The 69,720-nt window shown below is 53.0% G+C and overlaps 2 protein-coding genes across 2 annotated transcripts; one reads left to right on the forward strand and one right to left on the reverse strand.

Moving 5' to 3' along the window:
- The first annotated feature begins 1,019 nt into the window (after window positions 1-1,019).
- KIAA0930 (KIAA0930 ortholog) lies at window positions 1,020-40,173 on the forward strand. The gene is made up of 11 exons (XM_065887858.1): window positions 1,020-1,083; window positions 28,821-28,972; window positions 30,452-30,454; window positions 32,675-32,791; window positions 32,892-32,969; window positions 33,277-33,378; window positions 34,632-34,772; window positions 35,354-35,548; window positions 38,310-38,472; window positions 39,609-39,767; window positions 40,133-40,173. The coding sequence occupies exons 1-11, from the start codon at window positions 1,020-1,022 to the stop codon at window positions 40,171-40,173; spliced, it is 1,215 nt and encodes a 404-aa protein (XP_065743930.1).
- A 10,590-nt stretch (window positions 40,174-50,763) lies between these two features.
- Window positions 50,764-69,439, reverse strand: NUP50 (nucleoporin 50). The gene is made up of 8 exons (XM_065887459.1): window positions 69,029-69,439; window positions 63,785-63,863; window positions 61,724-61,807; window positions 57,661-57,847; window positions 55,967-56,632; window positions 53,914-53,995; window positions 52,150-52,268; window positions 50,764-51,119 (listed from the first exon to the last, which is right to left on the reverse strand). The coding sequence occupies exons 2-8, from the start codon at window positions 63,851-63,853 to the stop codon at window positions 50,917-50,919; spliced, it is 1,410 nt and encodes a 469-aa protein (XP_065743531.1). The 5' UTR covers window positions 63,854-63,863; window positions 69,029-69,439; the 3' UTR covers window positions 50,764-50,916.
- Window positions 69,440-69,720: the final 281 nt, after the last annotated feature.

A 69,720-nucleotide genomic window follows, 5' to 3' on the forward strand; every position in this document is an offset into this window, starting at 1 on the left:
TGACAACTTGACTGAGGAGAAACGGAGGGTGGCAATGGGGAGGGCAGGGGACAAAGTCAGTCTGTCCCGGGGCGAGGCGGGGCGGGGGCGGGGGGTACGGCCCGGAAGGGGCGATGGGAGGAGCTCAGAGACGCCAAACTGCCCGAGGGCGTACAGGGGCTGAGGTCGGTCTTGGGGAGGGCCTTGCAGGGAGGGCCTGGAGAAAGTGGGCGCAGGGGTGGAGGGGCCGGCGAAGGCCGAGGCGGGATCCCGAAGGCCATTTGAGGAAAAGCTTGGCCGGAGTCGGAGGTCACCGGAGGCTAGACGCTTGGGGGGGGGCGGGGCCGGAGCGGACCGGGCGTTGGAGGATGGGGAAGGAGCCAGCCCGGTAGGTCCGCGGCGGGAGGTCAGAGGAGGGCGGTCCGGGGCGTGGCCTTGGGCGGGTCTGGGGTGGGGCCTGACGCGCAAGGGGCGGGGTCTAGCTGATCGGGGTCGTGGTCTTGAGGGCGGTGGCGGGACCTGGATGGCTGGGGTGTGGCCTGAGGGCGGGCAGGGGCGGGGCGGGCAGCTACCGGGGGCGGGGTCCGGATGGCCTGGGGGCGGGGCCGGGCGAGGCGGGGCGGGGCAGGCGGCGGCCTGGAGGCGGGCGGGCTGTGTCGGCAACGCGGAGGTGCGCTCGCCTCACTGGGCTCGGCAGGAGGCGGAGGCGGCGGTGGAGGCGGCGGTGGAGGCGGCGGCGGAGGCGGCGGCGGGGGCGGTGACGCGCACAAAGGCGGATTGTGGCTTCACTGGTGCTCGCGGCGGGCGGCGCCGGGGCGGGAGCGGCGGGGCGCGCCGGGGGCCCCCGCGGGCGCGGCGCAGGCGATGAGCCGGGGCCCGGCATGGCCTCCGCGCGGCCGCCGGGCCGGGCCTGCGCCTCGGCACCCGCGCCCGTGGGGCTCCGGGCCGGGCCGCCCGCCCTCCCCGCCGCCGCCGCTGCCGCCGCCGCCTCCCCGGAGCCTGCGGGCGGCGCGGAGGCCGAGGAGCGCTCGCTGCAGCACATGCTGCGCGCCATAGCCGAGGAGCGCGGCCGCCTCAGCCTGCGCCGCGAGGTCTGCGGCCTCGGTGAGTGGGGTCGGCCGGGGTCGAGGCCGGGGCCGCCGCGTCGTCGGGGTGTGCGCGCCTCTGGGTGTCTCTGCGCGTCTCTGTCTCTGCGTGTGTCTCTGGGGCTCCCTGCGTGTCGCATCCCCCTCACGCCCCCGGCTCCCCGCGTCCGGCTGTTTCCTGTGCCTCCGCGTCTCCGTCTCTGATTTTGGTCCCAAGAGCGGTCCGGCACGCTCTCGTCCCTGTGTGTCTGTCTCCCGGGTCACTCGGCGTCTCCCTCTGTCTGTCCATCCGGGCGTCTGCCCGTCTCCCTCCTTCCCCTCCGTGGCTCCGCCAGGCCTCTTCCTTCTCCAAGAAGCCCTCCCCGGGGCCTCAGTGCCGCTGCAGGGAGTGCGGGCGCTGGATCTGGGGAGACCCGGAGCCCGACATGGCAGGGCCGGGGCCTCGTGGGCTCCGGGCAGACCTCCCTGCCAGCTGCCCCGGCCACCGTCCCAGCTCGCCGGGAGGGCAGGTCTCCGGCGTCCTGAAGCCTTTGTCTTCCCGCACCGCTCTCTCTGCACATTGGCTCTAACTGGGGACCTGTTGGACCGTCGCCCCATGAACCCACCCGCTTGGCAGCGGGAGCGGGGCCGGCCGCCTCTCTGGGTGTGATGCTGCTCTAAGGAGGCCCTAAGTCCTAGATGGGCCGGTGACGTGGGGTGGAGGTGCCCCGTGTGGTTTGAGAGAGCCTGGGGCTCCAGGTGTAGGTGGGGTCTTACGGCATGGCTGGGCGTGAAGTGATGGCTACTGACGGATCGTGTTCAGACTAAAGCCCGAGGAGGCCGTTTTCTCTCTGAAAAGACCCCTCCCTTCTTCCTGCGGGAATGACTTCATACCACGTTCTCAGCCACCCCCCAGCCCCACCCTCGTCCCCAGTCTGGGCTGGGGCTGTCTGAGGGGGCGACAGCATTTTGTGGAGAAGGGAATGTCAACCTTGGAGATTCTGCCAGACCCACTGCCTTTCATTCACCACTGGGGAAACTGAGTCCCAAAGAGGCAGCGCATCCCCACCTAAGGTCACAAGGCATTCCAGGCCCCTCAGCAGGCCACACCCTGGAGGCTGGAAGACGAGAGGAAATAAATTTGCGGCCTCCTTTTTTGCAGGAGGCGGACTTGGTACAAGATACTTCCCCTCAGCAGGTCTCAGCCCAGCCTGCCCTGCAACAAAGCTTTCCTCAAGCATGGGGGTGGGGGTAGGGTAGGGTGTCTACAGGCCGGGGTGGACAAGGACAGAGGTTCTTTGGTCTCTTCTGAAAAGGTGTCACTAATTAGTTCCGAGCAGAAATGGAAGGGTCCTCATTCGTTCATTCAGCTCATGTTCATTGAGCACCTACTGTGTGCCCGGCTGCATGCCCGCCTGGCAGGCCGCCTGTCACCTGGCACAGAGTGTCTGAGAGGGGAGGGGTCGGAGGGACCATTGCTCAGGCCCCTCAGCCCTGTTTGCTCAGCAGCTCCGGGCACCCCTCCTCACTCCCCTGTCAACACGGTCCTACTGTCCTCTGAGCGTCTCTCCGCCCTGTTAGACAGTCCCTGCCCCCAGGAGCCTGCACTGCCACCCCCTAAGAACAATAATTTGCCAGTAGCACCTGGCATTTCCTGGGTACTCAGTGTGTGCCAGGTGCTTTACGCAGGCTCTGTCAATTCGATACTGACCTTGCCAGATATAGGAACATTATCTCCACTTCACCGATGTGGAGCCTGAAGTTCAGAGAGGCAAGACGCTAGCCCAGGGACAGCCTGCGAGGAAGTTGTGTAGCTGGGATTGACCCCTGGTCAGTGGGACCCAGTGCCCGTCCCCGCAAATGTCCCAACCAGGCCTTGCCGCACCTACTGCGCTGCGTCTGGGGAGGGGACCTGCCCATAGTAGGCCAAGAGCACAGCCTGGTGGTTGCACTATTGCTGTGTCTCCCCTCCTGCCTCTAGTCCCCCCTCACGCACAAGCTCTTCCCATCTTACCACCCCCAGCCCCTCAGAACTCAGTCCCTGTAGTGCTCTGATGCGCTGCACTTTTATTTCTGCTCTTTTCTGCGCCTGGAAAGCTACCTCATACTTAACCTGCCCTGCAAGCACGTGCAGGTCTCCCTTCAGGTCTCAGAGCTAATGCTGCCACCCGGGGACCCTTCCTCCGCCCCCTGTCCTGCTGCCTGTGCTCTCTTCGTACCGGGTTCGTGTCCGGTGGACGAACGGACGACTGTGGCACTGTGATGGTCTGTGTGGCTGTCTCCCCAGTTAGCAGGTGACCCCCCCACCCCCACCCCCCCCACACACAGGGCATTGCCCAAGTCTGAGTCTCCTCAGTGCCCAGCACGGGCCCATGCAGAGCAGAGCCCCAGGGCACACTCAGCAAATGAATGAGAGGATTACTTTCTGGGCTGGGGAATGAAGGGTGTGGACGGGCAAGGAAGTTGGAAAATTAAAGTCTTAGAAGGGTTCACGTTGCCGTCTCTTTCATTTTTCAGATGAGAAATGTGCTGTTCAGAGAGGGACAAGCTAAACAGTGACTTCACGCCCAGAGTAGAGTTAGGACAGAACGACTGGCCCGAGCACGCAGGTGTGAGCCCAGAACGCCCTCCCCAAAGCACTTTGCCACGTCACCTGCTCCTCTCCACTTTGCAGCTGGGACAACCTGTTACATTTATGAATTAACTTAAACCTCCCAGATTTTTGTTGTTGTTGTTTAGTTAAAGCTTAGGTTGTTCAGAACTAACCTCAGGTTGTTTTGAAGGTATAAGGGAGCCTCTGGGGGAGACGCTTGACCCTGGACAATCTGTTGTCATTTATTTATTTGGCTGTGCCGGGTCTCAGTTGTGGCATGTGGGATCTAGTTCCCTGACCAGGGATTGAACCCGGGCCCCCTGCATTGGGAGCACAGAGTCTTAGCCACTGGACCACCAGGGAAATCCCTCTTTTTTAAAAAAATTAATTAATTTATTTATATATTTATTTTTGGCTCCGTTGGGTCTTCGTTGCTGTGCGTGGGCTTTCTTTAGTCACGGCGAGCGGGGGCTACTCTTGGTTGCAGTGCACGGGCTTCTCATTGCGGTGGCTTCTCTTGTTGCGGAGCACGGGCTCTAGGCGCACGGGCTTCAGTAGTTGTGGCATGCGGGCTCAGTAGTTGTGGCTCGCGGGCTCTAGAGCGCAGGCTCAGCAGTTGTGGCGCACGGGCTTAGTTGCTCCGCGGCATGTGGGATCTTCCCGAACCAGGGCTTGAACCCGTGTCCCCTGCACTGGCAGGCAGATTCTTAACCACTGCGCCACCAGGGAAGTCCCGCTGTTATCATTTAAGTCACAGTGTCTGTCTATGAGATGAGAGAAAGCGACTACCCCCTTCTCCCTGCCCGCATTGTCTCTTGGTTGTATGATGAAAAGTACCTTGGAGATCCAAACCTGATTTTTGAATCTGTCTACTGTGGCCTCAGTAGTCCTTTTTGAGGACTTGCTCCAATGCCAGGTGGGGGGATCAGCCTTGATCCGTGCTGCGTGGGGTGTGGGTGCAGTTGAGTGGGGAGAGAGAGCCAGATACACAGGTGACTTGGCTGAAGTAAAAATCCTGCTGGAAGCAGCCAGGGCTGTGCAGGATTTTGGTGTTTTATCCACAGGAAACTGCCTGTGATTCCAGGTAACAGGTGAGCCAGGCTGATGGCTGAGGCGGCCTGAGCGGGGCTCCAGAATCTCTGAGTTGGGAAGAATCGGGTGGTCCAATGCCCAAATGCTGTGTGATGCAGATGTCTGTACCAAAGGTGGAGACGGCCTGCCTGACGCTTCCTCCTGGGGCTTGGGCCTTCTAATGGGCTCTGGACGTCAGTGCACGCGTGCTGTGTGGGCAGGCTCCCTTCAACAGGGGCAGCACACCCCTGGCGTTTGGTCAAGTCACGTGGACACGACTCGGGTCTGAGTGGCGGAGGGGTGCTGTGAGTGGAGGGGCCTTCCCCGTGCTGCTTGTCTTTGGGCCCTGCCTAGGCTGAGCGTTTTATTTGATTTTATTTTTTCCATTTATTTTACTGTATTGTTTTTTCCCATGGCCGTGGATGGCTTGCGGAATCTTAGTTCCCCGACCAGGGATTGAACCCGTGCCCTGAGCAGTGAGAGTGCGAAGCCCTAACCACTGGACTGCCAGGGAAGTCCCCAGGGCTGAGCATTTCAGAGCTGTTTATTCTTGGGCCCTCGCCCCCTTTTAGGTGGCCTGGGGAATCTTCTCTCTCTTTGGAGTGCTGTGGGACAAAAGGAGCGTTTCACATTCACCATTTCCTTTTATCGTCAAAATAATCCTTTAAGGTAGGTATCATTAAACTGCTCTCTTTGTCCTGGTGAAGAAGCACAGGGTTAGAGGTGAAGTAACATGCCCCAGTCCCATGGCCAGTAAGTGGCAGAATCTGTCTGGGCTCTTAGCAGGGGTGAAGCCCTCACACCTGTCCTCGGGTGCGTGTGGCCTGGCCACCATAGGTGTGCTCAGCTGCCTGGCACGAGGTGGGCTGAGGAAGGGCCCAAGTCGAGGTGTGAGGGGTTGTGAGGGGCACAGAGAAGGGAGCCACCTTGGCCGACCAGCGGGGTTCGTGCAGGCGTGGCCTTTGAGAGGGGGTTAGGGTGGGCAGGACTTGCCTGGAGGAGCGGGGAGGCTTGAAGCCTGGTTGTGGGAGTTGAGGCTGGAGCAGTGTTTGGGGCTCTGAGTGCCCGGCTGGGACTTTGGTGTTCACTTGGCCTGGCCTTCAGCAGCTCGGCGGGTGTTTGACTCGTGGACCGGCCAGCACTGGAGAGGCCGTTAGCACGAGGGATGCTGCTCACATGCCGTGTGCCAGCCCCGCTGGACCTGCAGCAGCACCTCCTATGGAGGCAGGTTCTGTTAAAAGCCCATTTTGCAGATGAGGAAACGAAGCTTCAGAGGGGAAAGTGACTCACCCAAGGTCACGTAGCTGGGAGGTAGCAGAACTGGGGTTCCTGGGGTTCCAGCCGAGGCATGTCAGGTGCCAGTAGCCGTCCTGTAGAGAGTTCTGGGATGAGCCAGAGGAGTACGGGGGAGACTGCCTTCCTGTGAGCCTCGCCTCTGCACTGAACACCTACACGTGCCAGGCACCTGACACCACCCTGTGAATCGGGAAGAAGACCTTGCACGCTCGGCCCAGCCCTCTGTCTTGCTCGGTGCAGTGTAGCTGGGCGTAGTGGTGGGCGGGGGATGTTCGTGGGAGGTGTGGCTGGAAGGGAAGAACGGGGGCCTAAGCATGCCACCGTTTGGAGCTTCTGGGTCCTCATCTGTAAAATGGAGACAACAGAGTCTGTAGGGTCATGGAAATTGTCTGAGGAGTGACACGCACAGCCTCATGCCGCCCTGTGAGGACTGCAGGAGATGCGGGAGGAACAGACCCAGCACAAGCCCTGGCACGGCATTGACCCTCTATGCTGTTGTTGTTATAAAGGACACAAACATCTGGCCCAGTGCCCGCATGTGGAATTAGGGCTGGATTCAAGCTCTGAAGTTCAGACTGCTTTGCAGTGGCTGGTGCCAGTTTTTCTGGGTTCCCCTGGGGCCCCGGGCCCTCCGTCCCCAAGGCAGGCAGAGCCGGTTCTGGGGCAATGCAGCAAGGAGGAAGTGTGGCCGTTTAGAGTGGCAGTGGTGTCTCTTTCGGTTCCTGCGCCTATTTTTAAGGCCTGTGGGTTCTGGCCTCTATCTGTTTCTGGGGCTGGAGCAGCCCAGGCAGCTGCTGGAGTGGTCCTCTCCCAAGGCAGGGACTCTGCGTCCTTCCAGAGAATGCTGAGGACGCTGGACCTCGCACTCTAAGGAGACTGAGGGTCATGGCTGCAGGGATTCTTGGCAAAGTGAGAGGGCCATCAGCTGTGTTGGCATCCTCGCCCCCTCCCCTGGCCTGGGCGCCAGTGCCCGCTCTGCCGCTGCCCTGAGGCCTTGCACAAGCCGTGCCCCCTCCTTGCAGCTCTGGCTCCTTATTTACATCTGCCTCCTTCACTGGGCTGGGCGGGCTCAGGAATACCAGCCGAGCCATGAGGCCACTGCAGAGAAGCCCCGAGCGGGACGCTTGTTAAAAAAACGGCATCAAAATCCCCAGACAAGTTTTTTCCAGTTAAAAACTGTTACATGGGCTTCCCTGGTGGCGCAGTGGTTGAGAGTCCGCCTGCCGATGCGGGGGACATGGGTTCGTGCCCCGGTCCGGGAAGATCCCACATGCCGTGGAGCGGCTGGGCCCATGAGCCATGGCCGCTGAGCCTGTGCGTCTGGAGCCTGTGCTCCGCAACGGGAGAGGCCATGACAGTGAGAGGCCCGCGTACGGCAAAAAAAAAAAAAAAATGTTACATGTACAATATAGAAACTGGAAAATATAAAGAATGGAAAAAAATTACTCATAGTTCCAATCACGCAGTCACACTGTTAACATCTTGCTTTCCAATCTTTTTAAAGCCCCTTTAAAGAATACTTGATATTCTACGCATAAAGTTTCTTAATCATGCTTTCTCACTTAAAATTCCTAAAACAGTTCCGTGTTGTTCAAACTCTAAACATTATTTAAATGATACAGGATAGCTGAGTGGATGTGCCATAGTTTACTTAATCGGTTTTGTCTTGTGGGAAACTTAGCTTGGATCCAGTTTTTCACTCTTATAAATAGCTTGCAACAGGCCTCTTCATTTGTGCGAAGCTTTCTGCATTTGGATGACTTCTTTCGGCTGCCAACCTGGGAGGCCATTTCTTAGAGGCTGCTGTCTGACCCCCAAGGCAGGACTAGGACCATAGGAGGATGTGGCGGGTGGCAGACAGATGTTTACCAAACTCATGGAGAACTTTCTGTTATTTATTTATTTATTTTAATTTTTGGCTGTATCGGGTCTTAGTTGCGACATGTGGGATCCTCTGCTGCAGCGCATGGGCTTCTCTCTAGTTGTGGCGTATGGGCTCAGTAGTTGTGGCGTGTGGGCTCAGTAGTTGCAGCACCCGGACTCTGTAGTCGCAGCATGTGGCCTCAGTAGTTGTGGCGTGTGAGCTTAGTTGCCCCACGGCCTGTGGGATCTTAGTTGCCTGACAGGGGATCGAACCTGCATCCCCTGCATTGGAAGGCGGATTCTTAACGACTGGACTATCATGGAAGTGCCATGGAAAACTTTCTGAATCATTGGCATTGGTACAAACAGGAAGAAAGGTGAGTGGCGGGTGACGGCTTCCTGGCACCCGGGTGTGCCAGCTGCTGAGAGAGGATCCAGCCTCAGATGGGGCTTGGGGCCGGCTGCCCGCTGGTCGGTGATTCTCCAGGCCCGTCTCCTCCCTGGGATTGCAGGCTTGCCTGCTGAGCAGGGGAGGCAGGTGTCCTTTGTCCTGCAGCTGGGGACGGGGAAGCCTGGGAACTGAGTGGCCCAGGCTGCTCCTCGCCTCCAAGACCCTCTCACTTCCAGCTCTGCGCGGCCCCTGCCCGCCCAGCCTCGGGGACAACAGACGGTGGCCCCCGCGTCAGCACGGGTGCCAGGCTGCCTGTGGGTGCAGTGCAGGCCTTGGTCCTGGCTCTTACCCTCCGGGGGCTAGTGTGGGCGGGGAGACAGTGCTGGGTGTGATCGGCAGCCCTCCAGTCTGTCCTCTTGCTGCTGCTGCGCGGCTTTGGGACAGGTGTTCTTCCGAGAGCGGACGTGATGTCCGTCTGCCTGACGTCGCGCCCTCCTGGCGTCGGGGCTGATCTGGCAGCTTGCTCCCCACCTCCTGGTTTTGGCTTGGGCAGCAGAACGTCCTCAGGGTCACAGCCGTCCTGGGGGAGCCGAGATGGACAAGAAAGATCCAGAATTCAACCAGGCTGTCGCTGTTGCTGTGCCGACAGGTAGGTGAAGCTCAGAGAGGGCCCTGGCAGACTGAGCACCAGAACCAGAATGCCCGATGGGCCCTCCCGCCTGTTGTCTCGGTTCAGGTAAAGAGATCGAGGCCCACTGGGGGCAGGGCAGGGTGTCCTTACTTTCCGTGTGCAGTGACCGGGCTGGGGTGTGGAGGGAGAGAAGCACAAGGAGGCCTCTCAGGGCCCCCCAGCTGGCTGCAGCAGGAACTGAGAGGTTGTTAGCGAACCTGCAGACGAGGGGTCAGGGCGTCTGGGGGCCGAGGTAGGGGCTGCCCAGCTGGGGGAGGACCCTCTGCACGGTCCAGGCCGTGCAGGATGAGCGTCAGCTCACTTGGGAGGGACCACCTTTTTAATATTCACTTATTTATTTTATTTATTTGGCTGCGCCGGGCCTCGGTTGCGGCATGTGGGATCTTTTTAAGTTGTGGCATGCGGGCTTCTTAGTTGCGGCACGTGGGATCTAGTTCCCTGACCATGGATCGAACCCGGGTCCCCTGCATAGGGAGCGTGGAGTCTTAACCACTGGACCACCAGGGAAGTCCCTAAAAAGGGAGTCTTTGTCTGATGGGATACAAAACAAATACCCTGTTAGCCTGAGTCTCTTAAAGCAGCAGTCCCCAACCTTTTTGGCACCAGGGACTGGTTTCGTGGAAGACAGTTTTTCCGTGGACCGGAGTGTGGGGGTGGGATGGTTGGGGGATGATTCAAGCGCCTTACGTTTATCGTGTACTTTATTTCTATTATTATTACATTGTAATGTATAATGAAATCACGATACAGCCCACCATAATGCAGAACCAGTGGGAGCCCTGAGCTTGTTTCCACTTGCCACTCACTGATAGGGTTTTGATATGAGTCTGCAAGCAGCTGATTTATTACGGTCTCTGTGCAGTCAAACCTCCCTGCTAATGATAAGCCGTATTTGCAGCCGCTCCCCAGCGCTAGCATCACTGCCTCAGCTCCCCCTCAGATCACCAGGCATTAGATTCTCATAAGGAGTGCACAGCCTAGATCCCTCGCACGCACAGTTCACAGTAGGGCTCACGCTCCTCCGAGAAGCTCATGCCGCCGCTGATCTGACAGGAGGTGGAGCTCAGGCAGTAATGCTAGCGATGGGGAGCGACTGTAAATACAGGTGGCGCTTCACTGGCTCACCCGCCGCTCACCTCCTGCTGTGCGGCCCGGACTGGTAGCAGTCCGTGGCCCGGGGGTTGGGACCCCTGTTTTAAAGGATATGTTCTTTGCCTCCCTTGAATGACCAGTGGATATGTGAGAAATGTCTCTTGGCAAAGTGAAAAGGAGAGGGGCTTAATTTTTAGTCCTGTAGTTGGAGGTGCTGTCGCTGTTTATCTTTAGTGTAAAAATCCTTTGGTTTGGGACGTGCTTTGAATCTTGACTGTTTACACTTTGGACAACACTTAGGACAGAACAGATGAGAAAAGCAGAGTACAAACTACTCTTTACGAGGAGCGTGTACTACCAAGATCATCAGGAAAGAGCCCGACTTTTACAAAGGGCTCTGCTGCGTCCTCACTGGTGCTCACAGCTGCTGAGTGGAATCATGGGCGGGTTTTGTCCCTGTTTACAGAGGGGGATTGAGGCTCAGAGTAACGGGGACCTCGAGTGAGGCGGGCCTGGGCTTCTGCCTTCTCGTTCTTTCTGGAACGTTGCTCACGGGCACCATTGCAGCCGCACCGCCACCCAAGACCCTCGTGCCAGTTGATGGCTCACCTTTTCTGCAATCTGCACCCCTCTCTCAGTGTACATTTTTAGGTAACCGTAGTCACTGTTGCCTCTCTCGTGCAGGCCATAGCGACTGAGCACCCGGGGATGCAGAGCTGGACTGGGCTTGGCCCTGCTTCCCGGGGCTGAGAGCTTTCCCGGGAGATGGTAGGGGCAGGTGGGTAGAGGGTAACCGATCATGCCGCCCCCTGATCCCGCCCACACCCATCACGGACCAGCCCAGACACTCCCTGGACCAGCCCCCACTGCTGACTGCCCTCGCACACCCGTCTCCCCAGAGTGTGTCGCCTCCAGCTCAGCTTGACCGAGACTGGGCAAGGGTCAGCCCTTCTTCACCTGCCCCTCCAGCTGTGGCCGAGTTCTGTCTGCCCTGAGCCATCCCTCATCCCCACCTGGGTCACCTGTGGGCTGGACTGCACCAGCCCCCGCGCCTGGCCCTCCGTCCCACCACGGCTGCCGCTCCCAACTGTCTTATACTCTGCTGCTTGCACCTCTAGAAACCTCTGAGGCCTACAGGTCAGAGTTCAAGATCCTTTCTGACCTGGCCCTGCTGACAGCTAAGCCCCAGCCGTGCGAGTCTTCTCGGGGGCTCCTCCACACTTTGCCACTCTGTCGCCCCATCTGTCATGGGAGCCTCACCTCTCAGTTCTCGGCTCAAGGGCCCGTCTGGCCCTTTCCTGACCCTTTGAGAGGATCAGCTGGGCCCCCCGCCTTTGTTCTTGACGGCACCTGTACTGATTTCTGCCATCAGTCCTGTGACGCTGCATAGCCTCCTGTGTGTGACTTCCTTTCCCTCACCCCCTGGGTCCCCTGCAGGGTCATTGGCACTGGCTCTGCATCCCTTGTGCCAGCTCAGGGTGGGACTGATGGTGGAGCGAGGCCCAGGGAAGGGGCTGTGAGGGGAGTGTGGGTGATGAATCGATGGGTTGGTATCTGTTGAGTGAAGAGGGTGGTCATTTCTTGGGGAGGTAGCCCTTGATTGGAGCCGTCCTCACGGGGGCTCCCGCTGGGCAAAGACAGAGCAGGGAAGAAGGCAGAGGAGGCTCAGAAGTTAATTTTCCCTGAATGCTGTGTCACTTTGGGGAAGTCACTGCAGCTCTCTGGGCCTCCGTTCTCCTGGTAGAGTAGGACTGATTACTGCTCTGCGTCCACCTCGGGCAGAGGTCAGCCTCCAGACCTAGAGCATCAGAGAGTGTCACGGAGGCTGCCCGTGACAGGTGACGTCCCTGGGTCAAGTCCAGGGGGCCTGTGGGAGTCTCTGTGGGTAGAGCCCTTCCCCCTTCCAGCTCTCAGTTTCCTCTTAGGTAAAATGGGGAGAGGAAGGTTGACGTGGACCACTGTTCGCAGCCCGTGGTTCTGGGATGTGTGGTCAGCAGTACACAGGCATTACTGCCTAAACCCGAGCCACTTGACAAAAGCAGGGCCAGTCACACTGCGCCTCAGGGAGGTCAGTGCCGCTCTGTGCTCTGATTCAGGGACGACGGAAATGAAATAGGAAGAAGCAGATGTAGGAAGACTTGCATACGCCACCCCGCAGCCCAGAGATGGGAATAAGAACCCGGTCGTCCCACCACCCAGAGCTACACCGTCACACTCGGGGCTGTAGCTTTCATGCCCGCTGAGCCCCCCAGCTTTGTCTGCAGGTCCATCCTACCGATCCACAGCACCTGGTGGCTGGTGCTGCCTTGGGTGGTCCCCAAGACTGCGCCCCCTGCCAGGAGGTGGGGGCCTAGCGTTCCAGCTTCCTCCGGCCCCGGGGAGGAGGGAGCTGCCCACCCCCGTGGGGCTCATCAGCTCTTGCTCAGCTCCTGGGATCCCTCGTCCCGCCCCCGCTCCGTGTGGCAAACCCCAAGGAGTCGACTTAGGCTGGAGCTGCTGAGCCGCGCAGGGAGCGGGGATGGCGTCATCTCAGGCGGGGCACGTGTCTGGCAGCCTCCCTGCGAGTCTGGCTGCCGCCCCGTTACTGCAGGCCCAGCACTGGGTCGTTCCCATAGCAGCCTGTGGTGAAGGGGGGTGTCACCCCTGCCGGCAGACGAAGAAGATGAGACTGAGAGAGGGGAAGGCCCTTGTTCAGCGTCCCAGGTAGTCAGTCTGGGTTCTGGGCCCAGCTCTCCTGGACTCGAGGCTGTGGCCTTTCCCTCTCACGCTTGGACATCCATCTCTCCAGGGAGAGGCATTTGGCACCTTTTTTTTTTTTTTTTTTTTTTTTGTGGTATGCGGGCCTCTCACTGTTGTGGCCTCTCCCGTTGCGGAGCACAGGCTCCGGACACAGGCTCAGCGGCCATGGTTCACGGGCCCAGCCACTCCGCGGCATGTGGGATCTTCCCGGACTGGGGCACGAACCCGTGTCCCCTGCATCGGCAGGCGGACTCTCAACCACTGCGCCACCAGGGAAGCCCTGGCACCTTTTTATTTTTTCCCTGTGGCTTCACCCCGGTCTAGTGTATGAAGAAGAACCCCACCCCATGGTTGTCACAGAGAAGGAAGTCTTAGAAGAAGCGAGAATAAAGGAGGGAAATGAAAGAGGAGACAGGCTCGGGAGTGGGCGTTCCTGGCGAAGAAGCTGCAGCTGGAATTGCGCAAGGGAACCAAGACCCCAGGAGCGAGGAGAGATGAGACGAGCGGCCCCTGGGGGAGGGCTGGGGGCGTGTTTGGAGGGACTACGCTAGGTGACGCTAAAGGTAGAACACCTGAGGGGCAGGTGTCCTCTGGGTCTGCCCAGGGGCCGGGGGTGGGGGGACTTGAATCCTAGCTTCACGCAGTGTGTCATCAGCTTTGCATCCTGGCACGCTGGAAGCGCTTGGTAAACGTCAGCCTGGAGCCCGAAGCCTGCAGGAGTAGGTGCTGGGGCACAGCGGTGAGAGCAAGACAGTCCCTTCCGCCTGGACTCACTGGGTGGGTTGGTCCAGCTGTGCCTGGTCCCCAGCTCTGAGCCTGGTCCGTGGGCCAGAATGGGTGCACCAACACGGCCTGGGGTTGCTGGGTTTCAGCATCTGCTCTGGCACAGTGGTGGGAGCAGGTGGGCTGTGAGCCTCTTGCGGTGCTGGCCAGGCTTCTGGGCTTCTGTCACGTGCCTCATGCTGCGTGGCGCGGTGGGGCGGGGGCAGGAGGAGGTGGAACAGGGACCAGGGCAGTGATCAGGGCGGTGACCAGGTGATCGCAGCCCAGGAAGGTGGGGAGGGTGGCGGGAGGCGGGAGCCGCGGTGGCTGGGTGGCGGCTCCTGTCGGGGCTGGGGCACCTTGTGTGGGTGTCCACCGAAGATCCCTCAGGAGAACGGCACCTCGTCTTGGAGGCCCGTTTATGTGTCAGAGCAAAGCAGTGAGTCAGGAGTTTGAATAAGGCCACGTCGGTGACGAGCTCCTAGGAGACGGGAATTTGAATGTGGAGCTCCTGTTTTGGCCTGATGACTGCTTAGGTGAGCTCGAAGCCCCCTGGGAAGAGGTGGTGGGGAGCGAAGTGGCCGCAGGGCTGCGGGTTTGCAGGCACCGCTGTTCTGGAGAATGCAGAGGATTGCTTTGGCAAACTGGGCCGTGGGGACTGAAGCCCCACCCTTGAAAGTGACCTTGAGATCGGGGTCAGGGTTTGTTTCTCACTGCACCTGGGGCCTCAGGTGATGCCCGGCACGGAGCAGGCTCAGAGTGGGTGCTGACCGACTTGGATTCCAGTGCCAGCTCCCATCGTGATCTTGCTGGGTAAGCAGGACCGAGGGCCTCCTGGGGGTGACCTGAGGGCCGCAGGAGCACTTTAAGGGTTTCGCAACGTCACGCATATTGTGAGAAGGGACAGTGGCTTTGGGTTTCAAAGCTGCCGTGGTGCTCTCTGAGTAAACTGGAAAACCGGAGTGCAGTCACGCGGTTGTTTGTTCAACATTCACTGACTCCCCGCCGTGGGCCCTGCCCTGTGGTGGGTACCTGGTCACCCTGCCAGTGAGGTGCCTTGTCATGGTGGAAAGGGACACACTAGTGTGTTCGTTTGGCAGGCTTAGAAGGCAGCTCTGGGCTGTGGTCTGGCTCTGCCACGTGCCAGCAGTGCGACGTCAGATAAGGGAATCAAACCTTGAGCCTCGATTTCCTCATCAGTTAAATGAAGGTAGTAACATTACCTCACAGGGTCTTTGTGAAGATCAAATGAGGGAAAGTGGCTCAGGTGGGTCAGAGGAGGTGCGTGGGGCGGCTGGTGGGAACAGGCCCCAGGGACGTGATGGCCAAGCTGACTTGCACAGGCTGGGTTGGGACGGGCCTAGGGCCCCGTGGTTCGGTCCAGGAAGACTCCATGGTGAGGGCTGGGGTGGCCTGAGGACGCGCAGGGTGTTTGGTCAGGGGCGGAGGGAGGGGCTGCAGCATGGGGGACCGCAGCGCAGACTGGAGGGGCTGTCTGTAGGGCCTGGCTCATCTGGGGAAGGAGGCTCGACTTTTTCCTGGAGAAGAAGGGGGCCAGGCAGGTGATGGGTTCTCCTGACCCGGCCGCCTTGCCGTCCCTGAGACCCCGTGCTTCCCTTAGGCTGGAGCGGAGGACCGGCCTGGCCTGTGGGATTGCTCACGTGGGGACCCGTCTGACCAGTACTTCTCCATCCAAGTGCCTCATCAGGGCAGCCCTGGGCCTCCCTGGGCAGCTTCTTTGTCTTTTGTGCCCTGAGGGAGGGTCTCCAGCCCGCGAGGGGCACTGAGAGGCGCGAGTTGATGAAAGGCCTATTGAGGGGCCACAGAAGGCTATTCATGCTGCCCTGGCTGCCGGGGGGTGGAAGCGGCCAAGGGCTGCCTTGGACTCGCCCCAAAGAGGCCAGTTGACCCCCCCCCCAGCCTTTGGGAGGGGCCAGGCTGAGCCGAGGCGGCTCCCAGGAGGTCCCTCTCGGGACCCTTGGCCCAGGTGGCCCTTGGATGGGCTGGGCATCGGGCATCTACGGGCCGTGGGTCATACCTCTGCCCCTTCCTTCCCCCCACAGCGGAGAGACTCTGTCTCAAACCCTTCAGGGGTCCCCGGTCCTCTGAGGATAAACGCAAAGCCCCCAACCCAGCCAGGAGGCCCTGTGCGGTCGCGTCCTTTCCAGCTCAGGCTCCCACGTGGCATCTTGGCTCTGGACCCTTTCCCATCTCGGCCTCACCAGGAGGACCTTGGATGCTCTTCCCACCCCCCCCAGCAGGAAACTCCCCTCCTCAGGGCACGCTCCTGATGCCCCAACGAGGCGCGGCGCCCGTCGTGCAGGCTCAGGGAACACAGCCTGCCCTCCCGACCCTCCCGAGGCAGCGTCCTGCTTGTCTGTATGAGTTGCTGATAAAAATCTTCCTCCCGCTCAGCGCCAGGTGGGCAGGGTCCGTGCTGGATTCTGGTCCCCGTCCCACCCAGCGCTGAGCACCCAGCCTTGAATGGTGGCACTCGGTAAATGCTTGCTTCAGCATAAGCAAGGTGTGGATGGCTGGGTTCAAGTACCAGCTGCAGCCGAGGTGAGGATGGTAGGTGGTTAGCACAGTGCCTGGCACACGGTGAGTCCTTGGTGCTGTTTAGATGCACAGCGTATTATTGATACACTACAGAATGTTTGAAAAACAGGAAATAGTTGTAATTCCCCCACTCTCGACACTAACCACTGTGAGCGTTTGGGTTCAACTTCCTTTCAGTCTTTCTTCTTAGGCATTTTTTTTTTTTTTTTTTTTTTTTTTTTTTATGCGTTACGCGGGCCTCTCACTGTTTTGGCCTCTCCCGTTGCAGAGGACAGGCTCCGGACGCGCAGGCCCAGCGGCCATGGCTCACGGGCCCAGCCGCTCCGCGGCATGTGGGATCTTCCCAGACCGGGGCACGAACCCGTGTCCCCTGCATCGGCAGGCGGACTCTCAACCACTGCGCCACCAGGGAAGCCCTAGGCATTTTTTTTAAAAAGCAATTTCCTTCCTTCAAGTGTCATGTACAATTTTTGTGGCCTGCTCTTTGTTTTTTGCTGTTCTTTTTTCTTTAGCTTTCTATCATAGGCATTTTCCCAAGTAACTGCATTGTGATTAAAAATGTTTGTTACTCTTGGAATAGGTAAACATGGTCAGGGCACAAAATTCAAATGTCTGAGAAGAGTCATAGAGAAAAGGCCAAGACGCCTTTCTCCTCCCTGGCCTCTCTCCAGAGGCCGTGATAACACTGGCAATGATGTAAATAACACTTGCTGACCCTGGGCCCCTGCTCAGTGGCAGCCTGGTTGGTCTGCGAGGGTATCAACTAATTAAAAACTCCGAACAGCCCCGAGGGTTGGGTTCCATTATCCCAGTGCCCCAGCCTCTCACCCCACAAGCACTTGGGTCATTATGAATGATTCACTTTTATATGAATATAAAACCTCTAATATTGTTAGCCCCTCATATTTCCCCTCGCTTCATTTACCCTAGAGATCTTTCCTTAGCGGTACAGATAGAGCTGCTTCAATTCGTGTTTGAAAGCTACACGGTATCCCATTCTGTGAATGATCTCTCATTTATTCAGTTAACTTTCCTGTTGATGGGACCATTCCAGCACTTTGTAAGCAGTGCTGTAGGAATTACAGAATTTTACACCAGCCGGTGGAAGACTGTAGGAAAAACCCCTCAGGGGAGGAAGGAGCTGCTGGGTCAAAGGGAGAAGCAGTTGTGGTTTTGTTGCCCAGCTCTCTGGTTACAGATTTCATCAGTTTATTATCCTGCTGCCTGATACGAAGTCCCCATTTCTCCACACCCTCTTCAGCGCGGAATGTTGTCAGGTGTTTTGATTTTTTTCACATCTGATAGGTGAAAAATAGAATGTTTCAGTTTTCATTTACGTGTCTCTAATTGTGTGAAGCTGAGCATAGTTTCCTGTCTTAGAAGACGTTTATATCTCCCTTTGCCTTTCCATCCTGTTTCATTTTATTATGCAGTTTATGAAACTTATTTGTTAAGAAAATTAGCCCTCATTTAAGAGATCCAGTGATTTTTCCAGTGTGGTGGTGTTTGTTTTTGCCTTTGTTTCTGTTGTATGGGGTTTTTTTCCTATGGAAATTTTTTATGTTGTTTGATTTATCTATCATTCTTTTCGTTTTTCTTTTATTTATTTTTTGTCTTTTTTTTAAATATCATTCTTTTCTTTGACAGCCTTTGTGTTCTACTCAGAAAGGCTTTCCGCTTTCTGAGAGAATAAAAAAATTCACTCAAGGTTTATTTGATTTTCTTACGATTTTACTTTTGGCATCAGAAGTTTTTCTTTTTTGGAATTGGTTTTGACGTGACCAGGGGCCCAACCTTATTCTTTTTCCCCAGCTGGCCGGCTGTTCCAAGACCAGCTGTTGAAGAGCTGTCTTCATCCTACTGATCGGAAGGATGAATATTTATATAAACTAAATTACCACGTATCTTCATTCTGCTTTTGTACTTTCTATTCTGTTCTATTGATCTAATTGTGTACCGGTACCACCTTGCTCTCATTAATCATTCGGTTCATTTCATTTATTCACTTAATTAGCCAATATTTATTGTTTCCTATAGGCCAAATACAATTCTAGGAGCTAAGTGTACAGCAGTGAACAAAATAATCAAAGAGGGAAGATGCTCTGTTAAAAGAGATATGTTCTAGTAAGGCAGGTGCTGGCACACGATGGCCCCAGGCCACCTCCAGCCTGCTGCCTCTTTTGGTAAATAAACTTTTATTGGGACATAGCCATGCCCATTTCTTTATGTATCGCTGTGGATGATTTTGTAGTTGAGACAGGACCGTGTGGTCCGCAGAGCCTAAACTATTTTCTATCTGGACCTTAACAGAAAAAGTTTGCTGGCTCCTGTACTCAGGAAAGACTGAGAGCAAAGAAGATAGGTAAAAAATATATGATGCTATAGAGTGATAGGTGCTATGGAGAAAAATAAAGCAGGAAGTGGGGTAGGGACTGTTGGGGTGGATTTACAATTTTAAACAGGGTGGTTTGGGGAGGCCTCCCTGAGAAGGTAGGTGTTTGAGAAAGGAGCCAAGGGGAGGTGAGGACGTCAGCCTCATGGAGGATTGAGAGCAGGGGCGTGGCAAGAGCTGATTCAAGCATGGGGACCAGTTAGGGAGCTGGGCAGGAATAGAGGCAGGAGATGGTGGTGCTTGGCCCCGGTGCCAGAGTGGTTTGTGAGAAGTGGTTGGCTTCCAGGTACATTTAAAGGTAGAATCAGTGAAACGATGCAGAGATGAAGTCAGAGAGTTCTGCAGGAAAGCAAAAACCAAAACCGAAAATCAATGGTAGAATTTAACAGATCTGTAAATTAACATATCTGTCCAAGTAAGAGAGGACTGAAAACTTTCCGCTGGAGACAGCTTCTGGTGAGACAGTAGCTAGAGGTGATGTGGGATTAAGGGAGGGTTTTTGGTTTGTTTCCTTAAAGTTGGGTGACTCTTGAGTTCTTTCTTAGGGTTAGAAGTGAAGAAACTAATCCATGGTAGCTTAGACAATAAGAAATTTATTAAAATAACCAACAAAGGGGCTTCCCTGTCCAGTGGTTAAGAATCCGCCTTCCAGTACAGGGGACATGGGTTCGATCCCTGGTCGGGTAACTAAGATCCCACAAGCCGCGGGGCAGCTAAGCCCGCGCGCCGCAACTACTGAGCCCACGTGCCTCAACTACTAAGCCCACGCGCCTCAACTAGAGCCCCTGTGCTGTAAACTACAGAGCCCACGCGCTCTGGAACTCGCGCGCCACAACTACAGAGCCCACGCGCCCTGGAGCCTGCATGCCACAACTAGAGAAGAGAAAACCCGCACGCCACAGCTAGTGAGAAGCCCATGCACCACAATGAAGAGCCGGCGTGCCGCAACGAAAGATCCCGCGTGACTCAACGAAGATCCTGTGTGCGTCAACTAAGACCCAACGTAGCCAAAACTAAATAAGATAAATAATTAAAAAATTTTTTTAATTTAAAAAAATTTTAAAAATAAAATAACCAACAAGGACCTACTATATAGCACAGGGAACTATACTCGGTATTTGTAATAACCTATAGGAAAAGAATCTGAAAAAGAATATATACACATGTATATATTACGGAATCACTTTGCTGTACACCTGAAACTATACTTCAATAAAAAAATTTGTAAAATCAACTAGACTTCAATAAAAAAAATTTTTAAAAATAAACAAAATTTTTGGCTGACAATCTGTAGAAGAGTTGAAAACTAAAGCCTCCAGAAGACTAGGAATGCCCAATACTAAGGACTTGAGTGGCCCCACTGTCTCCCTCTCCTATCTCCACTCTCTCTGGCCCTTTTCCAGCCTTCAAGTCGACCTCATCCACGTGGCAGGATAGGCAGCCAACAGTCTGTGGGTTTTTTGTTTGCAACGCGGAAGGGTTGTGTAGTTTGTGTTGATGGTGACATGAGGATTTAGCTTTCTAGTGTGTTTTAATATCTGATAAGAATCTTGATCCCACATCACTCTGAATTTTCCTGGCTGTTCTTATTTTAAAACATTCTCTTGGCATTTTCTATTGGGTCATGTTAAATTAATAGATCAAATTAGTTAGAATTGCTCCCTCTATGATTTGAATATTCTATTATTATTATGCTTGCCACGGTGATCTGTGCTCAGTGATCTTTGACGTCACTACCGTAAAGAGATTGACTTGCTGAAGACTCAGGCGCATATGCCTACATCTGGGACCTTGGAAAGAATATGAGTGGCAGGGTTTGAGCCCCAGATGCTATCGAGCCACTGGATTCCCAAGCTTCAGTTGCCTTATTTATTTATTTATTTTTTTTTTTGCGGTACGCGGGCCTGTCACTGTTGTGGCCTCTCCCGTTGCGGCGCACAGGCCCCGGACGCGCAGGCTCAGCGGCCATGACTCACGGGCCCAGCCACTCAGCGGCATGTGGGATCTTCCCGGACCGGGGCACGAACCCGTGTCCCCTGCTTCGGCAGGCGGACTCTCAACCACTGCGCCACCAGGGAAGCCCTGCCTTATTTTTAAACCAAAGACTGAGGTTTTAAACTAAACTGAGGTTATCCCCACCTCATCAAGTTGCCATGAAGAAGTAACAGGTGAAAGGGCTTTATAAACTGTAGAGTGCAGGGCAAACGTGGGCCGTCATCACTGTCAGTGCTGTTGAGCTGTTGGCACGATTACATCCCCCATTCGGTGTCATGCAGAATGAGATAGAGAATCTGTGGCCGGGTGGTTGTAGAGCACGGAGCTGGGCCTGGGAGGCGCGGGTTCTTCTCCTCACACAGCTGCGTGCCTTCCTCCGTGCGTCCCCAGACTCACTAGTCTATAAAGGGCTCTCCCAGTTCTGAAGTTCAAAGCCGGTAGCTTGTGAAAGCAGGTCACTCACTGCAGGCAGAGGAGGTGGCTGGATCCCCGTAGTCCCATTTCGAGCTGGAAGATACCAGTTTTTCTGATACAGCCCATCCTCATTATTCACGGATTCTGTATTACAGATTTACCTACTCAACAGAAATTTATCCATAACCCCCTGAAGTCGTCAGTACCTTTGGTGCTTTTGTGGTTAATCGCAGACGTGTGCAGAGTGGTGGGAAACTCTGAGTCACCCGAGGTAGGTGCACGGTCCCAGCTGAGGTTGAGCAAGGTGACACCACGCCTCCTTGTTTCAACTCATCATTTTTGTGGTCTATATAGTGCCATGTATTTGCATTTTTGTGCTTTTTGGTGGTGATTTTGCTGTTTAAAGTGGCCCCAAGCGTTAAAGCTGAAGTGCTGTATAGTCTCAAGCAAGAGAAGGCTGTGATGGGCCTTATGGAGAATATACCTGTTAGATAAGCTTCGTTCAGGCACGAGCTACAGTGCTGGTGTCCTGGAGTTCAATGTTAATAACCCAACTATATATTAAATAAGGTGTCTTTAAACAGAAACACGTAAAACAAGGTTATACATATCGATCGGTGGACGAAATTGTAACCAGAGACTTGCAGGAACTCAACCCTGTATTTCCCTAGGAGCAGTCGTTCGGTATTTGCTAATTCAGTGTCTGTGGCTACTTTATAGAACATAACTACCATGGATTATGAGAACAGATTGTAAGGACCACAGCCCAGCAGGGAGCAGCCTGGGGGCATGGAGCTGTCCGTGGTGCTGCCCCAGTGAGTGGCTCAGCATCTGGGGCTGCATCTCTCCCCTAAGTCTGTCATCCACTGGATTCAAGGGTCTGGAAATTTGCTGCCCCTGTGGCCAGATGGCAGGGAGACAGGGATGGAGAGAGTCATGGAGATTAGGGAGCTCTCTGTTGGACTGGCGGCTCTCAGGGTTTATGACCCAGGGGATTTCTTGATGGACAGGTCTTGGGAAAAGCTGGTACTGATTTCACAGGCCACACAAGGGTCCAATTACCCCTCATGTGTCTGTTCACACAGTTACTGCACCACGTAGTTTAGGGACACTGGCAGGTTTGGGATCCATGACCTCATCTGAGCGAGCCACACTGCCGACAGAGACACACGAAGCAGCAGTGCAGAGGGTCCCCCCGAATGTACATGTGGACAGAACTTTACGGCTTACAAAGGACTTTCGTATTGGCCTCTCCCCCCGCCCCCCGTCCTCACTGTTGGTTCTGGGAGGGTGGCAGGTTAGACCCCTCTGACAGATGGAGTTCCTGGGATCCAGAGGGGTGCACTGGCCACCTGGTTGGGGGGCAGGAGAGTCAGGGCCTGAACTCAGATATGTTTGGCTGTAGATCCACACGCTGTACTGTGCTTCCACGAGTCTGAACTCTCTCTGTGACCTTGACCCTTCCTAGCTTTTGGACTTGGACTGTCTCCTATCCCACCCTCCTCTCCTCCCTCTGAAGATGGGGAGTCCCTTCTCTGTCCCCCTCCTCTCACTTTAATGAGCCTTATGACATTCATCAAAAGTCGTACATTCATGGGAAAAAGTGGTGTCATCTTACTATTAAAAACATTAAATCCAGGGCTTCCCTGGTGGCGCAGTGGTTGAGAGTCCGCCTGCCGATGCAGGGGACGCGGGTTCGTGCCCCGGTCCGGGAAGATCCCACGTGCCGCGGAGCGGCTGGGCCCGTGAGCCATGGCCGCTGAGCCTGCGCGTCCGGAGCCTGTGCTCTGCAACGGGAGAGGCCACAATAGTGAGAGGCCCGTGTACCGCAAAAAAAAAAAACCAAAAATACCCACAACATATTAAAAGTAAAAACAAAGAAAAAAGAAAACATATTTCCTGTGAGGTAGAGCAGCTCCTGCCTTTCGGGCGTGTGACGTATGTAGTTGTGGTCAGTGTGTGTACAGCCTGAGCTTCCGCTCTTTCACCAAACGTATTACACGCATTTCCATGTACCTACTTGTCTTCATAGGCATCCTTTTAAAAGACTGACGGAGATTAGGTTTAGTACACACAGCATAATTTACCTGGATTGAATGTCAGTAATTACAGAATATTACTTTCTTTTTCTCCTTCCTTATTATTATGATTATTGTCATATTATTTGCTCTCACTGATACAGAGAGAATGTCTTTCTGCAAAAGGCCTTTATTTACTTTACTCCTATTTTTTCTTTTCCATAAGATAGATTCACAGAAGCAGGAAAATGCTCGCTTGCTCTTCACAAAGGATAGAGTGATTTTTGTTCTCTAGCCATATATGAGAGCTCCCAGTTCAATGTACTCTTCCCAGCTTTGGCTGTCGTAACTTTTTATCAACTTTATTGGAGTATAATTTATGTAAAATAAACTGTGTCCGTGTAAAGTAAGTAATTGGATGAGTTTTGATGGTTGTGAAAGCACCACCAGAAACAGAACGTTTTGGGGCAACTCCCAGTCTGCATCTGTCACTGTAGTTGTACCTTTTCTGAAGCGTCATGTGAACGCGGCCCTTCAGGTGTAGCTTTTTCTGTGCCTGACGTTCACTCAGCGTGATGATTTTGAGATGTATCCGTAGTGCAGTGCGGATCAGTGGTTTGTTCTTATTGCCAGGAACATTGAGTGGCTACGTCATGTTTCACGTGTACCTCCTCCTGGTTTCCAGTTTGGGTTTACTAGGGACAAAGTGTCTGTGAACACTTGTATACCAGTGTCTGTGCCAGACACATGCTTCATTTCTCTTGGGCAAGTACCTGGGAATGGCTGAATCACTGGTAAATATGTGTTTAACTTTGTCGGATCTGCCGGTTTTCCTAAGCGGTATTTTTTTTTTCTTTTTGCACTCTTTTTTCTTAAATTATTTATTCATTTATTTATTGTTTTTGGCTGCGTTGTGTCTTCGTTGCTGCGTGCGGGCTTTCTCTCGTAGCAGCGAGCGGGGGCTACTCTTCCTTGTGGTGTGTGGGCTTCTCATTGCGGTGGCTTCTCTTGTTGCAGAGCACGGGCTCTAGGCATGCGGGCTTCAATAGTTGTGGCACACGGGCTTCAGTAGTTGTGGCACGTGGACTCAGTAGTTGTGACTCTCGGGCTCCAGAGCACAGGCTCAGTAGTTGTGGCACATGGGCTTAGTTGCTCCGCGGCATGTGGGATCTTCCCGGACCAGGGCTTGAACCCTTATCTCCTGCATTGGCAGGCAGGTTCTTAACCACTGCACCACCAGGGAAGTCCTAAGTGGTATTTTTAAAATACCAAATTTGCCTTCTTAAAAATGACAACTTGGGGAATTCCCTGGTGGTCCAGTGGTTAAGACTTCATGCTTTCAGTGCCGAAGTCCCGGATTCGATCCCTGGTTGGGGAACAAAGATCCTGCAGGCTGTGGGGCGTGGCCAAAAAAAAAACAAAAACAAAGGACAACTTGTTCTTTCAATGTGAATTTTTAAAAACTAGTGAGATTTATATTTTCCCACATTTTTGTTAAGTGGTTATGTTTCCTTTTTGGCAGTTACCTGTTTTGGTGTTTTACCCATTTATCTATTGGGCTCTTATGCATTTTCTTTCATAACTTGCTATGATGTGAATTCTTTATTTTTTTGGTTTGTTTGTCTATTTATTTATTTAGGCTGCATTGGGTCTTCGTTGCTGCGCGGGCTTTTCTCTAGCTGCAGCGAGCGGGGGCTACTCTTCGTTGCGGTCCGCGGGCGTCTCATTGCAGTGGCTTCTCTTGTTGCGGAGCACGGGCTCTAGGCACGCGGGCTTCAGTAGTTGTGGCACATGGGCTTCAGTAGTTGTGAGACGTGGGCTCAGTAGTTGGGGCTCGCAGGCTCTAGAGCACAGGCTCAGTAGCTGTGGCGCGTGGGATTAGCTGCTCTGCGGCATGTGGGATCTTCCCAGACCAGGGCTCAAACCCGTGTCCCCTGCATTGGCAGGTGGATTCTTCACCACTGTGCCACCAGAGAAGCCCCGTGAATTCTTTATTACATGGACATTAGTTATTTATTGTGAATTTCCCTCCCCTGGTTTTCATGTTCCTTTTGATTTCAGCCATGCTTCTCTTGGGCATGAGGGGAAGTTTGAGTGCTCGGGGTCGGGGGCAGCTCTTGACCTTTGCGATTTCTCTTCTGGCTTTAAACTGGGTGTCCTGGGTGTGGCCGTGGTCTGCGTGTCTGTTCTGCCAGCGTCTCTGGGTGTGGTGCCCACGGCTGGTCCTGGCGATGGTTCTAGCAGGCCTCTCCCCACCTCATGGGTGAGAGAGGCAGGTGCGTGGGGTTTCCCTGAGAGAGTAGAGTTTCTTCCTTCTCAATGACAATGAGTTTGTCATTGGTACTGAAGTAGTTACGCTAATGATAACATCCGTGTGGTGTCCACAGCTGACAGCGAACGTCTAGCCCCCCTGTTTCTTTCGGAGCGTGTTGGTGCTGGGTCTCCCAACCTGCACCTGCCGGGCGCACAGGGGCTGCAGGTGCTCAGAAAGGCGGGGTCGGGGTGGGCCCTGTCTGGATGCCCAGGGGTCTTCTTAGCACATGTGACAGGCCCACCTGCCTGTGGAGCCATTGCTTTGAGCCTGCCTGTGGAGCCTGGGCGAGCTAAGTGAGGGGGCTGCAGCCCTCGTGTCGTGTGGTGTTTGGGGCATCTTCGGAAGATCTTTCTAAGTCAGGGCCCTTGCGACTGAAATAAAGTGGCAAGTCCATGCCCTGTGTCCTGCGTGGGGCACCCAGGCCTCAGGTGGACAGTGGCTGGGCCACGTCCCTGCTGTGGTCACCTGGACAAGTCACCCACCTCACTGAACCTGCTTCCTGTTAACTTGGGACAACCCATTTATTCACACAGCATTTATCGAGCGCCTGCTATGTGCCTGGCTCTGCTCTGGGCACTGAAATCTGATGGTCATCCACACAAGTCCCTCCTCCTGAGCTGCTTTCATGCAGTGGGGGACAGACAGCAAACCGATATGAAACACCAGTGGTGATGATGGCAGTAAAACAAGGTGCTGTGACAGGGAAGCCCCTCGGGCCACATTTAATGTGGTGTCCGGAGAGGCTCTCTGAAGAGGTGAGAGTCGTCTAAGCTGCAGCTGGAATGACAGGAAGGAGACGCCTGTGCAAAGGCACCGGGGCAGAGAATCGGAGGGGGAGGAGGCCAGCAGGGCTGGTGAGCAGCGCGAGGAGGGGCTGTCTTGGAGAGCTTTCTCAGAACTTTGGGTTTTATTCCGAATTCCCTGGGAAGGGTCTAAGGGGGGCAGGGAACGATCTTTAAATAAAGATCCTGTGGCTGTGGTGTGGAGGGCAGACTGTCGGATGGGAGTGGAAGGGGCAACCAGTGCATTCTAGGGGTGATGGCACCAGCCCGGGTGGGGAGCTGGCAGTGAGGGGGACTTTCTGATGGCCACGTGGGCTGGAAGCGTACGGGGGGTGGGCTGGTCCCCTCTGAGAGGTTGTTTGGGAGTGGCCCTTGGGGGTGGGGGGGCCGGCAGCCGGCCCGGGGTGACCTTCGGGCTGGGCGCCAGCAGCCCCTGTGTGAGCTGAGCCTTTGTGTTAGGAGGAAGTACTGGCATGCAGTCTGCTTCAGACTCTTGGGACCTGCAGACTCCCTCACTAACCGGGCCGGATGAGCTGTGAAGAAAGTGATTTTTCAGCATTTAAAGCAGGGACATGGGACCCCTTGTGTGGCCCCCACTGGGCCAGGCCTGGCGGCACGTGGAATCCTAGAGAATACAGTGGCATGCACTTTGTGCCACCTCCAGCACTCCACTCCTGCAGGCAAACCCTGCATCCTCCCCCAACCCCAGAACCCCTCCCTCATCGCGCTCCCGGGGTTGCCAGCTGCCTGCTAAGCGCTTTGCATTCGTTATCTGGGTCCAGCATTTTCCAAGAGTGTCAGCGCGGGGGTCTGACAGGTCTGAGGACTTGGCGGGTTCTAACTCTGTGATCTTGGCCTCCTTTTTAACCTCTTGAGAGTCAGCTGCGTCTGTGAAACGGGGCAGTAGACGTAACAGAATGCAGGCAGAGTTTAGTGAGATGATCTGCGTAGCTCTACCTGGTGCTCACTCAACATGGCAAATGTGTAACAAATCGTAACCATCTGGGTGCCCGAGGTACCTCGAGGTTCCTTCTGCCTGCAGAATAAACAGAGAGTGCCGCCCGAGGGGGGCAGCGCTTGACCCTGAGTGACGCTGATGGTGAACTTGTAATTCACTGTGGCAGGTGGTGGGGCCTGGAGACCTGACCCACTGCTTGTCACTTCTGTACCCCCCGCGGGGCCAGGAAGCAGTCGGCGTGGGCAGTCTTTGAGCATTTCGCCTGATGGGCCTTCTGCTGGGCTTTGGGCTGAGGGAGCTGCGAGTAAACAGAGTCACGGGAGAGTTCCTGTTTTGTTCGGAATAACACGGCCCCTTTGCTTAGTTTTGTAGGGGTCTGTAGGGGCGTGAACTGGGCGTTGCCTGTCGAAAAGGTGTGTGGCAGGAACGTCCGGGCGGTGATGCAGAATGGTGCGGACGGCGGCGACATTCCACCTGCTGCCTGCCAGCTTGCGGATGCGGCCGTCAGTCCTGTGGCCTCTTCCAGCCTTTGCCGTCAAGGCTGGTGGGTGGCCTTTGTCTTAATCAGGCTCGCTGACCTGGACGCCTCACTGACGAGGACCCTTCTGTTTCCCTCGCATGGGAGCCAGGCAGGGCGTGGGAGTGGGCGGGCTGCAGACTGCCCGTGGCAGCCCTGCAGAGGGCAGAGGGCAGGAGCTGGTGTGGAGCCTGGGTCTCTGGTCATGGTGATGTAAGCAAAGGCTGGGGTTTTCTGCCTGCGGCTCAGTCTTCCAGAGCCTGATGGCCGACTCCCCGGAGGAGGGGGCATGGGCTGCAAGTCAGGGGGCCTGGCCAGTCCCTGTGCCACCTGTGGGGACAAGGGAGAGCCCCGCATCAGCGGCCCCCAGGTTCCCGCCTCCAGGGTTGGGTTAAGTCAGGTCCTTCTAGGACCCAAGTGCGAGGGCTCAGTCACGGTGGTAAAGCAGTTTCTGGAGAAGAGAAAGAAACCAGGAGCAATTTAATATCTTGGGTTTCTAAGAAACAGCTCTGCAGCACATGTTGGAATTTTGTCGGATCTGTGTAGACACCCGCCTTTGTGGGTCCCACTCTGTGCCAGGCGCGGGCTCTCCACGCCCATGGTCTCAGTCTGTGTTCACCCCCAGAAACCTGGGGTCAGAGAGGCTGCGATGCTTGCCCGCTGTCACGTGGCAAGTGCAGAGCTGGAGTGGAAACAGTCCTTCCTACCAGAGCCTGTGGGCTTTTTCTCCTTGTGTGGGAAAGAGTACCGTAAAGATTTATCATAAAGGAATCCTGTTTGTAATAAAAAGAAGTCAGTCAGTCTGGCATGCCGAGAGGCTCCGTGGTGCCAGGGTGAGGGTAGGGTGGACGTCCTCCCTGCTTCCTGCCTGCCGCTGAGCGTGGTTAGCAAAGGGGCAGCTGTTCCTTTAAGTCGGATTCTCCGTGGGAGCTGCGGCAGCCTGGGGTGGGGAAGGGGGGAGGGAGGTGCCTGCCTGACAGATCTCCCATCCTAAGCCCTTCCGGCTCCCAGCCAGACAGCCTGCCCATGACGTTCCCTCTGATTCCATCTTTCCTTCCCCACCGAAGCTGCTGATTCATCCACAGGCTGGAGTCCACTGTGCCATGGGGGGAGGGGGGTGAGGGTCTCGTGGCCTTGAGCCTCTTTGGGTGCCCCGTGGTGGGGTGTGAGGGAAAAGGGGGCTCTGAACATCACACAGTCCTGGCTGCTTTCTGACCAGAAACACAGGTCGGGGGCGGGGTGGGGGACAGGGCCCGGGCCCGGCCAAGGTCACGGGGCTGGGGCCAAGTTGACCCATCCTTCCTCACTCCTCTCTGGCCTCCCTGTGCAGGGTGCTTCAAGGATGACCGTATCGTCTTCTGGACTTGGATGTTCTCTACCTACTTCATGGAGAAGTGGGCCCCGCGGCAGGACGACATGCTCTTCTACGTGCGCCGGAAGCTGGCGTACATGGGCAGCGAGGGCGCCGTCGACGGGCGGAAGGTGAGTGGCCCCTCGGGGCCCAGCCAAGCCTCCCTGGAGGTCTGCTCTTCGTGTGAGAGAGGGGCTTCCCTGCAGTCCTTGTGCGAGTCGAGAGGGGAACATGGTGTTCATTTAGCACCTGCCAGGCTTCAGGAACTGTGCGGGGATGGCCACACGCGCGTCCGATGGCGGGATGCGCTGGGCTTGTGTAGATAGACATCATTATTAATCTTCACCACGACCCTGGAAAGCAGCGATTCTCATCACTGTAGTACCTTGGAGGAAACACGGGCAGAGGCTGGGTGATGTGGCCGCATCTCATAATTAGTAACTTAATGGGGGAGCGAAGATTTTGGCCCCAGCGGCTGGGGTCCTCCCTGGCGCGGGCAGTTGAGCCGGCTTGGGGACGATGCTGGCGCCTACCAGGCCCTGAGCACTCACCACGCCCCCGACACGGTGCTGAGCTCTCTGCCTCCCGATCTCGTGTCTTCCCAGCGACTCAGCAGGGCAGGGGTTATTATCCCCGCTTTACAGAAGAGGAAGCCGAGGGCTCACAGGTGGAATGAGTCGCCTCAGGTGTTTCATCCGCTAAGTTTGTGTAGAGCAGTTGATCGAACAGACTTTGCATGTTTTTCAGAAGCTTTATTTAGTATTTTGTAAAATGTTTTAGCAACCTGTATGCCAAACATGGAAACACGTTGCTTCCCTTTAAATACACGGAAATGGGAGGGCCGTGGAGGCAGGTCTCTGCAGCGTGCCCACCGCAGGGCCTGCAGCCCCGGGCCGGGGCTTGTTACCTGGGGCTTGTGCCTCCCCTGCCGTGTGCCTGCTCTTTGAGCCTGACGCGTGATGGGTTTTCTGCAGATGGACAGGCCTGGTGCCCGCTGCAAAGGAGGCATGGTGGCTGGCAATGCCGGCGGCCGTATGGCTGGTCTGGCCGGGCTGCGTGTCATGCAGGAAGGCCCAGGGGCGGGCCAGGGTCCTCTGGTGTCCATCTGGTGTCTGCAGCAGCTGGCTGTGTGGCCGCGTTGTCACTGGGGCCAGTGGGCACTGGGACCCTGAAGTGCGTCGCGTGGCGCCAACACAGTGTGGCAACTGTAGTGACCAGAATTCGGGTTTTACCCCCGGAGCCCTGCGAAGCCACTGAGCCTGACGAACCGGCGAAGCGGACGTGGTCAGAGTTCCATGTGGCAGGCTCTCGGGCGTAGGTGGGGGAAGGGTTGGGGGGCGTCAGAGTAGAAGTGAGGAGCTGCCGTGCTGCGCTGAGCCGGCGGAGGGAGGGGTGTCGGGGTGGGGCCAACTCCGAGGAAGGCCCAGGACGTGGGCTTAACTAGCAGGGCTTCAGGTGATTGAATGTGGGGCGGAGGGAAGACTTGGCCTGGCAGCCAGGTCTCCGGCTTGGGCCCGGGGTGAATCTGGAGGGGACACAGGAGGAGGGCAGGTGTTGGACGGGTTGAGTCGCAGGTGCCCGTGGGACATCTAGATGGCGGTGTCTTCCAGGCAGTGGGTTTCCTGTGTGAAACTGAGCAGAGAGGTCAGGGAGGAGCTACAGATTTGGGACCATGGGCACCAAGATGGCATGGGAAGAGGAGGGAGCCTCGGGGGAGTAACAAAGAGGCCTAGGACAGAGCCCTGAGCCAGCCTGATGTGGGAGGGACCAGCTGGAGACCTTGAGCGACTGGCTGGAGAGGTGGAGGGCTCCAGAAGTGGGCAGGCGTGGGGATGCAGGACGAGAGGGGGACGGGCCATTGGATCTGGTGACCAGAGGCTGTGGCACAGGCCTCGCCTGCACGGCCTTGGTGCTGGGTGGGACCCGAGCCACACTCAGTGTGGGCAGGGGGAGCCCTGGGAGGGATGGAGGGGTGGAACTTGGGGGCAGGTATGGGTAGAGAGGTCCTGAGCTGAGCGCCTTCGGGAGCCTGGTCCAAGGTCCCCGGTCACCACATCCACCCTTCCGGTCCAGCATCATCTCCCCCTACTGGCCTTGTAACCTAGTCCAGTCAGCTCCTCTCTAGGGCTCAGCCTCTCCTGGAAAAGGGGGCCGGGTTAAGGCCGTCCCATCGCACACACCTGGGGCGCCAGAGGTTTGGGCGATGTGACCACACGAGTCCCCTGGCAGAGGGCGGTGAGAGTCTTGGGTGCCTCGGAGCCGGTGTCTCCCGTGATGGGCACGCTGTCCTCTGTCCTCGGCACAGCTCTGGGGGTGCAGGCACTGCTCCCTCCACAGTTCGCCAGCAGGGAGACTGGAGCCTGGGGGCAGACAGCCGGGAGGCAGCAGGGCTGTGGGCTCCGACTTCTGTCCGCCACCTCTCCGGCCTGTTGGCATCTGCTGGGGTTCAGATTACAGATGACTTTTTTTTTTTTTTTTTGCAAAATCTTGGTGTTTTCTCAAAGGCAGGGAGACCAGAGGCTCCAGTAAGGACTGGGCACATCTGAGACTCTTAGCTGTGCCTTGGATTTCGGTGCCTGGAGAGGCCCCGGCTCTAGTCAGGGAGGGTTTTCTTAGCCTGACTTGGCCTTGAATTCTCCAGGCGGGCAGGCGGGAACAGGGAGAGGTCAGGTCTGCGTGTTCCCAGAGTGGCCGGGCAGGGAGGCGAAAAGAATGCGCAGACGATGGTCTCTTTCTCCCGGGGAAAGAACCCTGAACTCAGGACTGAGGAGTTTGAAGCGGGAGGCCCGGAGCCATGTGCGAGCTCTCCTGAAGGTTGGGGGCTGTTGAGGTCAGGGGGGAGCCTGAGTCCATGGGAGTGTGTGGCAGTCTAGCTGTTCACGTGCTGGAATGTTCCATCGAACACCTGCCGTGAGCTCTGTACAGATGCCTCTCTCCCAGCACTGGGAGCACAAAATGACTCAGACTTGGCCCGGTCCTCGGGGAGCCCGCAGTCTGTTGGGATGGACAGACAGCGTGGCCAGTGGCACGTGGAGCCGTCGGTGCTGTGATGGTGGGAAGAGTGCGGGTGTCTGGGGACCCACAAAGAGGAGGAGGTGACACCTGGCCGGAATGTTGTAGGACAGAGAGAGGGGACGGCAGTGGACTGAGGACATTCGTGTGGAGGGACCGGCACAGGCAGAGCGGGAGGGGCGTGTCAGGCGCACATACGACGGCGCCCTGCCGGGCTGGGCCATGTCACATCTGCCGGTAGTGTTTGGAAGGCAGCCGGCGGGCAGTGATGTGGCGAGATCCCGCAGGCCTGGGGGTGCGAGGTGGGCAGGGAGGGGGAGTGAGGAGACCACACAGCCGCTCCCAGGCAGCTTCTCTGCCCACACTGCTCAAAAGAACAGAAAGGCAAGCCCCTGGCAGGCGTGAGGCGGGCCCTACCGCAGCGCCTGCGCGCTGCGGGTTCTCTGCGGCAAGCCCGGGCTGCCTCCGGCCCCCTCCTCGCCCTGCAGCCTAGCGGTACCCGGTCACCATAGCAACCCCAGGGCTGCCGGCGCTAGGCCAGTGGTGGAGGGTGGATGGGTGGACGGGCCGCCTGTAGGCGAGGTGAGGAGAGCAGCGTGGGCGGCACAGGCTGCTGGGACCCCCCACCCACCCACTGCAGGGCCTGAGGGACAACCTTGGAGGCTGAGTTCTCGGTGAACTCTGGGTCGCATAGCTAGAGAGCCCAGCAGTAAGGTTGGAGTCCACGTCTGTGTTAGCACCTGGCGGGTGCAGTGGTGAGGGAGAAGACGGCCCCGTGGGGCTGGGACTCACTTCTGCCCTGGGCCTCGCAGCTGGCTGAGGCCGAGCCCGAGGTGGAGGTGGAGGTGTACCGGCGGGACTCCAAGAAGCTGCCGGGCCTCGGAGACCCTGACATCGACTGGGAGGAGAGCGTCTGCTTGAACCTCATCCTGCAGAAGGTACAGGGGAGCCGCGGGGCAGGGCTCCAGGAGGGGGGCTGTCAGAAGGCCCCGAGGGACAGCAGACCCCTCCACACCCCCGTCCTGCGCTCTCTTCCAGCTGGACTACATGGTGACATGTGCTGTGTGCACACGAGCTGATGGCGGGGACATCCACGTCCATAAGAAGAAATCCCAGGTGAGCCCTCTGGCTGCCCCGTGTTTACTTGGGAGGCAAGTCCTCCTGCTGCCTTCCCTGCCCCGAAGTGAGCGTCCAGCTCCAGAAGTCCATTCAGCCCCCGGGGGCCTATGTCCTGCTCAGGAGCGCTAAACCAGTCATCCCGGACGGCTTCTTCCCAAGTGGCAACCTTGAGCGTGGCCTGGCTCTGGGCAGTGTGACCGCGGTGACCTGTGCCTTGGGCAGCACACTGCACCCCACTGAGTGGCTCCTGGTCTGGGTGCAGGGCCGGGGCCACACTCAGTCCTTCGCATCTCCTTTCTTTCAGCAAGTGTTCGCATCCCCCAGTAAACATCCCATGGACAGCAAAGGGGAAGAATCCAAGATCAGCTACCCCAACATCTTCTTCATGATCGACAGCTTCGAGGAGGTGGGCTTTGTCTCCCTCTAGTTCCCCCTCATCAGGGAATACGAGGGAATACGAGAAGCTTTTCCCTCAGGCCCCACACGCCTTCAGAAAGGCGGTGGGCGCTGGGCTGGGGTTGCGCTCTTCCTGCTGTTTGACTCGGGGCAAGTGAGTTCACCTGGCTCAGAGCCTCGGTTTTCTCATCTGTAAAATGGGCATCAGAGTCGAAAGGTCAAAGAGCTCATGAATAATGGGAAAATGCGCCGTAAACGCCTACAGAGAGTGCTTCCCAGGCGGGAGGAATCATTGTTATGGCCCTTAAACTCTGAATCAGGGCCTCCACACCTTGGGATCCTAGGATGTCCAAGATGGCTGGGGCTCTAGAAGTCATGTGGACCAAGCTTCTATTTTAAGGTTGGGAAAACTGGGGTCCAAGGCAGGTGACTCGACTGGGAAATGTGGGGTGCCCGGAACCCAGCTGCATCCCACTTGCGACCCTGCCAGCTCCTGTCCAGCCACTCTCCCCTGTCGAGGCCCTGGCAGCGGTGCCAGTACCCACCGGAGTGGGTCGGGGCCCTGGGAGGACTCAGGAAGAAGGGGCCTGTGTTTCAGGGCTCTTCTCGATTGGATTGGTGTGTTGAGGCATCTCAGGCTCGCACGGCTCGTCCGTGGCAGAGCTGAGATTTGAACCTCAGTCTGTGTGACCTCAGAGCTCGGCCTGTACGCTGGCCCCCGGGAGCGGTGACTCGAGCAGGGGCGGGGTGCAGAGTCCCCCGCAGGCCACCCTGGCGGTCGGGCGGTCCATCCGTCGGGCGCCTGAGCTGGTGCCTGCACGCGAGCCGTGAAGCTCGGGGCGGGTGGGCCGAGCGCCCACAGCCGGGGTGGAGGAGATCCTAGAAAGCGGGCCAGACGGTCCCCGTGGACCGTTTAACTCCCTGGCATGAGGAAGAGTGATGGGGGCAGTGTCCTCCCGGTGGCCAGGGCGGGTACGTCCTCTTCCGGTCCCAGAGTCACTGTTATCAACCCCACCCCCTTGTAGACGCTGCCCCCACCCCGCGGTAGCCTGTCCGCCTTTCTGTGCTGGTCTTGGTGGAGCCACGGGGGGCCTTGAGCAAATACCCTGACATCTGTGGCTCAGCGTTCCCACCTGCAAAGTGGGAGTTCCTGAGCAGTCCGCCCTGGGCCAGTGAGAGGGTGCTGGGCCGGGAGCCGGGCTGCGGCTGCGTGGTGGCAGCTGGCAGGCGACGAACCCGTCTCTGCCTCGTGCCCCACCCCAGGTGTTCAGCGACATGACCGTGGGCGAAGGAGAGATGGTCTGTGTGGAGCTGGTGGCCAGTGACAAATCCAACACATTCCAAGGGGTCATCTTTCAGGGCTCCATCCGCTACGAGGCGCTCAAGAAGGTGTACGACAACCGCGTGAGTGCAGGGCGGGTGCAGGGCCCAGGGGCAGGCACCCCCTAGGCCCCCTTCTGCCCTCGCCCGGCTCGGAGCTGTACCTGCCCCTCCTCGGAGCGCCCGCAGCCCCCCGGAGCCCCCTTAGGCGGTTGTGTTGTGCTCTCTACAGCACGTCTCAGCCCACTCCGGCCTACTCCGGCCCCCGAGGGAAGACCCTCCTGGGATTAGCCCCTGCTAGACTGAACTGAGGGGAGAGGAGTCCAGGTGGACGGGCCGCTCTCCCGCAGCTGAGCACTGTCCCGAGGACGTCCTCTCTCTGGAGCCTGGGAGGAAGGGACAGGGGAGGTGGTCTCAGGTCCCACTGGGCTGGGGCTCTCTTCCCGGCCTGTGCTGGCCCTGCGTGGGGCATGGTCATCGGGCTGAGAGGGGCATCAGCCGGGGATCCCCAGCGCCCCGGCACTGCCCTGCCCCGTGGGCGAGCCCAGGTCAGCCAGGGCTCGGTCCCCCTGGAGGTGGGCTGGCAGTCCTCAGGGGCTGCTCGTGTCCCCAGGGAGCGGGCATCCCTACCTGCCTGACTCAGGCCCTCTCCCACCCGTCCACAGGTGAGTGTGGCTGCCCGCATGGCACAGAAGATGTCCTTTGGCTTCTACAAGTACAACAACATGGAGTTTGTGCGCATGAAGGGGCCACAGGGCAAGGGCCACGCCGAGATGGCGGTCAGCCGTGTGTCCACTGGTGACACGTCCCCCTGCGGGACCGAAGAGGACTCCAGCCCGGCTTCGCCCATGCACGAGCGGGTAAGGGCTGCGTAGCTCGGGGAGGGGCCTCCCGTCCCTCAGATCTGCTTCCCACCGTCTCCCTGATCCTTACAGCCCCCGGTGAGGTAGGTGTCATTATCCCCAGCCTTCTGGGGAGGAGGCCGAGGTTCAGAGAGGGCAAGTGACTTGCCCAGGGTCGCACAGCAGGTTAGCGCCTGGGCCCTGAGCTGCCGCTGCGGCGGGCCTCTGTCTCCAGGGTCCTGGCGCCTGCCTCAGTGGACCTGCTGGGCGAGTGTGGGCACGCGACCGGCCTTCCCGGAGGGTGAGCCAGGGGTGAGGAGGAGCCAGCCTCCCCTCCCGCCCCGGCAGCATCAGCCGGAGCGCGCAGAGGCCCTGGGGCCGCCCAGCTCTTCTCTCTGCCCGGGCCACGTGTTCACAAGGTGTTGTGCACCTGAACTGCTGGGAGGCCACCAGCAGCCCGTGGGCGGGCCTGAGCTTTCGTGTCTGCAGGCCTGGGGACCCAGGCTTGCCTGATTTACCTGCCCTGTCCCAGGTCACATGGCTCTCGTGTGACAGCACTGAGCCTTTGAGCCCTGCTCTTTCTAGCCACTGTCCTTCCCCAGGGGTGGGACGCTGAGGTCAGTGGCAGCTTTATTTGCAGAGCCTCCAGGGGGCCCCAGGGCTCAGGCAGGGGCAAGTCTCCAGCCCGCTGGCTGCTTTGCCCCAGTTGGGTCTTCAGAGGGGGCAGCTCGGAGCTGGGCGTCTTGGACGAAGACAGGGTACTGGGGGCACCTCCGGGAGAGGGGCTGCCGGGGGGCTGGAATCCAGGTGCTGCTGCTTGTGTGAACTGGGACAGGTCTCTTCTCCTGAGCCTCAGTTTGCTCATCCAGAAACGGGGTGAAAACACCTGCCTCCCGAGGTGCTGGGGGCTCAGAGGAGCCGCTGAACATCAGATGGGGCCCTCAGGTCACAGCCGCTGTGCGGACGGCGGCTGGTCTGCCTGGGAAAATGGCTCCTGAGCGTGTAAGTCACGCGTCACTGCTGGCGGGCCTTAGACGGGGGAGCGCGTATGTGAAATACTTCTAATTCTGTAAAATTACGTTCACCTTGCACATCTCCAGGTAGTCAGATGGCGGTTTTCCTTCTTTGTATGTCTTTTTTTTGCTTTGGAGTTTCTGCAGTGAATGTGTTTTATAAGCAGAACAGAAACAATAAATGCTCTTTTTTGTGATGATGGGTGAGAGCTCCAGGCAGGGGCCTCTGTTGTCTTGGGAATAGTGGTTTACCGTCGAGATAAGGAGGCTTATTCTTCTCCTTGGTCCTAAATTGCCCACTGAGGCCCTAACGAATGTGTACGTGAAACCCCTTGTGACGACGTGGCCTGGGCTTGGGCTGGACAAACCTGGGTGCCCGTTCCAGCCACTTGTTTGCCGAGTGACCACAGATCGGTTACTAGACCTGCCCGGGCCTTGATTTTCCATCTGTCAAATGGGGGTGATGATCTTTCTCGCTCAGGGTGGCTGCGGGGGTGAAGGAGACGGTGCCTGGGAAAGTCCCTGGCGCATAGTAGCAGGGAGGCCTGGGGTCAAGGGGAGGGCCTTGCCAGGGTCACGCAGCTGTCAGTGGCAGGCCCTGACCTCCCAGGACTGCACGGGCCCCCTCCACCTCTGTGCTCACTGTCGCTTGTCCCCTCCCTTTTCCAGAGGGGTCGTTTGTAACCAGAGCATGACAAATGCAGACTCTGTGTGTATTGTGGTTTCTGGTGTTTGTTTTTTATCTTTTAAAAACCTTCCCTGGCTTGTGGGAGGACCGTCTGGAGCCCAGCGGCCGCCGGGACTCTGGTGGATGTCGGAGCCGTGACGAGGAGGCTGATGGGGCTCCCGAAGTCTCAGTCCCAGCTCGTCTTGTTCCTCAGATTCTTGTTTGCATGGGGAGGAGGGAGGAGATGGGCCACGTTCCCTCTGCCTGGAACGCCCTTCCCCCCCTTCTTCACCTAGCGAACTCCTACTCGTCCTTCAAGACCCAGCTCAAGCGGCATCTCCTCCGGGAAGCCTTTCCTGATTTCCCAGGCTGTTGATTCCTTTTGCCTCTGTGCTCCCCTGTATCCTGTGCTTCCGTTTTTCTGTCTCAACAACAACATTCGGTCTGTGGTTGTCAACTTTTGGGTCTCTTGCCCCCAGCAGACTGTGAGCTCCTTGAGGGCAGGGACCACTGTCACGTGCCTGTCTGTCCTTAGTGCTGCCCTGAGTGGGTGTGGAGAATGGGTGGTGACTGGCAGTGTGGCTGGAAGAGAGGAGAGGAGGAGATGGAAGCATGGACCGCTTGGCCACTGCACGTCTATGAAAGGATGCTGGGAGAGAGGGGGGATGGGACACAGTAGCCAAAAGAAGAAATCAGGGTGAAGAGCATGGCCTTAGGGGCAGAAGACCTGGGTTGCAACCCGGTGTGGCCACCATCCTGCTGGGTGACCTCGGGCACGTCAGGGTCGCTGTCCCGCCTTAGTTTCCTCTTTGTCAGATGGGCTGATGCCGGTTCCCGTTGTGGGAGGTTGGGAAGGTTCGGTGCCGTGGCGGGTGCTTGAGCCGCGTCAGCGGCCAGGCTTGCTTTGGGCTCTGACGACCCTCTGACTGGCGTTGGAGGCCCACAGGAGGGCAGCCCGGTCCCTCCCGGGGCAGCGCTGGCAGCCAGCACCCGCTGGGCCCCAGCAGGGCAGGTGTCCTTGTCGTCCGAGGCGGGAGGTGGGTGGGCACCGGGACCCCGGGTCGGTGGGCCACTCTGGTGACTCGCCCCTTGTTCCCAGGTGACCTCCTTCAGCACTCCCCCAACGCCTGAGCGCAACCACCGGCCCGCCTTCTTCTCCCCGTCCCTCAAGAGGAAGGTGCCCCGCAGCCGGATGGCGGAGATGAAGAAATCTCACTCGGCCAACGACAGCGAGGAACTCTTCCGGGAGGATGACGGGGGAGGTGACGCCGCCCCTCCCCGAGCTGCTTCCTTCCCCCATCCACAGTTAGGGGGCCGGCCGTCCCGGGCGGGGACGGAGCCATGGACAGACAGACAGAGGCCCACCGAGGGGCGCCCCCAGCCCGGCGCTCTCAGCGCTCAGCGTGCGAGGCACAGCTGGCAGTCTGCACTGATTCCAGGGGTTCAGAGCCTTCCCGACATCACTGTCTGCCTGTTCGGCCGAGCGGGTGGGGGAACGCCTGCCGGGTGCGGGGAGCTCCGTGGTCCACATGCACATGCTGTCGCCTCAGGTCGCTCTGGAACCCCGGGTGGGGGGGGCATCCCTCAGGGTCTCTCCTTGTTCCGTGCGGTCCCCTCAGGGCTCACCTGCCCTCCCCGAGCCCGCGGGCCTGTCCGTCTGGCAGCCTGCTGGGCGTCTCGGCCCGGATGTCGCAGAGGCCCTGGTTCTCAGCCACTCAGTGTGCAGTGTCTCCCGGCCGGCCTGCACCTTCCCGCTGCTGTCTCTGCGCACGTGGGCCCCGCCGTCAGCCAGCCGTGCGGCGGGGCGGCGGCTCCGTGTTCGTCAGAAGAGCAGCGGGAAGCCATCTGAAGGAGCTGGGCTGTGGCGTTGAACGGTCCTGACTGGCAGGACCCAGAGGCAGAGGGCCTGCTGGACGAGACCCTGGCCAGGGCCAGGAGACGCCGGCACCGGCCTCAACCTGCTCTCGAGTGAGCTTGGGCGAGCGCCTTCCTCACCTCGGCTTACTTCCAGACCAGCAGGAAAGCACTCGTAGCCCCCATCCTGCCTTCCCGGGCGACCCGTAGATTGGCCGATGGTGACAGGTCATCCCAGCCTCACCCCCATGGCCTCCCAGTGACAGACAGTACCAGAGGGGAGCAGCGAAGTGACACAGTGTGGCGATGGGCCAGACCCCACAGAGGAGACTCTCCAGGACAGAGAAGGGGGGTGTCAGGGAGGGCTCAGAGGGGTGGGCCCTGAGGGGCAGGATTGGGCTGGATAGGCAGGAAGGGGCACTGGGTGTTGCAGGCCGGGGCGATGGGGCGCCCAGCAGAGGGTCGAGCTGGGCCAGGGAGGCGCCACCTGGAATGGGAGGTGTTCTCCCCGCCGCCTGGGCCTGACCGGCCTTCTCCCCTCCAGCCGACCTGCACAATGCCACCAACCTGCGGTCTCGGTCCCTGTCCGGCACGGGGCGCTCCCTGGTCGGGTCCTGGCTGAAGCTGAACAGAACAGACGGGAATTTCCTTCTTTATGCACATTTAACCTACGTCACTTTGCCGCTGCACCGGATTTTAACAGGTAATTTTGACTTTGTGTGGGACCTCTGGGAAAACCATGGCCCCTGAAGGTGTCCCCTTGGGCCGTGCCCTGGCGCCCACCCCGTTATAGTCGAGGGGGAGGCAGAGCTGTCACTGACGGGCCGCAGGGCGGTGCCAGGCAGTGGCTCCAGAGCCCCCGCGTGAGCCCCGTTCCCCGTTCCCCGTGGCCTTGCCAGGCAGTGCAGCTGCTCCAAGCCCATTCGTTCCCCGTCTGCACGGAGGGTGGTCACAGCACCGCAGTTACCCGAGGGGTGGAAGAGAAAACGCCCGTGAACGACGTGGCGTGCTTCCTTCATAAATGGAGCACTGGGGGTGTGACCACCCGCGTCTTCCCCGCCGCCCTAGACATCCTGGAAGTACGGCAGAAGCCCATCCTGATGACCTAGCCGTGTGCGGGGCCCACGCGGAGCCTCCAGCCCTGCCCAGTCCTGGGAGTGCTGCCAAGTGCCTACCTGTCCACCGTCACTGGGGTCTTCCGGGACCACCCAGCGCCGCAGCCGGAGCCAGGTGGGACCACTCGACTCCCGGGGCCAGGGCCAGCTCCACCAACACCAGCCCAAACTGAAGTGCCTCGTTCTCCTCCCCGCTGGCTCTGCTCCTGCCCACCCACCCGGCACCCTCAGCCCGTCTCTGGAGAACCCTCTGCACCCAAAGAGGACCAGAGATGCCAAAAGACATAAGAGAGAGCAGAGGAGCAGCCAGCATCCAGAGAGAGTCCAGCCCTACGGACCCGACGTACGCATCCCGACAGGCGGCAGGCAGAGACCACTGGCTGGGGGCACGCAGTGTGTCAGACTGTCAGCACTTAAGGAACAGTGCTTTCAGATTTTGTGACACTGTACCGATGACCTTCAGCATCCAAGTTAGTCCCGGTCGTCTGTCCTCCCTCGTTTACTCCTGGTTGTAGATGGGTTTCCACGGGGAGCGGGGAACACGGCTGTCTGATGGTTTTGCCCTGGGCTGGGAATACCTCAGCCCGTGCCCGGTTCCAGACAGGCCCCCATCCTGCCAGAATGGCCTTTGCTTCCAGCCAAAGAGCATCACCAACACACACACCTCCAGCTTGGAGACAGCCACCCCACCTGCGCCTCAGCTGGCGTGGCCTGCGGACTTTGGATTCTGAGGGCAGGAGAGAGTGCTTGGTAGCCAGACAGGAGAAGGGTGGGGTCCCTGCCAAAGGGCGAGGAGGGGTCTGCGTTCTCCCAGGAAGGTTCCAGGCAGAACCTCCGTCCTCTGGGGCCAGGGGAGGGGATAGGGTGTTTCATCTTCCCTGGTTTCTTAGAGCTTATTTCCTTTGAATGGGCGTGCTGGTCCCATTTCTCAGACCATTCACTGAGGCAAAGGGGAACTGGCTTCCATGTGGCTTGTCAGGCCCCGTTCCAGCTTGAGGGGTTTCCACCTGTGGTGACACATTGCGCTCTTCTGAAAACCGTGAGCCCCCTCGAGAACAGAAGCGTTTCCCCTGCCTACGGGAATAAGCCGTCAGCTGGGTCTCTGCTGCTCTGTTTTGCTTGCGTCCTCAGGAGTGTTTGAAGGGTTCCTGGTGTACTAGGGTTAGAGATCCTCTGGGGGAGAAGAGCGAGAGGAGGAGGGGCGCGTTTTCCCGTCCGTTTCCATTCTGCGCGTTCTAAGGGTCTGCGCTGGGCTCCGGGAACTGGGGACTACTTTGGGGCTTCTCCAGATTTTGTATGCTGTTATTAAAAGCGAGCTACTGCATTTCATTCTGCCTCAGTTTGCCCACCTGTCGATGGGGCTGATACCACCTACCTCACCGCAGTCTCCAGGGTCCCGGTGCACGACCGGGTCCGGGCGAGATGGCCAGCCCTCCTGCATAGCTCAGCTCAGGGCACGTGGCAGACCATCGGGACGCTCACCCTACCCCACACCCCGGTCACCAGGCCGGGGAGGCGAGTGGTGGGGTCGGGGCGAACGTTCTTGCCTTCTCTGACAGTGCCCGGCTCGTGCTCGGCTGCATCTCAGCTCCCCGCACAGCTTCACGTTCCAAAACTGTGTCTCAGGGCGGCAGGGTCAGGTCACGCCCCAGAGTGTTGGAGCAGAGAGAGCCTCAGGGAGCCGTGAGCCTGGCCCGGTGTTCCCAGGTGCCGGGTGAGTGTTCTCCGGGGAGCCCAACTCTGCAGCCACGTCTGTGTCCGAGGCGGCTGAATTACAGCTTTTCCTTCAGGCTCCTTTTCTTCCTGGGCTTCTGGGGTCTGAAGACTCTGGCTCAGTTCTTGGGAGAAATGCAGCCCTAACGTGTCTGCCGCGGAAGGATGAGGTAGTTTCGCACGTGGGCAGTGCAGCCGCCCTCTCCGTTCTCATGGGGGAGGAGCCCGAGAAGGGTCCGCCCACACTGGAGCCAGAAATCGGCTCCTCCTCAAACGTAAGTCCTGCCTCGAAGGGTAACTGAGGGCCGGTTGCAAGGAACGCGTTCACGTGCTTTGCGGAGCTTAGACGTGCGGGCCACGGCGGTCTTAGAGATCACGCCTCACTGGTAAAGTGCGTGAACGTAGGTAGCACCTGGCATGTGCGGGCACCGCGCCAAACGTTTAGCTGCTGTCAGCACCCCCTTCTCAGAGATGAGGGAGCAGCCACACACGGAGAGGTTGGGACAACGGGAGCCCAACCCAGGCGTCCGGCCCCAGTCGACACTGAGCCTCGACACTGCTGCCCCAGGACTGATGGACGAACGTTCCGCGGAATCGACCTTTCTCAGTCTTAAATCCTCCAGAGGCTACTTCTGACACTGAACTGAAAACATGCTTAGAGGCACTTGGTAACTAGGCAGTAAGCTGTTACTCTGAGTTTTGCTTTTCTCAAGGTCACAAATGACATCAGAAACAGAGTGACAAGTGACGGGGCCAGAACCGGGGCCCCGACGTCCCAGGGCGTCCTGGTGTTGACACGTCTTACTTCCTGTAGGGCCGTCTTGCGTTTTCTGGGAACACGCCTGTCTCTCGTATAAGGAGGGGACAGCCAAAGCGCGTGAACATCTCTTAAACGGGAATTGGAATTAAAGTGCGGTTTTCCTTTGAAGAAACCTGTAACCTCTAAGCTTTTTAGGACATTAATAAGAAAGTTATCTTCTTTTTAGAGTCAGACCCGTGTCTTCTCTGTTTCCATCTCCTTCAGCACCCGAAGGTCCAGGCAGTGTTTAGTCTCCGTTCCGATGTCTGATGGAAGGAACTTTCAGTGGTCTGTGCAAACAGCCGAGGCTTGTTATTTCAAAAGAAGGATATTATTTTTAAGTAACAGAGAAGTAGTCAAAGAGAAGAAAGGGCAGAATATTCTAAAGCCAGTCAACCTGGAGATAGCGTGGGTTTTCTGGCGAGTCAGAGCCTTGCTAACGTTCGGGTTTCTCAAGGACTGTGAACAAATCATCAGAAATCAGTTAGGTTTCTGTCAATGATAGTAACGGCAGACAGGCATGTTCCCGGTGTGATTTTTTTTTTTTCAAAGAATCTAGCTGGAATCGAACCAGGACCTATTTTTGCTGTTTTAATCACAGACAAACTAGTCAGTAGAGATTTTTGAAGAATGATGTGACAACTTTATTTCTTAAAAGACGTTCCAGAGGAAGTCCCTATGCAGTTGGTACATTCTAACGACTGACCTCTGAACAACATTCGACGTTATCATAACGAGGGGGTTTTAAATTGCCGGCCAAAATTCTTCAAAGATTTACCTTGAAAATATAGATTTACCTATAAAACTGTCAACTTTTTAATGCGCCTCGGTGATGGGTTTCACTCTGATAATTCTGTTCGGTTTTGCAACGTAGCTGGAATTCAGTTACAAAACCAAGTGTCTTTTGCCAGTACACTGGTTAGTCCTGCGCAGGCCTTCTCTTCTGCGTATCAGACAGCAGAATTCCTTCCCTTCAAAAAGATAGCCACCCTAATGGGACACAGACTCCGACAGGGATGTGATGCTAGCCGACATCGGGCCCTGGAGCTGGAGTGGAAGTAGCCTCTGGAGGCGTTAGCAGCCCCCCGGGAGTCGGGTGATGGGTGCACCGGGGCTTCTTACCTTTGTTCCTGTTCACTGACGGACGTGATCCTCAGCGGAGAAGGAATCCTGCAGCCCTTCGTCTGAGCCCCGGGAACAGACAGCCCTGGACAACTCCTCGGGACACCGCACAGAAGCCAAATCACTTGAACACCGAGTGGCCTGGGGCTGGGTTCGGAGTCCACAGCGGGTAGAGCCTCAGAAGCAGAGGCAGCCAGCCGCGTGGAGCCATTGGTGTTTAGTTTTCTACTCTTCCCAGGGCAGGCGGGCATCTTCGTGGCTGCGGTTCCAGCCCTGAGCTCAGTAGATGAAAACCAACAGCGACGCTCCAACGCCGCTGAGCGGCTGCCAGCGTCGTCTTGAGTCCCCCACTTCCTAGAAGGTTGGACGATTTAGGTGTATATAGCAATCTTTTATGGTCTCCAGACGAGTTGTGTGTGTGAGAATATGTAAACCTGCGAAGAAAACCTGTTGAGATTTTTCACTACTTCGAGGCCTAACTAAAACGATTTCTACAAAATATATTTTAGCAGAAACACCAGGACGGCATACACTGACTATATTAGGATCTAACTGGCAGTGCTGTTCCCATAAGCACTGTCAACAGCTTCTGGATTAACCATCTTCCACATACAAGAGAAATAATTTTTAAGCAGTTGTTTGTGGTTGGCTGCTAGCTGTGCTTTATGATTTTGCATTTCTTTTGAAAGTTGATTTGCATGTTGGGTTTTATTTCTTCTCTGATGAATCTGTACCTATTGTTTTCTCCAGTGGGTGTTTCAGATTACAGATATTACAGCAGTGTGCTAATTTACTGATTGAACCTTAATTTCCCCCCAGAGGTGTCTTAAACTTCTTTTGGAGCTTTCATACCCTGGCTTTGGCAGGCCTGGGAGTCAGCAAGGGGCTCTGGAGGCCAGCAGCTACAATTTGGTCAGATGCTGTATTTGCAAAATGAAATCAGAGATTGTTTCAGGGTCAGCTCTCTCAGCCCCTGTGAAGTCAGTTATACTATAAAATTCCCAAGCCTTTGCCGGAGAACCTCTGCAAAGGCCCTGAGGGAAGTGGGAAAGTGACTAGAATAAAAGGAGTCCCAAGTTCACATTCTGGCAGGCTTCGCATGAGCTACTGGTCTTCTAGAAGGTGGTTTTGGACCGTGGCTGGCTGTTGCCTCCCAGCCCCGGTTCATCGGGTTGACACCGAGAATGCTCACAGCCCCTCAGGCTGACTCTGCCAGAGCCTCCTACTCCGGTTCCTGCAGGTGGAAGCACTTCTCAGGCAGTGGGGCTTTTTCTTTCCGTGGTCAGGTGCACTCTTACGTCATAGGGTGATGGGCACAAGTAAGGCCTAAGACACTGTAGAAGGTTCTAGAAAATGACAACAAAAAGGGGGGCGGTCTGCAAGGGACACTTCCACAAATCTAGAAATAGAGTAAAGGTCATCACAGCACATCTCTCTCAGAAACACCGGAGCCAGGATTCTCTGAACTGGCGTCACCAAGGGTAGCCTGCCCTTCGGAAGGCGTACAGACGGTACCTAGAAAGGAGGCAGTTTAGTAGGTGAAAAAGGCGACTTCCTTCTCACCCAGATCAGCCCCCTTGTTGTTAATAGTGAGGAGGTCCTTTTAAGACAGTCACCCGATTAGTAGAGGTGGGGAGACAGTCTGTACCCTGGAAGCTACACCTGCAGTAACTGCATTCCTGTTCACTGCTTACTCTTGAGGGCTGTGCTGCTGTTTGCGTTTTTATTCTGACCTAGATGCACTTTTAGGAACTACTGTCGTGCCCTGGCTTAGGAAGAAAATGTTGACTGGAAGGGAAAACCTTTGGGAATTTTATACCGGCAGAAGGGGTAAGTGTAAAGTAACTGACTCCAGACAATAACACGCTTCACTGTATATATACGTACGTGTTGGATGTGTAAACATGCTGTACTTCGTGCTCGATTGTTAAAATGACAGAACAGCTGGAAAATTTATATGAGGGAGGAAAAATATTTGTTCTGCGGATGATCAAACAAAAGATGTCTTTGCTTTTGCCCACGGCAACATTAAATTCCCTCCTGACTTGGCCTCCACGTAAGCCAACAGGCTTATTAACAAGATACTTCTTTCCTATTTGTGGGTTAAGGGTCTTTCATCCTGGAACCTGACTTTAATAAAACAATTAGACTGCTCAGTTTGAAATACCATGGTTTTTAGTAAACTTTAGTGATTATAATTTAAATAAACAATTTTGCTAAAAAGATTTTAGCCAATTTCAGAAACCAGTGAAGGAAGCATAGTCCTTCAATGGGCACATACATACCTTCAAGTCACACTGGAGGGAGCCCGACAAGCTGCATCTCCTTAGGGTTTTGTGAACTGTAAAGTAGAATCACCACCTACCTTCCCAGATGCAATGAAGCTGGAGACATGTACAAAGGCTGGCATAGTTCCTGGCAACTGTGATAATCAGTTTCCTCCTGAAATATGTGCCCAAAGGGTGTTCCATAGATTATCTTTAAACAAGTCATAAGAGAGCACAGATGTAGCCCAGTGGTTCTCAAATTTGACTTGTGTCAGAAACGCCTGTTAAAACCCAGACGGCTGGTGATGAAATATTCTGGAATTAGATAGTGGTGATGGTCGCACAACTCTGAATATAGTAAAAACAGCTGAACTGCATGTTAAAAGGGTGAATTCTACAGTACGTGAATTATACCTCAGTAAAAACCAGAACACATGCCTGGGCCCCTGCCCGAGGATCTGGCTGGGTGGGTGTAGGGTGGGGCCCCAGAGCTGGCATCTCTAACAGGTCCCTGGGTGTTGCCGCTGCCGCCCCCACGGACCACACTGCAGACCCACTGCTCCAGCCCAGCCATTCAGCGCAGTGGAGACGCACCCCTCTACGCAGTACCTACCCGCTTAGTGTCTTCAGCAGTTTCCGTCAGATGTTGTCAGTTCAAGAAAAATATTTTGATGGGTAACTCAGTCTTTACAATATTTTCTTTACCAGGAGACACCTCTTAAAAACCAGCTAAGTGCTGAATAACTCAGGAATGTTTTAAAGATATGAACCTTATTCTAAAACTTTCAAAAGTATATTACAATGTAATCTGTTAATGCCTTAATAGTGATTTTCTAAATCACCAAAAACTTAAAGTAACATAAACTTAAAATACATTTCTTCTTTCATTTTGATCCTTAGTCTTAAAATGTCCTCCTGGACACAGATCCCAACTCCACTTACTTGTGGAAGAAGCCTCGCCTGCCTCAACCCCAGTCTCTTTGGAGAGCCCACCCAGGAGCCCCTGTCTGGAAGGTTTGCGGCAAGCACTGAACAAGAGAATATATAGAGAGCCCCAGTGCAATGCTTTGCACGTTATCCAACATAAGATCTGCTATTCCCATTCCAGTTTGTAAAAACGCGAATCCGACAGATTCCTGAATGGCCTGGAATTGGTCTCATCTGGCACGAGGGGTCTGATGATAAAAGGGTCCGGGTCTCTCCTCACCTCTTCTGGGCACTGCTTCTGCATGGGGCTTCCCCCGCCGGCTGGCTTGCCTCTTGCCTCGTACTAAGGCCAGGAGCAGCACGGAGGAACACAGAGCGCCGAACACTGTGGTTCTGTTTACTGTGCATTTATTCACATTTCATGGATGGATACACTTCCTCAATGGGATCATTCAACAACTAATACAAACTGAGATTACATTGTCCGACGATTCAAGTATTTTAGAGAACGATTTCCGATTTAAAATAGCAAACAATTTATCCATTTGATTGCTGAGAAGTTTCCTGCCTCTGCCATAGCTGTGTCTGCATCAAACGGAGAGCCCTCAGCCTGGACCAGCATTGCCACCCGCCACCGACACACAGAGGCCTTGTGCTCAGAACACCGAGTGGGAAGAAAAGTTTTGACGGGCTCCTCACCGTCACCAGCTGGACAAATCCGTTTCTACTGAAAAGCCCTCACTTCCAGAACGAGAATGGATCCTAGGGGTTTGGGAGTAAAGCCCTTTCGTCTGGAAATCTGCAAAGCCTTCAAATGCACTGCGCCTACGTTTGGATTGTTCTGAAATATAAGGGTATCTGCCAAATGCTCAAAACAAGCAGCTTGTTTACCTTTAAAACTAAACCAAAAGAGCTGTCTCAGTGAAAACTGGTTCTGAACTCTTAACGGTAAAGTAGAATGTTAGTTTTTTTTGCTCTACCCCAGAACAGGTAGATATTTTTTGGCATGCAGCATATCAAAAATACAATTCAGAATTGCAACTGTAAAACAATAATCCTTTTAAGGAAAATCAGTCCATAAACAGACCTGTCCTTCCATGGAAAACACAATCTAAACTTTAAAAACTGGACACGCGTTTTAGCCTGTAATTCTAACAGTGAAGACATTTACACACAACATAACATTCAATGTTTTGCTTAATGGGAATGCTCAGAAGGAGATGAACAGTTTAAAAACAAAACGGCCACTGGGATACTCAGTGTTTGTCAAGAGATAACACAGTCCGATTTAGAATTAAAGATACATACACCCTTTAGGCCACACTTATGACACACACTTTCTAGATTCTCAAACGAAAGACAAAAATTTTAGTCCACATTAAACACTTTAAAGCCTAATTGCTAATAATTTGTTAAAAATAAATCTAAACCCACGGGGCAGAACTGAGGTATTACACAGGGGATGAAAAGGCAAGCCCTCCAGGGGCCAAGGAGCCCCTCCCCCAGTAACAATACCGGGACTTAGAGTTTACAGTGAAATCCACATACGCGTATTAGGCTCTTTTACACTAATACATAATTAAAGTGGAGACTGGCAAGTTCCTAAAGAGTAAGAGTGATTTTAAGAAAATATCACATTTTGACTTACGGTGGGCACATCACATTTCCCCCTGTAATCTTCACGGTAACAGTACAGTCTTAGCAAGAACTTGCAGGGAATGTCTGGAAAAAGAAAGCCACACGTATCCAGCAATTTAAAAAGACAAACTATTTTTACCCAGGGGTGGGGGGGTGGATGGGGGTGTGAAGAGTTAATCCAATCATGACTTTCGTGCCATTTTTGGTGAACATTCCACATCGCATGCAAAAGCAAGCAGAAGGATGCACTGAAGGGTCCCCGACGAGGTGTGTGAGCCTTACTTTCTGGTGGGACCCAGGAGCACGCGCAGCTACGCTGTGACCTGCTGAGGTTTGTCCCCCTTATTTCCTCAGCCCGTTAGCAGCTGGATAACCCTAAGGTCAACAGGGCAGGGCCAGGGTTACTTTAACAGCATCCACCACCTGTTGACCGAACTCCTCACGAATACTCCCAGTTGTAAAAAAAAAAACAGAGCGAGGTGAGCGCCCCTGCCCCCAACCTCACGCCACACCCGGGTCGATGCCACCCCCGCCCAACAGAGCGAGCGCCTCCCTCTGTGAGCGTCCGGACGAGGTCGCACACCGGGCAGCGAGCTGCAGCGCAGGCGTCGTGAGACACTGGCGCGACTACCTGACCTCAGGTGCTTAAGAGCGACACATCGCAAAATGGATTCCCCGCCTCCCGTACCTCTAAAAGTTAAAGCTTTTCTTCTTTTTAAATAGAAGCAGCTGTACTATCTACACTGATTTTGACTTTTTTTAAAGTCAGAGACATCACGTGCTGAAGATGAGAATATACGCATGTGAGCCCTTGGGCACGGACCCTGAGCCTTCAAACAGGATCATCCGGTACCAGCATTAAGTGATTCATGAGGAATGAATGAAAGTGGACATTTAGAGCTTTACCTCTAGTTCATATGACCAGAGTCTTCAAAGAACCCTGGTGTTAGTTACCTGACAGCTATGGAGAAGTGGCGTGGGTACTCGTGTGTGTGCCCATGGCTCCCTTCCAAATGGACGTACTGAATATCTTACTCTTTAAAAAGTAAATGGAAATTTCAGTATCGAATGCAGAATACACTGCTGTCTAAAAGTTAAAGGCAACATTTACACACACAGTTTTCTCTTCCATTTCCTTATTGCATGTTTCCTGGTTAGTTCACATGGCTCCTGTGTCATAAAACCCCTATGATTTAATAAGTTTAGGTTTCAGATCCACAGGGTTTACCATGGGACAAATAACCAAGAGCATATTCTCTTCCTTTTGTTGTATGCTTTAACGCTTTCTTTTCTGTAAGGGTCTACAGACTACAAATTTGTGCTTTTAAATCTCATTCCTGGCAATCCCCCCCACCCCATTTGTCTCCAGGGGGATACAGAAGTAAGAGCACCTCATGAATAAACCTACAAGACCAAAGAACAAGCTACTCATTTCCGTTTAAAATCAAACAGCAGGGGCTTCCCTGGTGGCGCAGTGGTTGAGAGTCCGCCTGCCGATGCAGGGGACACGGGTTCGTGCCCCGGTCCGGGAAGATCCCACGTGCCGCGGAGCGGCTGGGCCCGTGAGCCATGGCCGCTGGGCCTGCGCGTCCGGAGCCTGTCCTCCGCAGCGGGAGAGGCCACAACAGTGAGAGGCCCGCGTAACGCATAAAAAAAAAAAAAAAAAAAATCAAACAGCAGTTCCAGAATCACAGTAAAGCAGCCGATGGGGTTAGAGGCCAGTGTCCACACGGAAAAAGCTGAAGGCGAACATTCAGCGCTCACATTTCAGCTGTAAAATAACACAATAAAGCAAAGAAACATCTCCGCCACAGCACGGCAGCACGGTTCACGTGGACACACATCAGCCAAGCCCGCCAGAAAGAAGGCCGCCACAGGCAAGCTCCCTTCTGGACACACCGCCGTGAAAAGCCGCGCCGGGGGTGGCAGCTGACCCCAAACCCCTGGATCGGAAAAGCCTTTGGGAAATCTAATCGATACCCTGATTTCAGTCCATTAAGAAATCACCTGTGGTTAGTTTAATAAATGAACATTAAAAATCTAACAAAAATTTCCTTTCAAATGTATTTCACACATTAGACAGTTCTTAAGAAGGGAGAATACAGTTTCTTGACACTCAACGTTAAAGGTTTTATTGGCCATATTAATCTTCCTCACAAAACTTTTAAGTTATCTGTAAGTCCTAGAGTCAAAGTAGGAAGAGAAGAAAGCTAAGTTTAGGGGGCGGTGGGGAAGCAGCAACTTGGCAACCACTCCTCAGCCGAAGCGTGTTCAGGCATCCTTTTTCTCCTGTAAAATCCTGTACAGCTCATCTGCATCCTCGCTTGTTTTTACCCGAATTAACATGGTAACTGGGGCGGTGGCGTTCTTCTCATCGATGGGTGGGTTTGGAACGCACACAACGAGCACGTTGTTTTTCCCCGTGCGAGCACACGGCATATTGGGCGGGATCAGAACATTGAGCAGTATGTTGCCTGCATTTAAACACAGGGGAAAAGCGCATCAAAACACATCAACTGTAGTCCGCGAAACTACAGCTTTAACAGGCTAACCGTTAAACACCGGAGCAACTTATACTTAATGGAGCCACAGGAATGTCCCAAGGACGGCCACAGTTCCCTGCCAGACGCCAGCACGGTGTCCCCGAGAGAGGACCGTGGGCCTCTGGCAGGAAGTGGACTGGGCCTCCCCGAGGAGGACCCACCTTCTGCACACCTGCCCCAAGTCTCCCACAACCACGGCAGCAGCCCTAAACCAGCAGCGCGTCAGAACACACTGTGCTTTCTTGCACTGCAGAAAAAACACGCCAGCATGACGTGGAGGCCTCACTATGTCATTCGAACACAGAACGGTCCGCGGAAAAACGGCTCTGTCAGAGGCCAGCACCGCTCACAGGGTGAGAGTGATGTCGCTATGATAGTATCACAAATTAGTCAAGTCCACAGGAAAGAAGACACAGAAGTTTCTTTCCAGGACACAGTCTGGTGTAGTCTGCCACCACCGACCACTTCCCCTTAGACCCGCCCTGCGCCCAGCCACTACCTCTTCCTTTCAGAGGGCTGTTTTATGAGCTCAGCCACTACCTCTTCCTTTTAAGGGTAAAGCTGGAGGACGGGGTGAAGGGTGGACAGCAACGAGTTAATGAATATTCGGCACATAAAAAGGATTCCTTTAAACAGTTCGTTTCCCTTGAGTGTTTACTAAACCATCCGATTTACCTGTAGCTTCTTAGTCACATACCTAGCACAAAGGAAAATGAAGACCATTTCGGTTACTTCTTGGCAATAGCTTTCAATACATCCAGGTTTTCTTATACACTACTACCCTGGTACTCGACTAAATCTATAATCAGTAAGTACAGGATGAATTTGGCCTGAACAAACTCTATTCCGTTCCAAAGAACACATTAATATACTTGAAAATCTCAATGACTAAATCAGCAAAGGGCTTTTACATACTGTGTGATTATGATTACTTTGTACCACCTGAAAAAAAGATACCCACCTAAATTGGTGTCTGCCCGCACTAAAAGCTGTGTCTTCTGATTAGCCGTAGGTTTTAAATGTAGAGTGCCTACACCCTTCTCTTTAAATTCATTGTCTTTCTTGTAAAATAGTTTACACCTACAGAGAAAAATAATAGGTATGATCAGACACTCAATGACAGATCAGGACAGTCACACAGTTTTCTAACAGCCCCTGTTCACACCTGTGTGGAAGTCTGTTATTAAATGACAGCAGAGGAAGCTTAGGAAGAGCCTTCTACTGACCCAGATCGGGTCTGGACACAGGCAGGTAAGAGAAGCTGGTGAGACAGGCTGGAGTCCCTCCGTATTTTTTTCTATTATACAGTGGGCCCTATACAGCTCTTTAACGCTTCTGAAACCATCTTTTCTCAAAAGTCAGTCAAAATCACAGCCAAGCAACCCACACCTCCCTGACGTGCTCCTTCGGCCCTGAGCTCAAAAGAACTGACCTGGTCCTTAAAGAAGAGGAACAAATAGAGAACACACACTCTGCCACACAAACACCACCCCCCTTTCCTACTTCTCATTTTTGAATTCTCTTCAGGACTCCTTCAATTTTTGATATCCCAAGATGTTGAAATAAGTCTGGAAAACATGCCTAAGCAAGGCCTAAAATAATGCTGTCAAATGTTTCCCCAGCCTCCTGTCACACATCTCCTTAGGTTACTAATAAACAAAACTACTGCCTGTTCCTTTGATTTACTATGATTAGAAAAAAAAAAACCTTGGGAATCCCCTGGTGGTCCAGTGGTTAGGACATGGCGCTTTCACTGCTGGGGCCCGGGTTCAATCCCTGGTCGGGGAACTAAGATCCCGCAAGCCGTGCGGCGTGGACAAAAAAAAAAAAAAAAAAAATCTCAAGTCAGGGTCATTCTTTTTACCTCACCTGTGTAATTAAATTTTTTAACAGGCAAAAGGAATTGCTGGTCTCTTTTAAAAGTTCTCAAAAATAAACATCATTTGGGAATCCCACAGGATTTGGTGATTCACACTATAAAAATTGCTGACTTAAGTCTGCAATGTTTGTATTAGAAAAACACATCCAGGGAAGCTTCTAAAAGGGCACAAATGTTTTTCAGTAAATATCTTTGTTAAAAAGCACTAATTTCACTGAGAGATAATTCAAAATTTCTCTTCAGCCTTCTACTGAAATCAGCAGCTCTCATTAGACAAACAAAAAACAAAAACCCCAAACCAGCTCTCATCATTGAGGGAAAGATAAAGTATTTACACATCCTTAACGGGAAGGAATGGCTGCTATGGAGAACTTTTTGGCTGTGAGAAAATCCACGAAGGTTAATGTGTCTCTAGGAAGGAATCCGAGATGCCACCTAATTTAAGAGCAGAAGTAAAACCAAACCTCAAATCAGTGACTAGGTGACTGTCTTTGTAGGGGAAGGAGGAGGGGAAGAGAAGAAAGGAGAAAAAGGGAGAGAATGATGAGATGAGACTGGGGCAGGAAGATCAGAAAGAAAAGACTGTCTCTAAAGCACCTGAAAAGAAGAAGAGAGCTAAATTAACAGAAAAGAGTAGGATACGCCCAGCAGGACATTTTTAGAGTCGGATTATTTTTAAATAAACAGGCTAAGAATTCTTCCTTGTTCCAATTCAAAGAATGGGCACAGCCTGACCCCAGGATGGGACGCCCAGTAAGTCCTGCAAGGACAATGTCACCTGCGCTCTCCAGCCAGAAGCCTCTTTCCACGTCTTTGCGAAGTGGAATTCCCGTGACCATTACTTACTTTTTGGAGTAAAAAGCATCTTCTTCTTTTACTTCAGTAACTACCACTTTGGGGGGCTCATCACTGTCTTCTTCATCTCCACCTTTTATAAAGACAACACTAACTCAGTAAGATGCAAATCAAGAGCTTGAAAATGTGACAAAAGAAGTTCGTTACCTACCCCCCCCCCCAACCTACAAATTCCATGTAAGCTGATACAGAAACTGAAATACAATCTAATCGTGTGGGGGCGGGGATAAGGAGGCACTCACTGGATTTCTGCAGAAAGCCTTTGAATCCAAGTGTCTGCGCTTGTATTCAGTGAACAGGCAAACTCACACAGGAAAACAATCAGTCAACACTCACACATACTCAGATTACCCACTGGGAAATAAAAATCTCAGATGGGCTTCCAACACTTTCATCCCCGAATGCTCCTGTGGCTGTAGCTGCATCACGCCAAGGAACAACCAATGAGAGCAACGACCAAAGACAATGGAGAAAATAACAACTTTACAGGACAAGTTGTCAGAGAAATTAGTCCAAAGCCAACTGGAAGCAGTTAAGCTCTGTCTGGGCCACCAGCCCCTGGACATGCTGGTACCACGGGCACCCTCCCGGGCTGAGTCCAACAGCACTTCCCTTCCCTCCAGTGCCGCAACCTCAGGGGAGAGCTAAGTCACTGCTGGACACAAATTACAATCCCCTTAAGGAGAAGGCAACGGCATAAAACTGACTAGCGACTAAGAAAAAGTTCTGGTGCTCAAACAATTCAGGTCACAAGCTCATTTCGATTTTAAGAAGGCACTCCTGAGTTAGGCCCTCCAGCGTGGGGCCCGGGCATCTTTTTTTTTGGTACGTGGGCCTCTCACTGTTGCGGCCTCTCCCGTTGCGGAGCACAGGCTCCGGACGCACAGGCTCAGCGGCCACGGCTCACGGGCCCAGCCGCTCCGCGGCATGTGGGATCCTCCCGGACCGGGGCACGAACCCGTGTCCCCTGCATCGGCAGGCGGACTCTCAACCACTGCACCACCAGGGAAGCCCCGGGCATCTGTTATTTAACAACCTCTCCAAGTCTTCCTGTGCGTGAGATGTGTTAACCGCAAGATAAGGAATAAGTGCTTTATGGAGGGGCATCCTGCTGACATGGAGACTTAATTCAAACTCGACATGCCTTCCACAAGCGGCAGAGTCCCTGTGACTATGACAGACTCTCCCTCTGTCGTAGTTAGGGCAGAGAAGAGGGGACTTCTTTATTCTATGCTTTGCCCTGGAGGGCCCTTACCTGAGGATACAGGTGAGGAGGGCAAGGCAACATAAGGAGAGTTTCCCTCCAGGTAGGAAAACAGTATTTAACGGCCCACTAGCAATTGCAGTCTTCCTTCTCAAGGATCAATATGCCGATGCCTGAGAGATGTACTTTTAACTGCTTGTAAGTAAGAGCCTACATACACACAGTTTGTTCACAACCACCATGTGGTGAAGAGGGATTATGATACAACCCCTCTTTTCAGGGAGCTAAGAACCACATAGGGAGTGGAGGGGCTGGGATTAAGGCCTGGTTTGGGGCACTAACATGACACACCACAGAAACTTCTAGAAAGGTGGCTGCAATCCAGACTCATCTTGGGAAAACACTGTCAATTTGTTCCCCCACAGCTATGAAGTCTACCTTTTTCAGAGTAGAGTATGGTTTTGCCGTGTGAATTTATTTATAAGCAAATCTCTTAAAAACAAACAATTCAGTGAACGTCCATCATGAATTTTTCAATAAAATACTATTTTTTTAATGGAAAGCCAAGTATTTGATAATTTTCAAAGTCACTATGCCAGATGTTTTTATATTATTTTTATTTTTATACTCTTAATCCTTAAAATAACCCTACCAAATTGGTCTTGCTCCATTTCATGAATAAGGAGACAGACTCAAAGGAGTTAATCAGCTCTCACGTCGGGGAAATGATGGAGCTGTGACGCGAATCCAGATCCACCTCGTGCACAAGGCTACACTTTTCCCACCAAATCCAGAGCCCCCACAGACCCCGAAGACTTCCAGGGCTGACTCCGGGTTTACCTTTGCAGTCGCTGCTGGCACCTTCTGCTCGGCTCTCCAGCGTTTTAGTGGAAAATGGTGAAGAAACTGGTTTACTCTGGGTAATATCTTTGCCAAACAAACTGGAGTTTCCAGAAGAAAATGAAAATCCAGTCAAGGGGCCAGAGTTTAAGGAGCCCAAAACAGAACTATCAATTTTCTTGCCGAAATTAAATGAGGCACTTGTTGCTCCTAGTGACGGGTCCTTGTTCTTTTCAGACACAGCCTCCACCTTCTTTTCAGACGTATCCTCAGTTTTGTTGCCATGAAACAAAAATGTTGACTCTTGCTGTAATTCTGTTGAACCAAACAGGGAAGGAGGCTGTGTTTCAACTGATACTTTGTTGGTTTCACCTTCAGAATTACTGCTGCCACTGTTCCCATGTTGCTGTTCGATGTTTGCTAAGTATTTCTCATAGTCTTTAAAGATAGGTGTCAGATCACAGAGCGGGTTCGTGTTCACGTGCTTCACGATCCAGTCCCGAACAGAGCAGTTTAAGGCCGCCAGCTGCTTATGATAGGCATTCCTGGGGCGGGCGGCACTGGAGGTAAGGCCAGAGGAGGCAGGCTGCTGGCTGTCGCCATTAGTTTTGGGATTTGAAATCTTTTTTTCGACCAAGGAGGTAGGGCCATTTACAGCAACAGACCCTACAGGAAATTACAGTTTTAAGAATTTATTCAGAAGCTGATTTAATTAAGTCAGCTTGATTTTCATACCACTCTGTCTTCGTATTTTGTGCTTTTACTGTATCCCATTTTTGTGACAGTTCAAGAAGTATGTGCACGTATAGTATTTGGAAACTAGTTATTACAGAAATCAAATCAAACATTATATATGTGAATATATCTATTTTTTACATGCTTGCATTAAACAGCTATAATTTTAAAATAATCTCTTCCTTCAAAAGGATGGCTTTTTTTTACCTAAAACTGTCAAAATACTATGTTAGTACAAAACTTAATCCCCAAGGTTGTAAGGAGGAACATATATTAATGCAGTTAAAATCTTAATAGAAAGTACTTATCTTAATCACACTAAACATTCTGCCTAATTTAAATGAAACAGTACATACTCTTAGAATAACTAGCTAAGTATAATCCAATGAGTCAGGATCATTTCTAAGAACCAAAGATTTTAACCCATGATCCCATTCTCTGTTGTTAATCCCAAGACTTCTTGACCAATCCCCTCAAAACAGGATTAGGCAATCAACATGTCCTGGGCAAAATAAATCTAGACTGGGAACAGTAAGGTATGTGGCACACAGGAAATTCTTGGTACATTTATAATGAATGAGGGGGTGGGATGGGAGGCCTTTACAGAGGGTCTGCTAAGAGCTTCTTTTTCTCCTTTGACCCTTAGGTTGATTCTGAGGTCATTCTCATTTCGCAGTTGAAGATTTGGAGGCTCAAAGGTTAAGGAACTTCACCGAGGTCACACAGAGCTGGTAACTGGCAGAACTGAGAACAGAACCCATGTCTATTTTGGCCTGTGCTCTACTCAGTTACTCTGTAAAGAGCCAAAAGCTCCCTAACTTCCATCCCTTTCACCATTACCCTGTTTTTGCTCATACAGCCTCAGGACCCAGAAAAAGTACAAGAAAAACATCTTTGAAAGTTATTTTTCATAGATCCTCTTTACACAGATGTGACTCGGGGGAGAAGAACCTACTCACCAAAGGTGGCCTTGGTCTCGGTCGCTGTCCTTGCACTGGAGAAGGGAGGGGCACTAGTTATGCTGTTTCCATTTGACAGTCCTTCCAAAGGCTTCCCTTCAGCGCCATTACCAAATCCAGAAAACCCTCCTCCTCCAGAAGGTATGACCAAACCTTTAAAATCTTTAAAGGCCCCTCCACTATCAGACTGAAATATAAAGAAAGAGCACACATTAGATAACTCTACTTTTTTGTCTCCAAATAAGCAAGTGAATGACAGTATCATCTTGGCTAAATAGTACCCAGAATCCTTATGCAACCAGCATTAAAGGAAACTACCAGCACAAGCAGAAACAGAACATGGATTTTACTCATAACAGCTTTGCAGCCCGAAGCTGCCTTCCTAAAACAGGAAGGACAGATGTAATTTACAGTGAAATAATGTTTTAAAATATATTTACGATATAAAAGGTTAAAAAGACTAATTCAAATAAATTGATGGACTCACCACCGAGGCACAGAACTGTAACTAAAAACACATTCTCAACACAACTAAACCCCAAATGAAAGATTTTTCATATACTACTCAAAGACCCTTTGCCTAAGAAAGTTGTAGAAACATCAAGTGAGGTTAATTAAAAGTACTTTACCCAGTACTTATAATTTCCTAAGAAGTTTTGCTGCTTTCAGCCTGCTTTCAGTATACAGGAACTTGCAAAGTTGACTGAGTCCCAATTCTAGATTTTCTGTTAGCTGAGAAATCCAGAGGCAACATTTTTTTTTTTTTTTGCGGTACACAGGCCTCTCACTGTTGTGGCCTCTCCCGTTGCGGAGCACAGGCTCCGAACGCGTCAGGCTCAGCGGCTATGGCTCACGGGCCCAGCCGCTCCGTGGCATGTGGGATCTTCCCGGACCGGGGCACGAACCCCCGTCCCCTGCATCAGCAGGCGGACTCTCAACCACTGCGCCAACAGGGACGCCCCAGAGGCAACATTTTATTCCCAAGGTTTTCTCTGCTTTCTTTAGCAAGGTCATTCTCGCAGACCTATCCTGCTGTTGGTAGCTCTCTCCCATCTCTAACCCAAGATGCTCTGGAAATGTTTGGCATGCCTTATGAAATTCTAACGCTGCTCTCTGCCCCTGGGCTGTGGTCTGCACTGTTTCTGCCTCTTCACTGTCACTTGTCCACAGCTGGCCCGTCCCTCTTTGAGCCTGTCTCCCCTAGGCATCTCGTTCTTCATCATGAGTTTGCACTCTTAGACGTCTTCTCATTTCCCCTGGCTTCAACCTCCTGATGGGGAAATTTCTCAGAGCTGCACCCACCTCTCACACCACTTCCTGTTCTGAGTGGCCAATCAGTACACCTAGTGGTCTCCTAGAGAACTCCACTTGGATGTACCACAGGCCCTTGAAATACATTTTTCTTTTTCCTTTTTTTTTTAAGAGATGTGCATGGCAGCCCAGATGGCAGGAGAGTTTGGGGGAGAATGGATACATGGATACGGGGCGAGTCGCTTTGCCGTGCACCTGAACTGTCACAATGTTGTTAACTCGCTACACCCCAATATAAAATAAAAAGTTTAAAAAAAAGAGAGAGATGTGCAATTTGTTTATTTTTTGGGCCACACCTGGAGGCGTGTGGGATCTTAGCTCCCCGACCAGGGCTCGAACCTGCACCCCCTGCATTGAGAGGCGGAGTCTTAGCCACCAGACTGCCAAGGAAGTCCCGAAATACATTTCTAAAACAAAATCGATCACCTCCTCCCTAATGAAGCCGCCCCTCCCCCCGGTATCTTCTTCATGAAGGAGCCGCCAAATGTAACTTAGCTCAACACCTACATCCAGCCAGTCACCAGTCTTAAGAATGAAATCAGGCCAGAAAAGAACTCGGAATAAAGAAAAACTGAACAGAGCCACCACAGAACATGCAGTTCTGTAGGTTTATTCCGAGGATGCCACCCAAGATGTTCAAACCAGCCTCTCCCGCCTGACGACAGATGTCCAGGTCACCAAGACAGCACTCAAGTGTCTGGAATTTATTTGAGGGATGAGGACTGTACTGGGGAAGAGATATTAAACATGGAGCGATGGCTGAATACTGACCACATGATTTCAGTTCACGAGTTATAACTCATCTTTTATCCTTTGGAACACAGGAATGAAACATTTTAATATACCATATTATACTAGAAGGAAAAACAAAATGGGCAACGCTTCTATTATTCTCAAAGGTATCAGCCTACCCACAGCTCGATCCTAGGGAGCAGACACACTTTGAGAATATCCTGCATTTTCCTTTCTTACTTCCAACACCCACTTCCCTTGTTTCCTACTGCTATGCTCTTTTCCCTCTTCATACTGTCACTCAACTCAAATTTGTCTACATCTGTATCTTATTTCTGCAATTGGATAAGTTCCCTTTAAGGTACAGATCTCTTATTTACTTACTTATTTATTTTTTCTTCTTTAATATAAATTTATTTATTTTATTTAATTTATTTTTGGCTGAGTTGGGTCTTTGTTGCTGTGCGTGGGCTTCCTTTAGTTGTGATGAGGGGGGAGCTACTCTTTGTTGTGGTGCGCGGGCTTCTCATTGTGGTGGCTTCTCTTGTTGTGGAGCACAGGCTCGGTAGTTGTGGTGCGTGGGCTTAGCTGCTCTGTGGCATGTGGGATCTTCCCGGACCAGGGCTGGAACCCGTGTCTCCTGCACTGGCAGGTGCATTCTTAACCACTGTGCCACCAGGGAAGTCCCAGATCTCATATTTATTATCTTTTTCTATCTCCCATGGTCTACACCAAGGATTTTCACAAGTGCACTAGGCATTTTAAAAAGCATTTATTAACAACCCAATCAAAAAATGGGCATAAGATCTAAACAGACATTTCCCCAAAGAAGACATACAGATGGCCAACAGGCACATAAAAAAATGTTCAACATCGCTAATTATTAGACAAATGCAAATCAAAAACTATCAATACAATGAGGTATCACCTCACGCCGGTCAGAATGGCCACCATCAAAAAGTCTACAAGTAATAAATGCTGGAGAATGTGTAGAAAAAGGAACCCTCCTACACTGTTGGCGGGAATGTAAATTTGTGCAGCCACTATGGCGAACAGTATGGAGGTTACTTAAAAAAACTAAAAACTACCATACAATCCCACTCCTTGGCACATATCCGGACAAAACTATTGATATAATTCGAAAAGATACTTGTACCCTAATGTTCACTGCAGCACTATTTACAAGAGTCAAGACAGGGAAGCAACCCTAATGTCCACTGACAGATGACTGGATAAAGATGTGGTATATATATACACAATGGAATGTTACTCAGCCATAAAAAAGAATGAAATAATGCCATTTGCAGCAACATGGATGGACCTAGAGAATATCATAGTAAGTGAAGTAAGCCAGACAGAGAAAGACAAATATGATATCGCTTATATATGGAATCTAAAACAATGATACAAATGAACTTCCCTACAAAACAGAAATACGACTCACAGACTTAGAAAACAAACTTATGGTTACCAAAGGGGAAAGGTGGGAGGAGGGATAAATTACGAGTTCGGGATTAGCGTATATACAACACTACTATATATTAAGTAAATAACCAACCAAGGAATTGCTGTACAGCACAGGGAATTATACTCAATATCTTTTTTTTTTTTTTTTTTTTGCGGTACGCGGGCCTCTCACTGTTGTGGCCTCTCCTGTTGTGGAGCACAGGCTCTGGACGCGCAGGCTCAGCGGCCATAGCTAACGGGTCTTGCCCCTCCGCGGCATGTGGGATCTTCCCGGACCGGGGCACGAACCCATGTCCCCTGCATCGGCAGGCGGACTCTCAACCACTGCGCCACCAGGGAAGCCCTATACTCAATATCTTGTAATAATGAACTTAACAATGAAAAACCATTATATGTATTAAAAAAAAAGACATTCTTAATAGATTACATAAAAGACAGTAACTAAAAAAAAAAAAAAGCATTTATTCATCTGACTGCTCCCAGAGGTGGAAATATTCTACAGCTCAGAAATCAAGTTAGTATTTAATACCAGAAGCTGTAAGAAAACACTCACTTCAAATCCAACATTCCTACGCTTCGCTTTCTTTATGGCTCTATTCTTCAAGACTTCCTCACTGGCCACCGAGAATGTTCCCACCTGCAGGAGTATACAAATTAAACAGCAACAAGATAAGGCCAGAAAGGAGATAAAATGCTGAACAAAAAAGCTAGACCAGACAAACTGATCGATATCTTCTGGTTTCTTTTTGTTTTGGTTTGTTTTTTTTTCCCAGTACGCAGGCCTCTCACTGCTGTGGGCTCTCCAGTTGCAGAGCACAGGCTCCGGACGCGCAGGCTCAGCGGCCACGGCTCACGGACCCAGCCGCTCCGCGGCATGTGGGATCCTCCCGGACCGGGGCACGAACCCGCGTCCCCTGCATCGGCAGGCGGACTCCCAACCACTGCGCCACCAGGGAAGCCTTCTTCTGCTTTTTGAGTAACACGAATTACGGAGAGGGCACGTTAAAGTTTACGTCTAGTACCTTGTGAATTCCAGTGCTAGTTAGGCGAATCAGAAACCTTCCAGAGACTACAAATCCAGACTTCATCACAATTCAGAGACAAGAGCGCATACATCAAAGTTCTCAGAAGACCAAGACCATCAAAACTTTGGTGCAAAGCTGTTCATGATCAATTCTTCCAATATTTCAAACATATTCAAAGACATTACCCAGATGCCCAAATCTAATCTCTTACAACTATGGTTTTCAAACATAAACTTTATGTTCATAATGCATATTATTTTAAAGAAGAGCTTCGCCCATTTGTCCATGATCCAGAAGACCACTGAGACGGGGACTCTAAGTAACCTGTTGGAAACCTGCTGAAAATCTTTCGCTTTACTTCAACCCTTCTTTTTACCCTGGAGGAATGACATAAAATATTTTCTGTAAAAAGTTCTCATCTGTACTTATTTCAGATAATGCTAAACTTAAAGAGATCTCTACACCCACAGAAGGGACCATTTGGCTACACCTGACCCAAATTAAATGTAATGTCCTTCCACACTCATTTCATTAGAATCTGTCCAAATGGAAGTTTTTTCATTCCTGAAGTATTTTAATGTCAAAACAAATCATTATATGGTAGGCCCAGAATGTAACTGTGCCTAAAACCTGGAAAGAACTAAAGTTACCAAACACTTGCTTAAAAAGTACCAAGTTAGTCAGAATCGTTAAAAGCTCTTTTAAAAGCCCATACTTGTGATTTTGGTTTCCCCAAACATAGCAGTACACATATTTGTAAAGGAAAAAATATTAATATTAGTAAACAGATGGAGAAAGAAGGAGAAGAGCAGCCTAAGAATTATCTTGGAAACACTTTTGCAAACTCTTGAAAATACACGTCTGTTTTGTAACCGAGCACACGTCTACTAACTGGAAAGGCTAACTTCGCGCAGGTTTCCTTAGTGAACTGGCCTGGGAGCGTCAAACTGCTGATGCGGCACTTTAGAAGTGCAGCCGTGTTCTATTCTTTGTAAGACAAAAATTAAAAGATTTCCTCAGGGAAGACCATTTTTATTTTGTTAGGAAAGAAACTGGGCCATCTAAATTCTATTCCTATTAACGCAGTTGTTGGGGGGTGGGGGATGGGGAGTGTCTTAAGAATATGAAATAAAATGGGCCTCCAAGTAGCATTACATTACAGTAAAGGAGGCGACCTCAATCTTCTAAAATCTAAAACTGTGAGCATGGCAGACTAAGACAGTGGCGGTGAACCTCTTTTCAAGTTCGAGTGCTGGCACTGTGCTAAGTTTATGACTGGATCATTCACTCACCCTACAATCTGGGCTAAAACCATGGGCTTGGAATGCTCCAACGAAGTGCTACATGAAATTCAGGAGGAAGGTGCTTCTAAAGGAGCAGAGTATTTAGGCAACAGTTGCTAACAGAAAAGCACACCCAAATGTCACCAATTTCTAGACTAAGTACAGATCATAAGAAACCAGACTATTTCCAGTTCTGGATGTTCTTAAAAAGGCCTTTTAATTTTACCAGAGTCTCCATGAGGAATCCCAAAATGAATTTAAATTTGGAAGTACAAGGAAATCATTCTTAGGGAAATTATTTCTTACCTCTTCTGCTTCATCTTCTTGATCCCAATTCCTATCCGTCAATTCCTTCTCGGCAATTCTTTTGGCCATTTTTTCGAACCTAAAAGCAAAAAGATTAGAAGTAGTAAATTTACTTTTCTAGAATATGATTTAACTCTTACAAAGAATTTTTAAAATTCACTCTAGCATGAAATGAGATAAAAACATTCCTGATACCAGTGGGCGCTGCTTTAACGAGAACTCTGTCGCACTGTGGGGCTCCTAGTGTCACGAATCCAATAAAGATTACTGGAGGAGGCAGTGAGGTCCTCTAAGGCACAGTGAACAATATACTAAATCAACTGCATTTGAAAAACTTACAATGAAACACTGATTTTTAAAAACCAGAAATCTAAAGAACTGAATAATAATCAACAAATACTTAACTAACTTATTCCATGCAACTTATACTTACAGAGTCTTGCTACAGGCAAGACATTTTTAATATTTAAAATTCTCTTAAGGATGATAAAGTACAACCTTAGTTAGGAATCTGAATAAGGTATTAGAAATACCTTCCCAACATGAGTACAGATGGTCCCTGACTTACAATGGTTCGCCTTGCAAGTTTTCAAGTTTACAATGGTGTGAAAGCAATACGCATTGAGTAGAAACCTTCTTTCAGATTTTGATCTTTTCTCAGGCTAACAATAGGCGGTATGATATTCTCTTGTGATGCTGGCCAGCGGCAGCAAGCCACAGCTTCCAGTCAGCCAGCCACGCCATCACAATCGATATACTTACAACCATTCTGTTTTTCATTTTCAGTACACTACTCAATAAATTACATGAGATATTCAACACTACTATAAAACAGTCTTTATGTTAGATGATTTTGCCCAACTGTAGGCTAATGTAAGTGTTCTGAGTACATTTAAGGTAGGCTGAGCTATGATGTTCGGTAGGGTAGGTGTATTAAATGCATTTTTGACTTACAGTATTTTCATCTTACCATGGGTTTATTGTGACGAAACCCCAACATATGTTGAGGAAGATCTCTATTCATTTTTAGGCTACAGACAAGTTGACAGTAATCTACTTCCCAAGACTGAACATTTAATTACCCCAAATTGCATATTTCTAAGCTAGGACATCATTTAAAAGTTTAAAATATGATTAATATGGATGTGTTAACATTCCTAGAATTTTTAACTCTTCAAAAATAAGCCATCAGGGCTTCCCTGGTGGCGCAGTGGTTAAGAATCCACCTGTCAATGCAGGAGACACGGGTTCGAGCCCTGGTCCGGGAAGATTCCACATGCCGCCGAGCAACTAAGCCTGTGCACCACAACTACTGAGCCTGCGCTCTAGAGCCCACGAGCCACAACTACTGAGCCCACGTGCCACAACTACTGAGCCTGCGCTCTAGAGCCCGCGAGCCACAACTACTGAGCCCACGTGCCACAACTACTGAGCCTGCGCTCTAGAGCCCACAAGCCACAACTACTGAGCCCACGTGCCACAACTACTGAGCCTGCGCTCTAGAGCCCGCGAGCCACAACTACTGAGCCCACGTGCCACAACTACTGAGCCTGCGCTCTAGAGCCTGCGCGTCACAACTACTGAGCCCACGTGCCACAACTACTGAGCCTGCGCTCTAGAGCCTGCGCGCCACAACTACTGAGCCTGCACTCCACAACAAGAGAAGCCACCACAATGAGAAGCCTGCGCACCGCAATGAAGAGTAGCCCCCACTCGCCACAACTAGAGAAAGCCCGCGCGCAGCAATGAAGACCCAACACAGCCAAAAATAAAAATAAAATAAATTTATCAAACAAAAAAAAGCCATCAGCTCAACTCCTCAAAAACCATGGTGTTACGGGGAGGAATAAGAGTCAGGGATTGACAGTATTATCTCTACGAGCACTTATTCAAGGTGGGTACTTGTATCCATCCCTTAAAATTTCCAATTTATTTTGTGATCCTAAGATCATAAATCCTTTGCTATTAAAAACAGAAACAATCAATGGAGAGCTCCTCTGTGAGTGTTGTGCTGGATTCTTCCCTAACTTACCAGTTAAATGGACCAAAACACTCCATTTCCTCTGCTACTTACCTTGCCCAGGAATTTATTGATTAGTTTGGAACACTAGCCAGCATTCCTGAAAACCAGCCTAGCTTCCTTCCTATAGTCCTTCCCCAGTCTCATTTGCCCTCAACACCACAACCCACCAGAGTAAGTTTCTAGAACCTCCGGGTCATTAAGATACAAACTTACACAACAGGCCTCTTGCTTTCCAAGATGGCCCACACTCTGTCTATGGAGTGTGTATCTCCCTGAATAAATCTTTCACTTTACTATGTCTTGCTCTTGAATTCTTGCCTGCACAAAGCCAAGAACACACACTTGGCGGCCATCCCAGGGACTCAGACATGACTTGGGATGTGACCATCCTCTCGCACCCCACTCTCTTTCCTGCAGCATCTTTTCTGGCACCCAATGCGGGGCCTCAAAGGCCATAATCTCGATCCACCTACTGGGCTATGGCTCCCCTCTGAAGGGTGGCTGGGCCTTCTCCTGAGCCATGGAGATTCGAGTAGCCCGTTAAGTGGCAGCTGACGTCGCCTGCAGGGTCTGGCAGAGAGCAGCTCTCTGGCCGTGAAGAAGCGCACTGAGGCCAAGGCTTTTCCCCCTCAGTCTTTCTCATTCTCCTATTGCTCTATCTCTTTGGACTTGAAAAGATCCACCCAGACGACCACCAAACATCCAAATTAAGACTGCGCGGCAAGTAACTGACAACTCGGTTGGGTCTAAAGAACTCCTGCCAGGGGGCTCATCTGGTGGCGCAGGGGTTGAGAGTCTGCCTGCCAATACAGGGGACACGGGTTCGAGCCCTGGTCTGGGAGGATCCCACATGCCACAGAGCAACTAGGCCCGTGAGCCACAACTACTGAGCCTGAGCATCTGGAGCCTGTGCTCCGCAACAGGAGAGGCCGCGATAGTGAGGCCGCGCACCGTGATGAAGAGTGGCCCCCGCTTGCCGCAACTAGAGAAAGCCCTCGCACAGAAACGAAGACCCAGCAGCACAGCCAAAAATAAAAGAACAAACTTACACATCACCCATTGCATGTTAGTATCTATAACATAAAATTCAAATGCTGGCATTCCAAAGTCCTCCAAAATCTGACCCCCTGTAGGGTAATCACATAGGGCCTTTCAGCTTTTAGTACTCTTCTAATAATCTCTCAATTTTTCTTTTACAAGTGCTTCTTTCTGATTACAGAATAAATGGTTTTAAAGTCCTAAATTCTAAAACATAAATGAGAATTAACGTAATTTTCATTCATTACCTGCAAATCCTCTTTTTTAATGCCTCCCTCCCAAACACTTGGTCAAGTTTTGCTATTAATCTTTGTCATCCAGAAAACAAACAAGGTACCCTTACACATAAATCCTTACTAAACTTGAACTGTTCAGAGGCCAGGTCTCTGTATGGATTCTTTTGGGCCACTTTCCTTCTCAGTAACTAGCACCTCCACAAGAGGGCGGAAGAGGGGAGAATCTGAAACAGGCATTTTTTTTGCTATCAACTATTAACTTAATAACTTAATAGGTATTAAGATTAACTGGCAAAAAGGGGTGGAGGTGAAAGCGCGACACCTGTGATAAGCGTAAAATTGTAACACCTAACTCATATCCACAACTGAAGAGACAATTGGCATACTGAAACAACCTAAATTAATGTAACTGCTTCTTGTTCCACCATATTTATCCCATCAATGACTAACCAGAGGGCGGGTATCTTTGTTTCACTCACTCATGTACCTCAAATCCACCCCCCCCCGCCCCCCCAATGGCTAATGGTCCGGCTGTTGCAGAATCAGAGATCTGGGGCACGATGTATTTGAGAAAATACTTCAAAATGCTAGAATACAGTTTTGCCATTTTGTTGCTGGAGACCTTAGGCAAATTATTTAACTTTTGTGCCTCAGTTTCTTCATTTGTAGAACAGGGAGGTGCTGTGAAATTTAAATGGGATACACAAAAAGCTTAGTTTAGAACAGTGCCTGGAACAGAGGAAGGACTCAATAAATATTATTAATGGAAAAAGTTTTGTTAGAAGCAAGGGCTACAAAATACTACTTCTCCTCCCTAACTTAAAAGCTGTAGTGTGGAAAAAGAATTAACTTGAATTATGAGTCTGGCTTTAAAAAATACGTTACCAAATCCATATTTTATTTCCAAGCATGATATTTCAGACAATAATCTTCTTTTTATGCCAGAAGAGAAAAAGGAAAAACATCCCTGTGAAGTACTTAACACAAAGTCTGGCACCTAGAGTCTTATGTGCTATTACGAAGAACTTAAAAAACATGTGGGCTTGTGGTTTAAAAGGCACCAAATTATGAAATGATTACTAGGTATGAAGCATACCTTGTGATAGCAAACTGAAACTTTTGGCAATTGGAGAAAACTTTATTTGTGCCCGACATAGTGGGGTATGCGATCTCTACCACCTGGTGCTGCCCCACCCTTGGGGTTTAACTTCAGTCCACACCAGTTTTAAGATGGAAACAGATGTGAACATACTCGACGGTGTGATGCCCGGAGGAAAAAGGGAACATGGGGCCGGACCCTGGAGGCTGAAACGCTAAGGAAAAACGAAATCTCTAACACTGCTTTTTTTTTTTTTTTTTTTTTTTGCGGTACGCGGGCCTCTCACTGTTGCGGCCTCTCCCGTTGCGGAGCACAGGCTCCGGACGCGCAGGCTCAGTGGCCATGGCTCACCGGCCCAGCCGCTCCGCGGCACGTGGGATCTTCCCGGATCCGGGCACGAACCCGTGTCCCCTGCATCGGCAGGCGGACTCTCAACCACTGCGACACCAGGGAAGCCCTCTAACACTGCTTCTTAATCGGACGGCCTAACGGGTGATCAGTGGCCTGAGACTGCATTAAGAAAGTGAAGCCAGACCAAGGAGGTGGTGGAAGGAGCTAAAAGAAAGAGACGAGTACCGAGAGGAACCGCTAGGAAATAAACCGAGGGGGCCTCGCCAGGACGGTCCCTGCCCGTTCCGGCTCCTGCCTCCACCAGGGCCGCAGTGGCCCTGCGCCCGGGCGGACCTTACCCAAGTCGGGCCCCGCACCCAGCTCCTCCCTCCCAGGGTCCCCATTCCAGGCCCGGGTCCCGCACCCGGATCCCGGCTTCCTCCTCCCAGACCCGGGCCCCGCACCCCGGCTTCCGCGCTCGGCCCCCGCCCCTACCGCGCCGCCCGCCCGCCTCTCACCTCGCCGGCGGCAACCGCGGCCCTCGCTGGGTTGTGGGTGCGGCGAAGCCCGGGTGCGTAGCGGCGAGCAGGTGCGAGGTCGCGGCCGCGGCGCTCGGGTCTGAAGCGGCGCCCGGTCGCTTCCGGTGCTCTGAGAGCCTCGAAGGATTCGGTGGTCGGCAAGCTCTGAGACTCAAACACCATGTCCCTCGGGGACCTCGTCTCTCTGCGTTGGGCAGTGAGGGGGAGAGCCGTCCGTTCAGCAGGAGACAGTTGGGAGAACGGCGGCCCACACGCCCCACGCCGCCATTTTCTAACTCGAATCTACCCCTCACGACCAATTCGAAAAAAAGGGAGGAAAGAAACGCCCGCGTCTAGCTACTACGCAAGTGCGCCGGATCCTTGGTTTGCAGCTCCTCCTACGGCGGCAGCGGGGCGTCACGCAGCGCATGCGCCCAACTGCTTTGAAACGGCCGCCAGAGAGCTCCCCTCTCACGCATGCGCGCGCGCATGCGCGCACTCCACGCGCCTTGCCTCTAGGGCAACGGGTGCCGGCGGCCAGGCGTTAGCGCGCGTTGGTCACGTGTCGGCGGCCGTAAGCGTTTGAGACGTCCGCTCGCCGGTCGCTGCTGGTGGTGGGCGCGGCTGGGAGTCGCGAGGCGCCAGGGAGAGCGTGGTCAGTCAGGGAGAGTGGCCGGGGCTCGTGGTGTCCG

The sequence above is a fragment of the Phocoena phocoena genome, chromosome 11 (genome assembly GCF_963924675.1).
Source record: "Phocoena phocoena chromosome 11, mPhoPho1.1, whole genome shotgun sequence".
Classification (NCBI taxonomy): Eukaryota; Metazoa; Chordata; class Mammalia; order Artiodactyla; family Phocoenidae; genus Phocoena; species Phocoena phocoena.

Excerpts from the sequence above, each read along its gene's own strand:
- NUP50 (XM_065887459.1), bottom strand. The coding sequence starts at position 63,853 with ATGGCCAAAAGAATTGCCGAGAAGGAATTGACGGATAGGAATTGGGAT. Across the intron at positions 61,808-63,784 it reads AAGAAGATGAAGCAGAAGAG|GTGGGAACATTCTCGGTGGC; the intron begins GTAAGAAATAAT and ends ATACTCCTGCAG. Across the intron at positions 57,848-61,723 it reads GTAGGAATGTTGGATTTGAA|TCTGATAGTGGAGGGGCCTT; the intron begins GTGAGTGTTTTC and ends TTTATATTTCAG.
- KIAA0930 (XM_065887858.1), top strand. The coding sequence starts at position 1,020 with ATGCTGCGCGCCATAGCCGAGGAGCGCGGCCGCCTCAGCCTGCGCCGC. Across the intron at positions 32,970-33,276 it reads TCCATAAGAAGAAATCCCAG|CAAGTGTTCGCATCCCCCAG; the intron begins GTGAGCCCTCTG and ends CCTTTCTTTCAG. Across the intron at positions 38,473-39,608 it reads CCGGGAGGATGACGGGGGAG|CCGACCTGCACAATGCCACC; the intron begins GTGACGCCGCCC and ends TCTCCCCTCCAG.